General features: G+C 41.9%; 4 protein-coding genes across 4 annotated transcripts in view; 1 reads left to right on the top strand and 3 right to left on the bottom strand.

The window, feature by feature from the left end:
- Positions 1 to 13,232: 13,232 nt before the first annotated feature.
- dhx35 (DEAH-box helicase 35) lies at positions 13,233 to 21,641 on the bottom strand. Its single transcript, XM_022741946.1, has 21 exons — positions 21,590 to 21,641; positions 21,049 to 21,176; positions 20,822 to 20,914; positions 20,346 to 20,423; positions 20,122 to 20,226; positions 19,983 to 20,044; positions 19,679 to 19,748; positions 19,442 to 19,501; positions 18,912 to 19,024; positions 18,726 to 18,822; positions 18,379 to 18,537; positions 17,722 to 17,932; positions 17,400 to 17,524; positions 17,089 to 17,143; positions 16,741 to 16,931; positions 16,563 to 16,640; positions 16,292 to 16,421; positions 16,051 to 16,132; positions 15,857 to 15,928; positions 15,564 to 15,675; positions 13,233 to 14,996 (listed from the first exon to the last, which is right to left on the bottom strand). Exons 1-21 carry the CDS (start codon positions 21,627 to 21,629, stop codon positions 14,958 to 14,960), a joined length of 2,100 nt encoding a protein of 699 aa, XP_022597667.1. The 5' UTR covers positions 21,630 to 21,641; the 3' UTR covers positions 13,233 to 14,957.
- A 1,483-nt stretch (positions 21,642 to 23,124) lies between these two features.
- cunh20orf24 (chromosome unknown C20orf24 homolog) lies at positions 23,125 to 28,008 on the bottom strand. The gene is made up of 4 exons (XM_022741950.1): positions 27,717 to 28,008; positions 26,563 to 26,666; positions 26,344 to 26,473; positions 23,125 to 24,791 (listed from the first exon to the last, which is right to left on the bottom strand). Exons 1-4 carry the CDS (start codon positions 27,822 to 27,824, stop codon positions 24,750 to 24,752), a joined length of 384 nt encoding a protein of 127 aa, XP_022597671.1. The 5' UTR covers positions 27,825 to 28,008; the 3' UTR covers positions 23,125 to 24,749.
- Positions 28,009 to 31,375: 3,367 nt separating this feature from the next.
- On the top strand, positions 31,376 to 46,701 carry LOC111219329 (zinc fingers and homeoboxes protein 3-like). The gene is made up of 7 exons (XM_022741964.1): positions 31,376 to 31,604; positions 38,051 to 38,961; positions 39,067 to 39,174; positions 39,271 to 40,866; positions 41,557 to 42,294; positions 44,531 to 44,813; positions 46,214 to 46,701. The coding sequence occupies exons 2-7, from the start codon at positions 38,218 to 38,220 to the stop codon at positions 46,222 to 46,224; spliced, it is 3,480 nt and encodes a 1,159-aa protein (XP_022597685.1). The 5' UTR covers positions 31,376 to 31,604; positions 38,051 to 38,217; the 3' UTR covers positions 46,225 to 46,701.
- A 6,276-nt stretch (positions 46,702 to 52,977) lies between these two features.
- plcg1 (phospholipase C gamma 1) overlaps positions 52,978 to 70,553 on the bottom strand; it is a 24,617-nt gene continuing 7,041 nt past the window's right edge. Inside the window, exons 3-33 of the mRNA XM_022741959.1 lie at positions 68,048 to 68,200; positions 67,378 to 67,471; positions 67,182 to 67,229; positions 66,573 to 66,657; positions 66,354 to 66,437; positions 65,933 to 65,955; positions 65,767 to 65,836; positions 65,570 to 65,671; positions 63,245 to 63,363; positions 62,621 to 62,706; positions 62,061 to 62,181; positions 61,630 to 61,798; positions 61,350 to 61,472; positions 60,840 to 60,941; positions 60,415 to 60,602; positions 59,554 to 59,754; positions 59,260 to 59,379; positions 58,922 to 59,102; positions 58,650 to 58,727; positions 58,467 to 58,570; positions 58,253 to 58,346; positions 57,972 to 58,041; positions 57,041 to 57,204; positions 56,614 to 56,710; positions 56,077 to 56,301; positions 55,840 to 55,988; positions 55,174 to 55,288; positions 54,182 to 54,343; positions 53,991 to 54,079; positions 53,113 to 53,381; positions 52,978 to 53,020 (exon numbers count right to left, since the gene is read on the bottom strand). Coding sequence (XP_022597680.1) covers positions 52,978 to 53,020; positions 53,113 to 53,381; positions 53,991 to 54,079; positions 54,182 to 54,343; positions 55,174 to 55,288; positions 55,840 to 55,988; positions 56,077 to 56,301; positions 56,614 to 56,710; positions 57,041 to 57,204; positions 57,972 to 58,041; positions 58,253 to 58,346; positions 58,467 to 58,570; positions 58,650 to 58,727; positions 58,922 to 59,102; positions 59,260 to 59,379; positions 59,554 to 59,754; positions 60,415 to 60,602; positions 60,840 to 60,941; positions 61,350 to 61,472; positions 61,630 to 61,798; positions 62,061 to 62,181; positions 62,621 to 62,706; positions 63,245 to 63,363; positions 65,570 to 65,671; positions 65,767 to 65,836; positions 65,933 to 65,955; positions 66,354 to 66,437; positions 66,573 to 66,657; positions 67,182 to 67,229; positions 67,378 to 67,471; positions 68,048 to 68,200 — 3,728 coding nt within the window. The remainder of the gene's footprint in view (positions 53,021 to 53,112; positions 53,382 to 53,990; positions 54,080 to 54,181; positions 54,344 to 55,173; positions 55,289 to 55,839; positions 55,989 to 56,076; positions 56,302 to 56,613; positions 56,711 to 57,040; positions 57,205 to 57,971; positions 58,042 to 58,252; positions 58,347 to 58,466; positions 58,571 to 58,649; positions 58,728 to 58,921; positions 59,103 to 59,259; positions 59,380 to 59,553; positions 59,755 to 60,414; positions 60,603 to 60,839; positions 60,942 to 61,349; positions 61,473 to 61,629; positions 61,799 to 62,060; positions 62,182 to 62,620; positions 62,707 to 63,244; positions 63,364 to 65,569; positions 65,672 to 65,766; positions 65,837 to 65,932; positions 65,956 to 66,353; positions 66,438 to 66,572; positions 66,658 to 67,181; positions 67,230 to 67,377; positions 67,472 to 68,047; positions 68,201 to 70,553) is intronic.

The following is a 70,553-nucleotide window of genomic DNA, read 5'->3' on the forward strand; positions in this document are numbered from 1 at the left end:
CGCCAGCCACGGACACGGACGAGTCCGGCCGCTAAATAAGGCCCCGTTTCCATACCGACCCGTGGGCGGTAAGTAGGGCCAAGGAGAGGACTGGGGTGTGGGAGAGAGAGAAGCGGGGAGAGGTCGGTACTGTCCAATACACCCTGCGATCCTCTTGGCCTGGCCTGGCCTGGCCTAGCAACTAATTTATTATCCTCCAGACCCATGGCTTGAATCCACCTCTCACCCATACACACTCAAACTAAACCGCTATGACACCACTGTATCCCTCAACACCCCATTCGCAGCTGGAACCGGGTTGTATTCATGTCCAGACTGGCCTTAGTTACTCTTCTTCCTTACGCTACGATTAGAAATGAAAAGCCCTTGATGTACTTTATGTGTAGTTGAGTTTGGAAGGAATTAGAATCACAAACACAGATATTAATTTCATGAATATTAAACTTTTTTTGCTCACTTTTGTCAAAGTGCTGAAAGTGTAAAATTCAAGATAGCACAATTTTCTACACAGAATCTGAACACAGCCATTCATCTTTCAAGACAAGGGCGAGACAGAAACGTCATACAACTCTCCATCACATTCCTGTCAATGCAACACCACTACGTCACTTGTTTTCGGTGGTCAAACCAACTCTAAATAAATAAATTAAGTAAGCAAAGCAAAGCTGGAGCAATAACGAGCTATAAAGAGGTTTCAGGGTACATTAGGTGTAACATTAGAAGGATGGAATTAGCAAAAATGAGAACCCAAAGAATCAGATTACACACGAACGAAGAAACCGGCAGTCAACAAAATATAAATTATAGCCATACGAGAGTAGAGCAGACTGAATCCACAGAGGAGTATCAGTAACAATTGCTTTGGCCGGGTCAGAGCTGCAACACACTCCCTGGGCAGAAGGGGGTCGACGAGGAAACTGACCGCCACACACACACGCATACACACGCACACAAACGGTATGCTCCATCAGAGCAAACCTTATTGATCTGCCTCCTAATTTCCTAATTAGTTTTTATTGGATTTCATAATCGTCATCAGGACACATCAAAAGAAACTCAAAACCCCAGCAAGATTTTCTGCCCTCCTCAACATAATTTTTTTAAACTGTGAAAATGAAGCCATGTATTCAATTGCAACTCCCCAGCTGTGAGAGCGACCCTGCCCCCCCCCTACCCTCCCCAACTTCCCCACCAGAACTCCTTGGACAGCAAACACTGCACAAACACACCATTTCTCCCATGTGCAGTAACTGATGTTTAGCATTGCACATTTTCTGCATGATCTGCTGCTATTTGTCACACTTCTGCTCTCTCTCCAGTCGCCTCTCACTTGTAGCACTTGTTAAACATACCGCAGTACGGGGCTTGGAAAAATGTGGAGATAAAAGAAAGCACGCGGCGATACTGATTCTGGGCAGTGGGTGTTTAGTACTTCCTCTTGTTCTCGTAAGTCTTCCATGGCCCATGTAACCTCACTGTCCTGAGCAAAACTCTGAACCAGCCTGATTTTTTTTTTTTTTTTTTTTTTAATCAAGCCCCCTGCTGTACAGTGACACTGCCTCTGAACTGCCCTACCTGATTTTTTTTTTTTTTTTTTTTTTTTCCATCAAGCCTCCTGCTGTACAGTGACACTGCCTCTGAACTGCACTAGTCAGTTGGCATTTGTTCTCAACACAGGAAACTTCCTTCCAAATCCCTGTGAATAACTGCTCACAGAACAACATGCTGAAAGATTGAGCGTCCAGCAACGACCAGAACTTTCCAAGAACTACAGCAGCTGGTCAGTGGTTATTGCATATTTGAATGTTTTTGTAGTGTTATGTATGTGATGTTGAAAGACAGAGTGAGCACAGAGAGCAAACACAGTCCAGAGGAGGTTGAAAGACAAAGAACATCCAATGCCCTCATTCACACTTGGGGACAGTTAACTCGCTGACATCTGTTTATGAAGGAACGAAATGTACACAAAAACAATAGAGCGGATTTTCAAATTACTGGAATGAGTGTCCCCTTGGACCACAGGCCTCGACTTCTTTTAGCACCTCTGCTATCATATCTGCTTCAGAGAATCCTTCTTGCACCATCTGGCGTGCAATAAACGAGGAGCGAACCGGAGACGAACTGGGCAGGAGCCAGCAAAACTGGTCTGTATAGAGATATTCTGTTTATTTACTCCACTGTTCCAGTGCTAAAACAGAAAGAACTAAGTGGAATAATACTAAAACCCCTTCTTCTCTATGCCTCTCTGCACTCATTAAATCCATGCTGCCAGATGTTAAACAGCCACAAGAACGGATTTCAGTGGGTTTTTTTCATCTTTGTTATGGCCCATTTTAAGACAAAACCTCTGGCATGATGACATCAACACAGCAGCTTTTAGCAGAGGGTGGATGAAGATAAAGAAGGGAAGAAAGTGAGAGATGTCGCAGGATTTTCATTTTTATTGACAACAGAGCACCAGCAACAGCCAATGCAGCAAACCTAAACATTTCCAAAATTTCACTCTCCTTCACCTTTTAAAATGTTGATTATTTTTACCAAATGTATCAAGGCAGACTATTTCCTAGACATATTTAAACTAAACAAAGAAAAAAAGAAAGAAATACTTTGTGCGCATGAATTCTTATACTTGACTAAGCAGATTCAAATGCATCTACGGCAAAGTCAAGTTTACAACTTGGCCTGCATATTAATTTCATCACACTTTTGAGGTCCCTCCTGAGTAAAAGGCATATACAAAAACAGCACTTAAATGAGAGCAGGAAGCAAACAATTCTCTTGTCTGATGAACCTTTCCTTGAACTCTTTGTCCTGAATGAAACGCATAACTTATAGCAAAAACTAAGTACTCCTCAGCTGGTTGGAACCAAACCTACCACGAAGCATGATGATGGCTGCATCGTGGCACAGAGAAGATTCTCAGGCTATACTTGTCCTACATCTAAACATTGTTTCCATGTGAAAATCATTTTCATGGGATGGACACAGCTCCAGGAAGGCCACTTTGCCTCAGCAGGTTAAACATTCATTCTGATGTCGCCAACTCTCCATAATAACTTATTTTGGTAATCAAATCATTAGAAACATAAACAAGGACGACTTCATCTCCTTTGGGGTAATCAAAAAACAAAGATCTAATTTTGGCTATATGCGATAATATACAATTGGCTATACTGGCAGTCAAAATAAGCAAAAGTTGGACAAAGTTGTCAAACATAAATACTTTTTACCTGCATATGTGATTATTTTGGAAAAGGTTTGTTTCCGTTGTCTACAATACAACATGAGACCAGTGTTTTTAGATCATCTACTCTAGAGAGCATATTTAAAATTCAAAAAGCACCCTTTTGGGTTTTTTATTTTTTTTTTTTTTTTAAAAACAGCTTGATTTGAAGGCTAAAATAAACTACACAAGATGTGTTTTCAAACTGCGCCACCAAGGTGGGAACATAGTCCCTGCAGCAGGTACAGACTCAGGACTGAAGGAAAGACACACGGACACAGAAAGAACAACTGCTTCGGCGCACACGCAACTTCAAACTGGTGCCACTACTGCTCACATCTCAGCAACAGACAGCAAACCAAACAGCCAATACCACAATGTCCATCCAGCCAGAGTTCAGAAATTAACACCACTGAAAATGAGACTCTCTAAAGAACGCAGTTCAACAGAACTACCCATCCAATCTGACACAGACTGAGAGGAACTACAACGTATAAATCCATGAGTGTAATGGTGCTACAGGCATATCTAATTAAGGTGTTCTCTCTACAGAGTAGTGAATAAAGGATCTGAATAGCAGTATAAATGAGACATTTCGTCACCGTGCCAGACAGATAAAAAATTACAGTATAGATCGGGGAAAAAGTAGTTACAGTTAACGTAACTTAAAGCATGTGTGAGATCGAGAGCAAATTGTCTCTATCTCATCTTTCCCTCAACTTCTCTCATCCAATTCAAGCCGTTACGCCACTCTCTCTTTCACAAATCTTTTCAGAACAGGTGAGTCAAGGCTGAAGGGTGACCCTACCACTTCCATCACACCAACCCTTGCTCACACCGAGGTGTGCAAGGGGGGCACGGGGCAGCAGAACAAGTTTAAATCCCAGTGAAGATGTTTTTGGCCTTGATCACCGTGCCCATCGATCCCTGGCTGATTCCCACTCAGATACGTCTTATTTTATTAGTGGCTTCGGCCTTCTGCCGCCCCATTCCGCTGTGATCAATACCAGCATGGGGATGGCCCATATTTTTCTCACTTTTAGTGCCTTAACGCTGTTTAACCGTGTCACCTGATAAACGACAGGCCCTCCCCAAACACTGATTTCCTATTGATTTCTCCCTCATTCAGCCATCCCTCCCTTCGTCACTCTCCCATTGTTTTTATCTCCAGTTATCTCCTCTCTCCTCCTGCTATACTTTCACCCCTTCCCCCACCCTAAATAGAGGACGGACCCTCAACCACAGACAGCCATTCTGATAAGAGTCAGTTTAGGTCACGCTAAAGAGGACCTGGATCACATCTTTTAAAGAGAGTTAGTAAAATATTATCCAAAAAACACACAGGAGGACTGTGCTGAAAGGTAGGTTTGTGTTTTTTGAATTTCCATCATTACCCACCAAACGGCTCCACACACAAACAGGATACCTATCTGTGTGCACGCAAGCATCGACAGAGCACAATACAGTGACCACCACGCAACAGATGCTATGACAACCTGGAGGGAGACAGCTCCATCCATCATCAGCTGAAGTCCTGATGATCGAAGCAGGGTTCGGTCTACGGTGGAGGATGCACGGGGAGTTCCAGCAGGGCAACATACAATCCACTTAAAGGGCTTCTAATGGGCTATAACTGTATAAACACATTTGATATGTGTACAGCAGATAGCAAAATTAATGTGGATATAAATGAACAGCAGTGATGAGGAAACAAGATTATGACTGAAGCAAAATGGAGAAAAAAATATGCTGTAGACATTCGGGATAAAATGAAATGAACTGCATCTGAATTCTGGAAGAAAAAAAATGATTAAAAAAAAAAAAGAAGGATGGACCTGGTATTTGGCAGCGCTACCTCTATCTCTCTCTCTCTTCTCAGACTGTACATTATTTATGCAAAATTAAACCTGCTCCTATTCCTGCTTAGTCTGGCTCATCCACTCAGTTACCTCTTTATTGATCTCTCATCTAAGGCACTTCTGTAAATCCAGTCTGTTCCTTCCAGCCGTACTGCCATTAATTCCATTAATTATGGGTCCCTTATCACCAGATGCCTCGAAGATGTCTGGCTGGACCTGTCCTGGTCATGATACTGGCTTCATTTTCTAATTCACAGGATAATACAATAATCTTATCACAGTGAAACTCCTGTGTTTATTTGTAGTTTATGTTCTGTAGAAAAATAAGCTATTGAAATGATCTGTGTTACTTAGTCTTGAACTTTACACATTACTCACAACTTTGCTCTTAACATGTTTAACCTGCTGTAAAAGACTGATTAAAAGAAATACATTTTCACAGACAAATGGTCCACTCTTGAAAATCTGTGTGTTTTCAGGTTCCACGCATGAAGTCTGAATAAGTAACCTGGCACCTTGAGCATCTGTTAAGGAACCTGCTAACATGACCTGGCATCTTTTATTAGGTCTTTCACCCTTTAACAATGGGTTAAGTGATAAATTGACATTTACAGCACAGCTTGCCAAGTAACACTGGGTACAGAGCGTACTGAGAAACTGACCGTGAAGTAATAACGAGCGAGTGGGCAAGAGCAGAGATTTTCTATTAACACAAGGGGAGAGGAGTTAAAGGGGTTGTGGGCTATGAGAGGACCGGTTTCTTGAACAAAACTGCCCCGCTTTAACAGCTAACACCCCACCACCACCACCACCACCCCCACCCTTTACAGTAACCCCTCTGCAAAGTTATCAGGCTGCAGCCATGGAGGAGCTTGAGCACCAGCTAGTGGTAGTGGAGTTTCACTGCCAAGACGCCCCACACCAAACACATTAATCATGACCAGGGGAGTGTAAAATTCAATCGGCTCCTTCCATCCATTTCATGTGAAGCAGACTGAAGGCCGGCCTTGTAGTGCCTGAGAAAGGAAGGATGAAAAAAGGGGGGAAAAAAGAAAGAGGAGCTCCCTACACTTCATCAGAACCCCTACTTCATAACAAATGGTGTGTCTCTCTGGCGGAGGAGTGCCATCAGAAACACGCGTTCTCTCTATCCATTTAATTCCGGCAGTGGAGGAAGGGTCAGGGAGGGAGCAGTGGGTGCGTGTTCTGCTCTCCGCTCGCCGCTTCCCCAGTCACACAGTAAACTACCTTTTAGGAATTGTTTCTCAATAAGAAATGATCAGTCCATTTATCTGCACCAGGCGGGCCTGTCTCTTCACCCAGACCTCCAATATTTTTCGTTTGACCTGATCAGGGCTATAAACTAGACCAAGACACTTTCAATTTGTCACCCGAGGAGGCCTCTGCGAGTCCCATGCTACTGATTGCATCCTCCCTCCCAAATGTAAAAATTCCTCCCATGCTTGAAATCTCTTAGACTTTTTTTTTTTTTCATGCATACAGCTACTGGGAAATACAGCTTTTTGTTCATGCTATAGAAAATGCTCTGAAAAATGATCACATCCACACACCATGTCCAGAACTTAAGGTTGTCTTCTGTTAATAAATACAGTAAGAGAAAATTGGTTATTTGTAAAATAAATTAATATTCATGATTTTGGAGTTGAATGCAAAAATAATTCTCACTCCATCCTGTTAAATAAACTTAAGCTGGAACAATTAGTCAACTACAACTAATCAACAAAAACAACAACAAACTATCAATTAGTCGATTGACTAACAATTATTTGATTATCTGACTGCTCGAACGTGAATTTACTGGGTTTCTTAGTTTTCTACGAAAGTAAACAGAATATCTTTGGGGTTTGAACTATAGGTTGAACAAAACAAGCAATGTGAAGATCACGTCGAGTTGGACACTTTGAATTTGTGATGGGGGTTTTTACTGTCCTTGACATTTGATGATTAATCAGTTAAGTGAGAAACTTAATGAGCAAATTAACTGATAATGAAAATAATCATTGGTTGAAGCACTGCAACAAACATAGTCGAGGACACTGAGTAACTACCATTCTATCTTATTTTCTACTTATTATTAGATTCTAAATAAAAAAATAAGTCAATAAATCAGTGTTATTAAATACAATATCATCCATGTATGTTACTTTTTGAAAATATGCTTATCAATGACACTTTGCCAGGTTAAAAACCTGTGCTTCACTGGGTTCAAGCTGTGATCCCTAATGTTATGTCATTAACCTTGAATCTCATACCATGATTAATAGTTAAAATCCTTTATCACTGTATTTCTGTAGTGCTATGGTCAATTTTCTAGAAAATTAATTGAGGAAACATTTATAGATAAAATAACAAGACTGGAATGTGTGTTTTCGGCAAATCCAGAAAATGAAATGCCTGACAAATCAAAAATTTTCATCACACTGATGCAAAAATCATGTAAAAATCCAATGTTGCTGAAAAGCAGGACGCTCATTGGTTTGCACCATGGCACATGATGGCCTAACGATGTAAAGGGATAGCAAATTCATATGGTCTCTGGCTATATATATATGTCACCAACACAAAAAATAGAAATCTAAGCTACGCTGTGAATCTCTCCAACAAGCAAGATCCTTCAAAAACTGGGAGCTTGCACTTATTACTGGTTGTTCTGTCCATTGAGGGGAGAAATATTAACCACACTGTTTTCTTTCAAAACATGTAGAAACTTTGAACAGGGGGTAATTACAATTCACACATGACTTACTTTCCCATCAAACCATTTAGAAACAGTTAAACATTCTTTGAATTGGGTAGAACATGTCAATGATTTTTTGACAGCGCTGAAATATGGCAAGGAACACTCAACCACGTACACACAACCTGTTCAAACGGCTGCCTTGTCAGAGTCACATGCACGCGATTAATCACTAATACCTCCGGCTGTCACCTCGCATGCATGTTGTTACACAACATTAATGGGCAACTGAGTGGAACTGAAAAACACATGTAGAAATTTAGCCTCTCTTCTCTTACTTGTTTGTTGTCCTTGCTCATGGAGAAAAGCCTCCTTCCTGTCAAGTGACACTGAGACAAACGCACCATAGCTCCACTCGCCGCACCTCTGAGGATCCCTAAAATACAGAACAAACAAAACACATGAGACATGAGTCAAGACCCCTTCTTGAAATACTGTGACAAACCATCTAATAGACACATAACATAATTCATGCCTTGTTTAATAATCAATGATTTGGTGTCTGATAAGAAATGCAACAATGCAAGAAACCCAGTTTGGGACATATTTGTTAACAATGATTAATTGCTTTACTAAATAACAGACAAGGTCAAACAAGGGGATGCAAAGCTTTTAGTTCCAAAGTTTATCGCATGCTGCTCAAGTTGCTATATTTGCAATGACAATGATGCAATGCAACTGCACCCATTTCTAAGTGATAAAAAAGCAATATGAACAATGGTTTAGTATATTTTACAGACACAGAGATGGACGACACAAAGAATGTGGCCCGCCTTAAAAAATAATGCAAAATAAAACTAATGATATAATAAGTGTATTGAAAGATGATTAATTTAGTGGCATTCAGATTTTCTTAGCAGCTCTCTCCTGTTTATTCAGCTTTGTGGTTCTAAACAATATGTGGCAGTGGCAAAGTTGTATATTAAACAGGCTTTGCAGCGTGCTTTTCCTTCCATTCCCATTTTGGTGACATTTCTATTCTTCATTCAGTTGAATTCAGCTGCCTAAGAAAGAGAACCAGCCTAGTAGGTAATACAAGAGTACAATTCACTTTGTCATTGTGAATCAAATCAGTTGGACAGAATTTTGATTAGATCACAGAAGAAAATGTACAGAGCATTTTTAAACAGAGGAAAAGTTTCTGCCGACAGGGGGCTACCTGAGCGCATAAATTGTTTGACATTAGCACAAAACCCGTTACCTCAGTTAGCCAGGCAAGTGTCAAGACATATTCAGTCATGACTGACTAATGTGTGGGCTACACTTTGCATTGCTTCGTAATTGATACATTTAATACCTAATTACTGCACTTAATTGCATTGTAACTAATAGCCACTGCTAATTAATTGACACTAGAGAAAAATCATTGTTTCTGATTTTACCACAGGTTACCATACTCTATTAACAGTGTAGGTTAAGAAATGCTATGTTGTCGACATGTTCACATGTTGGAAGATTTGAACTGAAATAGTCACAGACTCATTGGGGAATAGGTTCTGGATCTATATTTCAAGGGACTCAAGATGCTAGATTTAACTGTAGCCTTGATGCATGGTGAACCTTCATGCTGCATGCTGAGGCTAAGTGCCTTTTTAAAACACATCACTTAATTTCTTTTCCTATACCATGTGGTTGCCTCCTCTCTCCCTGTAGAATACTACATCTACCTTCTCCAAGCCACATGCAGCCAGGGAATAATCCAAACTCTTGTTATCAAAAACATATAATTGAGATTTCCATATATAGACTGTGATCATTCATTCACTTTGCAAAGGAACCTAACTGCAGAATACACACTGAGAAGTCCCATACTGATTCATTACTCTGGCCACATTGGTTATTTGTCAGTGTTTGCACGTTAAGTTGCAATGATTAGTCAATTAATCAATTAGTGGGAAAAAAATATATCAACTATTTTGATCATCAATTAACGGTTTCAGTCATTTTCAAGCAAAAATGCAGTGTTTTTTGATGCTAAAATAAATCAATATCTGTGGCTTTAGGACTGTTCATTGGTCAAAACAAGCATTTTGAAGTTGTCACGTTAGGCTCTCATAAATTTCATGGTGTTTGTTTCAATATTTTTTAACATTCTATATACTAAACAATTACTTGATTAATCAGGGGAATAATTGGCAGATTAACTGATAATGAAGATTGGTGGTTGTCCTATTTACAAGAATATCCTTTTACCAATAGCCAGTTACAAAAATTTGCAAAAAGAAAAAATGTTTTTATTCTTTTTCTGAATGCTTCTAGCCTTCTTTTGTGGGAGCAGTTACCATAACTTGATTTTAGAGTCTCTCTACACTAAATGTGTAGGTCAGCTGGGTAACAAGGACCTGTGCCACAGACACCAAAGAAAGCCGGTAAAACATTCCCTGAGGCGAGCAACTGTAAGCTGGGAGAGCAGGGATACACATCTCCCGAAATGCCCACTTATCTCAACTCACCTCTACCCATTGCTACCCCTTGCTGGCTTTTGCAGGGACCAAGGAGAGACAGTCCCTCTACTGCCTCCCACTGGATAGCCACAGAAGAATCTGAAACTCAACGACTGTTAATAATCTATGTGAATTTCTGGATGCACATAAAAAGGTGCGTGTCTGCATAATCCTGCTCCTAAGAATGACAATAGCTGTGGTCAGCCAGGACTGCTAATGCATGTAGATATGGATTTACCCTTGCCCTTCATTTGCTGCATCACTCTACCATGCAAACTCTTAACTCCTTCTCAGGACACTCTCTCTTCCATTTTGGTATCTGACAAGAGAGCGACTGTACTGACTAACCAAGTAGGCACCACAAACAAACAGTCTTAAGTGCAGCAAGTTGAAACAAATGTGGTATCCAGCCTATGTCCTGTAACTGATGGCAAGACTACAACTGCATCAAATTGTAACCATATTTTTAGCAGAACAAAACAAGTGAACACATAGCTGGAAATCACCACTCAGTTTTGACCTCATGTTTTTTTTGCTGAGAGCTGATCCTCAATCTAAAACTTGTCCTGCTTTTTAGTGGCCTTCTCAATATTGGTTCTGGAAAGGAAGAACATGGTGGAGGTTATTTTTCAACTTGCTTTTCAGTTATTACATCTGTAATTGTGGGAAACTTGAAAGATCTTAGTTCCGTTTATGTCTGAAGAATAGTTGTATCATTCCTGCTTTGAGCCATAAAGCAAATTAAGCTTTCTCCGCTTTTATTTCCCATGAAATCTGACCCAGTGCTACACACAGGGCTTCTGCAGGGTTCACCAAGTTAAATTATAGTTTTATTTTTTTTTTTAGACCTTTTTCATATCACATTGAATTAAATTTAATAACTGTTTGACAGTGACACCGACCACAGTATTAAGGTATGATGGGGAACCAGTAGGGACTATATGACCTAAAATTATTAATCATTATAAAATCACTTGTTTAAGTACATCCCTAATGTTATGCATTTAAATAAATGCAATCTGGACTTGCATAAGCAGCAGAAGAACAATAGATGGGTGGATTAACCAAATAAAACAAATTATTTACATCAAACGTTTATTAATAAAAATTTAACACTTTTAATGCCTTTTAACGACTTTTTGTTTGTTTGTTTGAGGAAACTGAATTCCATGCTTTTAAAAACTTTAAGACCTGTAGACACCTTGTACACAGACAAGTGCTGCTAACTGCTAACAGCTAAATGTCTACTACTATCAACTATAGGAAATATCGGAATGGCTAGCTCTGCCTTGCAGCAGATATACTAGTCGTGAAGCTAAAACTAATGTAGTCAATTTCAACAGTCCCGCAATAAATCCTACTCTTGTGCAAAATACCAACCACGAGTTGATTAACCAGCTATGTTTGAAAAACCCAGAGGGTTGTTCAAAAACACTCACTGTTGTTCTGAAGGTATCTTTGACCACTTCAGGAAACATACAGCAGACCCACGTGAGTTGGGGCTTCAGTAGCTTCTGACGTACATCCCATCAACAGGTGAACTTCTCAACGGCTGGGGAGACTTTACCTGCAAGTTCTAGTACAGGTTAAGTTGGCGCATTTTTGGCTAGACGTAAGCAGCAGGGTCAGCCCTGAAAAAACGTGTGTGCCGCTGACTGAGTGATCAGGTTTCACCCTCGGTCGGCCTGCCAGTGTTGGGAGATTCCACCTTGGTTGCTGCTCTTTCAAACTGATTGGGCGTTGACATCGGCTACAGGTGTTGCCAGTTTAAAGCATAGACTGAAGTAGCTGAAGTAGTAAGGGGAGTGGCAGATGTTTCAGGGTTCTCAGGCCTGTATCTTCAAGTAAAGCACCTAGCCTCAAATCTAGCGGCGGTTTGGACAAACCTTACCTACCAGCGTTGCACCGGAAGGCTCGAGGTCGGGCGTTACCTCCGCAGACACACCTTTACAACATTTCTTCGTCTCTGAGTTTACTGGCGGACTGCAAGCAACTTGAAGGTGCATACCGCCACCTACTGTACAAGAGAGTGCATTATCATATTATTTTACTCCAGCTCTTAAATTCTACCCACCAACCTATTGTTTAAGAAAGTAAAGAGTGCCTTTCTGGTCTCACCCCCTCTGCCTGTCCTTCTGTTCCCAGCATGGCCAGCAGTGACCCTTTCAAAGACAGGGCATTCAGATTAGGCAACAAAGCAGGACCCACTCTATCTTGTCTGTTATTGTTATATTTTAGTGTTACATGGAAAACCTGGAGTTTCCTCACTGATTGGTTCACTTTTTGGTTTGTTTGTTTTTGTTCTGCTGTTTCTGTTTGTTTGTTTGTTTGTTTGTTTGGGTTTAGTTGTTCTATTTTGTTAGCATCGAATAAATGCCTGTAATGAGCTGCTTCACGCCCATGTCTCTCCTGGACTATGACCATGACACATGGATATACGTAGTTTTGATGGTCTTTCATCACGGCACGGGTTCAACTGGTAAATGTGCCTTGAAAAATTTTTTAAATGACATTGGCCTTGCACTTGACCGGAGTTCATAATTTCTTATAAAATAATTATTCATAAATACTGACAAATGTGGATTTTCAGTGTGGTCAGTATTCTTAAATGACCAGTATGCTATTCATGATGTGTTTACTTTACTTCCTGCATATTAACAGATCACTGCAGTTAGACTCATCTGTTCATCATACTGTATCTCCAAATGGGTAAATGGCTCACAAAACAAAGGCCTTTCTTCAGCAAGAACAGCCATTTTAAAGTTACACACTTAACCGCAATGGGGAACAAATACATACAGACACATTTACTGATGATTTTCTTAATCATTCTGCTTAGGCCCTGTTTATGGTACAACAGTGACACCGCCTGGCAAAAGCATACACTGCATAAAAAGTACAGCAGTTCAGTGAAAAAAGAAATCAAAAGCCGACACGCTGCATGACAATAAGGCTTTATTTGAGGATGTGAGGAAGAAATGGCAGGTGAGTTTTTATCTCAGAGGTGAGCATTTACACAGGTCTACGGATTAGTGCTTTGGCTGCATACATACGCAGAAGTATCAGCACAAATGAGAATAAACAAGTCATCTCGCAAATGTTTTCATTTGCAACAAGTCTACGAGGTGTTCTTAAGTGTATAGATCTACATCAGAGTACCATTTAACATGCAAAGGTACTTTTGTATATCCATCTAATTTGAGTTGGTTTACCTATCTACTGTATGGTGTGTTGTTCTGTAGTTTGATTACAGGTTCACTGAATCTAGTCGTAACCTCAAGAACAAGTTCTACGAAAGACCATGCAGGCAGAAGTAAAATGGGGTGACAGTGACCTTACTGGTTTGAAAGTACATCCCAGCAGAGTAAAATGACAAACCTTTTAATATACTGCTCACTGACACTTTCAGGGCCAAGTACCTCTGAAGACAAACAGAACCATAAAGTTCAAATTAAGACAAAAGCAGAGCGTTAGGACACATGCAGTCTATATGGAATGGAAATCACAAATACTGTAACCGGCCATTTTACTGAACACCAGCTAGACGTGGATGGTAACATGGAAAGAAAAGTACAATACTGCCTTGATGAAAAGTGAGACAAACCATAAGAGGAAAGGCAATTGTGATGCCAAAGAGATGGCTGGAATCTGATAAATGCTACTGTTTCTTTGAGGCTTTGGATGCATGTCTGAATGCACTTTATGTCATCACAGCAAGAAATGGCACTTCATTTGTAGTTTTGATTTCACAGCTTTTCGTTTACAATGCTTGGGTGTATTTGCACATTCCATCTGAAAATGAAATGTGAAATAGGCTGATAAAGAAAACTGGCACAGAGTGGTGACAAGGCCACTATGTCTGAGCTACACTGTAGTTAAGTGGCAATCCAGAATGGAAAACGAGGATCCAAAAGTAAAGCACTCTTTTCACAGTATCATTGTTAGATGTAAAAACTGAAAGTTGACTGAAAAAAAAATATATAAAGAAATGCATTTCCCTCTCCATGTCTGAAAATATATACCACTACAAACAGAAAGTTTAAGAGATCAAAACTAAAGTTAAAGTGAACCAATTAAAAACATAAAGGCACCCAGGGTATGGGGTGAGCAAATTAACCAAAAACACTAAACAATAAGTCTCTCAAAGGGAAACATCCTCACATTCCATCATCTTCCATTATTTATCATGCAACTGGAAAAAATACAGCAATTAAAAAAATAATGAAGCCAGGTAGAACCAGGTATGGACAGGCCTCTGGCACAGGAGTTGTTCCCTGGACCTCAGGATGCTCTGACTATGTACAAGTATGAATGAACTATATGACCATGCGTGAATGAACACATCAGGCACAGCCTGGACTCATCTCACATTCATCATCATTTACTCTCACGGATCAAATATAAACTACATCGCTGCCAAAAAGGAAGACAGACACATTCAAACGAAGCAAGTCACATGTGTTAACATCAGCACTAAAAATATATCCACTTAATCCCATTCGAGCATGGCCACATAGGGTGGAAGGGCTGTGCAGGTGGACATGGACAATAAATATATATTACATCTTTATATACAATGAAATGGAGAGGGGCACAGTGGCAACTTGAGAGGGCTTTTCTCCATTTAGTTCAATGAGTCTTCCTGTCTTATTGTGGTGAAATGATGGCAAGACTTAGAGGACCCGGGATCTCTTGCTGGCCAGTGAACCATGCTGAAAGAGAAAAGCAGCAGGAAAGAGTTAAATCAAAGTAGCAGCAAAGTTAGCAGACTATTAAAGCATCCAAATGGTGGCGTCAGAACCTCAGAGAATATCATGAAAAAACAAACAGACATTATTTAACATAGCACTATAACTATTGTGAATTGACCTTTAAAAGTTTTTTTTTTTTTTTTATTACACTTTTCTGTTGTTTTATTTTAAGTTCTGATATCAATAAGAAGATACATTTGTGGTTTTAAGAACCAAAAACCATCTCAATGTAGTTTTACATCTCCTGTCTCAAGCTTCTCTCTGGAGCTCTAAGAACAAAAGGTCGATGAGCCAGTCAGAGGAGAGGCTGTGAGCCTCTCTTCTGTCCTGACAGCTCGTTTTAAGTCACAGTTTCTGAATACAGGCTGTGTGCATTTTTCTATGGACTGAGCGCTTTGATACTTTCACAGTATTAATATAAGGAACAAGGAAATCTCACAATATACAATATGGGACCTTTAGGATCATACACAACAGTCGCAGCCATGTACGCATGTGTGTGTGTGTGTGTTCCTTTCTTTGGCCTACCTTGGCCTGCTTGTAAAAGTGAGGGGCCAACTCAACCAACCAGGACGACTCAGCAGCAGTCACATCACGCATGTAGTATTTTGATGTCTGCACCACTTCATTGAAGACAACCCTGGAGAGGTGACAATGTGGAATACTTTTAAGTGTCACTCTTGGAAACATTTTGAAATTGAAGTACTTAAATATCTGCATCCCATAAATGTACGAGAATGACGGAACTAATGAAAATCATTGTGCAAAACACCATATTTGTGACACAGCAGTAGCACAATGCGCGAGGAATGTGTTCTGACCATTTTGGAGGTTTTTCTCCGAAAAGCACAGAGTTGGGGTGGATGTGAAGCTCACGGTCATCTCGTAAAGTCCTAGTAAAGCAAAAACAGAGAGTGTTATGCGATTTGAACAAGTGCAAACAGAGAAACAATAATACAAAGGAAAAGTTAAACATCCAGTTGAGGAGAGATAACTGACCAACTGGCTCTCTCACCTGTAGGAACCAGAATGGTGGATGCGGGCTGCATTAGCGAAAAACCCAGATACAATGCACTTCAGGATCACATCAGGATCACCTGCGCGAAACATACTTTTATAAGACTAAAAACAAACAGCTGAAAACAAAAAAAAATTTCACCAGCTTCTGTCATTACTTTGTCAGAACATGTCATTCAGTCTATTCAGTTGATATGAAACCTCACATGCTACATAAGATAAACATGACGCACGCATACCTTCACTGGAAGTCCGTGGCACCTTAAACTTGTTCATGAGACGCCGCAGCTGCTCTCGTACAGTCACGGCCCGCAGCAGACCCTTGTAGTTGAGAAAATGTTCCTGACACCACTGGGAGCTCTTCTGGTGCTGCAGGAAAGAAAGGACAAAGTCGCACAGTCTTGATTTGAGTCGACTTTATCCCAGACTTTTGCTCGGCTCACAACAGCGTTTCAAAGTGTTTCTCTGCCTCTCACTGAGCTATATGTATATGCACACAACACACTATACCTTAATGAACGCTTCATACACATTCAGCATGGTGAGGTGGTCTCCTTCAGCGACTGCGAATTTCCTGTGCTCTCGGGCCTGCAGGGTGTGATAGCAAAAGTGGGATAATTGTTATGCTGACAAAGCATTCCTGCCAAATATACAACATGCTCCTTTTGAAAGCCTGTTCTTCACTTACGGCAGCTTTCTTCTGATTGGGTGGCACAACAAATATATTCTGAATCTGCATCATCGCTGCTATAGTAACAATCTCTTTGGAGCAGCCAAAGTTCCCTGACTCTAGGAGCATCTTGGCAAACATGGGGCTGAGAGGAAACTCTGCCATCCGCACACCCGTGGGATCAGTCAAACGGCCGTAATGGTCCAAACCTGCCAACAGACATGCAAATGGTTGAGATTCTGCATCTTGTGCAAGGACGCTTTAGCTTGTAGATGCTTGACAACACATATTTTTGAACATTAGTCTTGCCTTTGAAGGATAAAATGCCTTTTTACTTTACATCCCCGCTGACCCTGTGTTTCTTACCTCCCAGAGCGTAGAGCAGTTCCAGAGCCTGGACCATGGTCTGAGCTGGAGGAGGCTGTTAAATTATAACAAATGAAAAAATCATGTTAAGTCCAACAATTAACATATTTTTATTATATATTTACATAATGAAGTGAGATTCTTTAAAAGCACAAACAGACAACGGCTGCATTCATTTTATGGTTTGTGTGCATTTTCTTTCTTCCGTGAGGCAAGGGGCCATTCTCGCTAATTCTAATGTAAAGTACAATTCCTTTCACAGTGGATGAACACAACACAGCCACCCTGTGGATGCGAAGAGAGCTACTCACAGAAAGGAAGCTGAACCGCAGCACGTTGTCGATGCCTAATGCTTTGAGCTGCAGGATGACAGGGGCCAAATTGGTGCGCTGCATCTCTGGCACAGTAGAGGCAGGCAGTTTCTCAAAGTCCTCCTCTGAGGAAAGGAACAGAGGCAATAACAAACACGGGGAGTGAAAAGACAAAGAGCGACAGAAAACAAGCAGAGACAGTCGAGGGAGGAGGATAAAAGACGACGACAATTTGCCAGAAATGTTAACAATGCACATTTCCCCTAACAGATGATATTCTATACTTATCATCTTTCTTCTTTTCCTGCAAACTCGCACATACCTGTGTAAAGTCTAAAGCATTTTCCAGGTCGGTTTCTTCCGGCTCTCCCAGCCCTCTGACTGGCTGAAGCTTTGGAGATGGGGGTGACCACCAGTGATTCAATGGCAGTGCTGGGATTATAGGCTCGCAGCTTCACGAACGCACAGTCGATGACGAATACGATTCCATTTATAGTGATGGAGGTCTCAGCTATGTTAGTAGCCACCACGACCTAGAGGAAACAGCACAGGAATAAGTCCGATGTTTTGTAAATGTTAACGTTTTAGTGGCTACCGTTGCCTCCCGTGTCAACACCTGTCTGCAGTGTTTATACTCCGGAGGAAGGCCCTTTCAAATCACATCATATCATATTAGTGTGTTTTTTAAATTTACTATGCTGTAGGAACCATGTGTTCATTTCCTCAATTCTAACATAATATGGCTGAATTACCTGCAATGGAGGTCATATATGTAACTCATGATTTTATGCAATTGTTCTTATTAATTAGCATCTCATGCCAAAAAACTCCCATTTAAGTGCGGTAATACATGCTGGTGTATTTATATTTTGATCTTTTAGAGTTATGGGCCATATGCAAAATGACAGAACTGCAAACTTTACATCAAATGCCTCTTCTCTGTACATGCACAAAATGCACAAAAACAGGCAGGATTCACCTTGCGAACAGAGGAAGGCGCCCTCTCAAAGACCTTCATTTGCTCAGCATATGGTAGACCAGAGTACATGGGCAAAATTCTCAGGTGTTTTTTCATGCCATATCGTGACAGAGACCTAGCTTGGTCCTGCAGCAGCGACACCACCTTCTCCACCTCTTCCTAAAGGGAAAAATACAAGGGAAAAAGGATGAGAAGACAATTAAGACAAAGACGGGGAAAAAAAGATTGACCACAATACATTATAGTTATAAAATAACAAATGGGATGCTGGTGTACAATCCACAACCTCCTGTCAAAAAGAAGTTATTAAATAAAGGTTGAGTAGTATTAAAGATATGGCCACTAACCTGTCCAGTTAGAAAAGCCAGGACATCTCCATCATCTTCTGTCTCATGGATCTTCATCACTGTCTCCACTGTGGCCTTCACGTAGTCTGGGACAGGACTGAGAGTGAACAAAAGACAGTGCGAAATTGAAAAGACGTATACAAATTACACATTTTTTCCTCAGACTGGAGTATGTGTGTTGAGTACCTGACAGTGTAGAAGACGTCCACTGGAAAGGTGCGTCCTTCCACTGTCAGAATACCACATGTGTCCTTGTTCGGATCCGCAGTCTCATTCAGGTTGAAGAAGTCATGGAATTTCTTCAGATGAAAGGGATATTACAGTTGGTAAAAAGAGCATTAAGGAGGGATTTCTTCTTTTCTTTTTTCATCAAATGGCATTTTCCAAATGTTTTGCAGCAGCAAAGGAATGACATACTCTTGCTGCCCTCAATTGGACGTTCTTAGTACTGCGGTACAACAAAATAATTTGCATGTGTAGGTAAAAGCTTTTTTTTTTTAAAAAAAACAGGCAGTACAGTAGATGTCTGATGTGGCATTTCAGCTGACTTGTTTAATGCTGAGTGCAGTTGTGGCCTGATTGTGTCTCCCTTTTATCAGTGTATCGCAGATGTCAGTACAATGTGATCCGACCTGACATCAACTTTCCCCGTGTCTGTCTTTGTTTCTCTTTTCTCGCTAATCAAGCATATCTGTTCATCTTAATGATGCAGTCACCTTGGCATCCAGAGTGGCGGAGGCCACAATCAGCCGCAGGTCTCGCCGCTTCTTCTGAATCTATTGAAGAGAGTCAGAAAACGTAACGACGCGAACAGAATGGAGAGTCAGAAATAAAGAAAAAAAAAAAAAAAACTTGTAAGAATATTTTCATGGCTGGTAAAGTAATTAAAGTTTAGGTGAAAGTTATGCAGTACAGTTCAGTTTGAATCTGCTGACAGCATCAGCTGACATTACCTTCTTAAGTAGACCAATGGCTATGTCTGTATACAGGGTTCTCTCATGTGCTTCATCCAGCATTAACACACTGGGGATAACAGCACAACAAAGAACATTAGCATCACCAAGAGTGGCTCCAACCCAATCTTGACAACGAAAACAAGACATTTTGACATTTCATAGGAGGAAAAGCACAATTTCACTTAGCTGCTTCACTTTCATGGTGGTGGCATCGTGCACGCCGGCTCACTGCCACACTATGACAAGTCAAAATATCTGCTGCGTAATCTGCCTATGTAATGGCTTAATTGCAATCATGTACCTGTATTTTTTCAAAAGAGGATCAGCCATCATCTCCCGCACCAGCATGCCATCTGTAAGGAACTGATGGACACAGGGACAGTCAAATACTGTAAGGAACCAATCAAAGGAAAAAACGCACACATTTGCCGGGGGAATACCTTGATCCTTGTGGCATGGGGATCAGAACAGTCATCGAATCGGATGGTGTACCCCACCTCATGTCCCAGCAGGGCTCCCCGCTCCTCTGCAACACGGTTTGCAACCTACCAGCAGGAAAGAGGGGAGAAATGTAATATCTGAAGCAAGCATGTGTCCTTGCAGTGAAAGCACATTAAAACAACGAAGGAGCTGAGCAGTGACAGGACATCAGCAGAGCTCTTACAGAGATAGCAGCCACACGCCGAGGCTGTGTCACTCCAATCACCTTCCCCTCTGCTGCCCAGCCAGCCTCCAGCAGGTACTGAAAAGAGTCAGATGAAAAGAGAAGGTAGATCCAAAAAAAGAAGAGGAGTACAAAGCATGAGATGGAGATGTCGATGTTGCAGAAAAGCACATTCTGCATAAATTAAGCTCAAGCTGATGTGCTCCAAACCCTGCTAAAAAAAAAAAAAAAAAAAGAGGCTACTAAGCATCAAGACAAGGGCATGTAAAAACACTATGGGAGTTCAGCCACATGAAGGTTATCAGTCCACTGCAGTAATGTTGTGCCTTGTGCGTATTATATTTGAGGCATATGTGACTTTGAAGTGAGGGTATGTCGCCCTTTTCAGAGTAGACATGACAATTGCTGTTCACCAGTTCTCACTCATTTTAAGCTGTTTATTTAATGGTGCCAAAATGTTGTTTAATTATAATAACCTGAGGTATCTGTGTTGTCTTCCCACATCCCGTCTCACCAACTATGATGACCGTCTGGTAACTCTCCACCAAGTACAAGATGTTGTTTCTGTGCTGGATAAGAAACAATTCACAAAACAGCTCATTAAAAGAAGTCACTGAAAATCACCCGCAGAGGCGCAAGCACACTCAGTCCATCTGTCACATTATAGTTACATTCAGGCATGTTTTAGAGGGCGGTGAGAAACCTTGAAAACAGGGAGTTTCTGTCGTTGTTTCTCTATAGAGAGGGCGGTGTGCGGGTTGAATATGATGGGGGAGCCGGTGGTCTCTGTGTTGAGCTCCCGCTCCTCTGAGATCCCCGGTGCCTCAGACCCTGAGGCAGAGCAGATGGTGAAGGTGAAGATAAGTTGTTTTATTCAAATGTAAGCAGGCTTAGGATGTATGAGGATGACAGCCAGGGTTTAGTGCAATGCCCCCATGCCATGAAAGGAATTACATATGAACGATGAAAGCGCCTTCGCTGGTGCCATTTTGATCCTATGTATTCATGTAGTTGTGGTAGTTTCTGCCTCATAGTCTTTGCGTTTAATTTTGTCAGGTTGTACTTTGACTCTGCAGAGCTAACGTTGCCTGAACTGAGCTGGTTGCAGATATAACGTAGCTGCTGTAAAGGAGGCAGCAGTCAAACCGAGACTACCCGATTCACGTTAGCAATTGTACATTACAAAACAGAAATCCGAAAAAGTTGCATCAAATGCCTAATTTATTCATTTTTTTCGTACTTACCCGGCTTCCAAAATTTCATCGTGGCGAGGGGAGCCGCCATCTTGCCCTCTACGTCACATGTTTTTTTTTTTCTTTCTTTTTTTCTTTGCGGATTGCGTCACTATCTGTGGTTTCCAGAGATTTTAGGAGTGACGTCAGTGCGATTCAAAACAGCTGCAAGCTACAATTTGACACGAGTTAGGAGTTTTTGGTTTATCTGAAATGGTTAAAAGTGAGCTGTAGTCATAGCAACGAGTCTTATAGCAAAAACGGCAAAAGTGCAGGCTCACTGACAATTAGCCGGATCATGACCAATTAGTTTTGGGTGAACCCCTTTCATTAACTACTTTTCAGACACAAATGGATATGTCATGATGAGAACATGTACGTTAATGAGAAATCATTATGATTTGTTGATGTAATTATGACAATTTAATTACAAACTAGTGACAAATTATGGGAAAAACCTGAATAAACTTAATAAATGAAGATGTACAATTAGGCTAAGCAATGTTGGGGACCAGTGAACTACATGTAATTTAACTAGTAGTAGCTTGCTGCTAGTTCAACTACATTCATAAATGTATTGTGATTCAAGTAGTGAAATTTCTTTTTTTGTCATTTTTGTGTATTTAACTACTGAAACTACAAATTAGTTTTGGAAAATGAAAGGAAAGGAATGTTTTTATTGTTAATTATTATCATTGTTATACCATTGCTTCTCTTCTGTAATTGAACCCCTTTGACCAGCCCGACCGCTGTTAAGACATGCCCAGATGATGCATATGTATATATGCATATATATAAACAGTCACCACCACACACTTGAACTGTGTGTAGTAAAAGCCAAGGATGGTGTTGCTCATTGCTCACACAGCAACAAAGTCATCATGGGTAAGTCTTCCAAATCTCAGCCTGAATAGTGGAGTATTTTATGTTTGGTTTATGTTATGCTATGACCTGTAAAAAAGTAGGCACTTTTTGCAATAAACTCAACTGACTGGCATCTTTCGCTGGAAGTGGCTATTTTGTATTATATTTTATTAGAATTTTTACAAAGTAGTTTGAGCTACTGTTTTTCTAAGTGGCTTTAGTTATTTAACCTAGATTTCTCCATTGGGTACTTTTGCTTTTACTTTTAGTTCAACTTATTTCAGTGTGTAGTAAGTAATTGGTAGCTTGTAAAGCAATGCCTTCAAAGTAGCTTCCCCAACACTGCAATTAAGCAATGAACATCCATTCATGCTCTGTGGCATGTATAAACATGTTGAACCCACTTGATTTTTTATCAAGATTGCAAGAAGAAAAGATCTAAGTGTCTTTAAGAGTGTTCATTGTTGGGGCACAGATGGCTGGAGCTTCAGTCACAAAGACAGCTCAACTGGCCAGTGTTTCAATAGGAAGAGTAACTAAAGTGACAACTGCATTTATTCTTCATAACACCAGCTTAGTCCAGTGTGAAAGCGGATGCAAATCTTTTAGCAACGCCCAAATGAATCAACTGACAAAAACTGACATGGTTGAATTCCTTCTACATTTCAATAAACAAGATACAATCTCTTTGAAAATGGAGGCCAAATAAAGCCCATGTTTAATGATTCCCAAAAGATTTGATCAGAAAATACAATCCTTTCAAACCAGCTGCATATCTAATATAACAGTATCAGTACAATAACTTTGAAAGAACTGTTTTTAAAAGTTCTTCACTATAAAATACTGAGAAATATGTTACATCGAACAAGATATAACATAAGTACAAATAAATCTGTGTAATACAATGTGGATTTGACAAAAGGGACATTGTACAGAATTTACAGACAAGTTAAATTAATTCCAAAACAACAGGTAAGACTTTGATCTGGAAGCTACATGTGAGAAAACAATAAATTTAAATTATTTCTACCCTCCTAACTAATGCCATTAATAAATGACATCTAGATATACGAACAGCAAATCATGGCAGTGCACAGGCCAGGTTAAATCTTTGAACATTTGCTTCTGAACACAACATGCATGTTTCCTCCCTCTTTGCATTTGCAGGAATTAATTTGGATGAACAGATTACTTAGACGGCGATTAGTTCCTGACTGAAGTTACAGCGCATGGATACTGCTAGCAGATACTGGCATTGGGATTGGATATCAGCTGATATACGTATCTTACAACCAGCATTTGTTTTGATGTTAAAATGAGCTCAAGTGAGATTTCAGCTGTGGTGAGCTGCGATTTTTCACATTTAGTTGGACACCAGACCCTTTAGAAGAAATTACAATTGACAGATTTCATTCAAAAATGTCTTGTTTATATCTAGTGAGTAAAAAAACAAAAAAACAATCATGAAGTTCTGAATCACCTATATTATTATTTCATGAAAAAGGACGACTCCACCCTTGAAGCCAAACACATACTGTAGCTGGTAACCTTAACAGTAACCTATAAGGCGCTTTACTGTCATGCCACTTTCTATATTATTCTCAGGCCCAGATTAATTTCTCAAAAAGGCAAGCATGTAATTTTGGAGTGAAATTTTGCTGTGAAGCCACAGAATTCATCCCTTACTGTTAGTGTAGCACATCTGATATGGTGCGTTTTGCCCCTAAATTAAAAAGGTAACACTTAACACTCATAGACGGATTGAATCATAATGACTAAATGACAAGACTTTTTTTATTGCCCAGTTCCTGTAATTTGAGTGAGCAGTAAAACTTTGATGAATACACATACGAGTTGTCTTTACAGTCAAAAACCTGTGTTCATGTCACTCTTCTAAAGCAGAAGAAAGGCCCTGTAGTAAGCCAACCAAGAGAAAGCATCCTCCTGTGTTATATCAAGGTACTGTTCCAGCATAAATTGAAATGCCACCAATCTGAGCCGAACTGCTTTCTGTATCTGTACTGTTTTGTCAGAGATGATGATGATATTGGGAAGGAAATATAACAAATTGAAGTGTACTGGAGAGTACTTTAAAAAGAACTCTCAAATTAAGAAGAAGTATTTGAACATGTTCATCACGGTGGTCTTGCAGTATCTTGTTATTCAAACTAGGATTCCCATGATGCACTGCACACTGAGAAGTCATACTGTATGTAGGAGTGTTGACACTCCTCAAGTCATGGAGTTCCTGTGTCTTGACAATTTACTTCAACAGAAAGATTTGTATTTAGTGTCCTATGGGTTCCTCTCAGTCAAAATGTAGAGCTGTGTAAAAGATTATCCACACCACCTGGTAAAGACAAAAACAAAGACACATCAGAGATTAATGAGCAAATCACATACTTCACAAAGAGCTGAATCTATCATGTTATGGCATGATGGGGAAGGTTCATGAATTTGCAGTAAGCATCATAAATGTATTAAACACTGGCTTATATGGTGAAATAAAATTTGTTGATTAGCCCCAGCATTATGACTTGATTATTATACACTACAATTGATTCTTAAATGAAATTAAAATATTCTCATACTCTACAGCCAGCCTCAGACTACATGAGTTTTGAAATCCTAACCTAACCAAAATTGAGTAGTAGAAAGTGAGTAGAGAAAATGGATGGGTGGGGAGATGTGGTAAACACAGTGTGTCTATTCTTCAGTGTTAACTGGAGGTGAGATTTTAACTGTCAGTTCAACAGTAGTGAACTAGCTAACGTTAGCCTCAAGAGCGAAAATGTTTACTGCTGTTTGGGAACACTGTAAACTGCTCCGAGACTGACATAATCAAAATCATCCTGATTTTAACTCCCAAAAGTTTAGTTTTGATCTGTGAACCCCTCACATTACTAGATAACCTGGGCTGAACATCAGCACCGACCAAGTCCAGGACCAGATTTCTTCTCCAATTGTTGGAAAGGGGTGAAATTGGGTTAAATCAGCCTTAAACTCTAGTCTGAGCCTGGCTTAATAGAAAGGTTCACAATTTTTCAAGTCTATTTTAAAACAATATTTGCATGCCTCCACATACTCTGAACCAGTTTCTGGTCACTTTGATCATTTCTCCTGTCCATACTGGCCAAGAAGAAATCCCTTCCTAATACAAATCGAATGAAAGTGACAAAATCCATAGTCTTTGTTCTTTGATACTTCAGCTGTCTAAGTTAGACAAATGAAGTAAGTATCTTCCAAAGTTACAGTCTTTTTTGTATTTTTGTTGTTGTTTATGTTTGTTTTAAGACAGACTTGAAAGGCTACAGGTTAAAGGTGTGAATTGAAACGAATCATTGTACTTGTACTCATTAAAACTTTCAACTTGGATCTTGGGCTATTTTTAAACCATGAAAAGTGGTAAATTGAAAAGCTTAACAATTCAAAAAAGAACCAATCTGAAATTGGTGTACACTGCCCTTTCTGCTATAACATTCAAAGTCTACACAGTATAGAACAATTATCATTAATTATTTTAAAGATAATGTCCCTTGTTTCAAAAATACAACACTAAGGTGCAACAAGTTAACGTATTAGACGTGAAGAGTCAGCTTTTAGTGAAGTGTAAGCTTTTAGCAGGCGGTTACATCTGTCACAACAGATCAGACTGAAACCATTGTAATCGTGCTCAGCAAAAAAAATGTACTGACTAGGTCTTGTTTAAGCTAGCATTTAGGTCGACATAAGATCACTGTAGTATGTGAATCATCAAGTACAACTGCAACAGTGGTACTTAAAACCGTTATCATATAGTATACTCTATACAATAAACAGCGGAGAAAAAGAAGTGAGAGGAAATGTAGGCTATACTAAAAAGCAAAAAGTCTATGTGTTTCCATAAATATTAGCATGCCCACCAGAAACAGAGCAAAAGATGTCATGAAGCCTTCTTTGGTGAGTTCCCACGTGCCACCATACTCTTCCTCATCGATCTGCTGAAAGCTGCTGAAGTATACATAAAGGACGCCAGCGTTGATGATGCAGAATCTGCCAGGACAGACACATGAAGCCGTTAGATTTTCTGTGTTTTCTTCAGATATGGACAGGCTCAGTGACAGATGGTATAGAATACTTACATGGCTATTCCCAGAAATCCTTTCAACGGCGCAACACCCCATATCACACCAAGGATTACTGCAATAATTTGTCGGAGCCAGTAAATCACATCTAAAAACTCGTCCTGTAAAAAGAAACACAGAAACTTTACTCAGAGAAAACAACCTTAGTCGTGTGTGCGTGAGTGTGTGTGTGAGATCGAGCCCTGATGCTGGTACTCAGGGCTGGTCTAGCCCTTGTTTCTTCAACAGAAAAAACTGTTCACCATAGGAACGCATAATCTACTGTTTTGACTAGACAGTGAGAATGTGTCACTGGTCTTGTGTCAAAAGTGTTTCCTGCAGCAATGACCTCTGTGGTTTGGTTTGGGGCTTAATTCAAGTTAACTTAAATTAAGTATTTGGGTTAAGGCTTGGGAAACATAAACTGACAGAGAAATAGACTTTAACACAACATCAGAAAGCATGCAAGAGAGACATGTCACTGGATTCAGCCAATCAACAAAAAAATTAATTGTCAGCTAACCTTAAAGTGAAGAGTTTTTTACTCCATAAATTGAGTAAAAAACTTTCTCTAGTTCAAACTTTCTCGCTGCTTTTCTCTGTTTTACATTAGTTTAAATATAATATCTTTGAGTTTTGGGCTATTGATTGACCAACAAAAGTAATTGTAAATGTCAGCGTGGTCTCTGGGAAACTGATGGCAATTTTGCAATTTTACATTTGACATTTTACAGCGTTAACACTTAATAATAAATTTAATACCAGAGTAATAGATCGTTAAATTAATCGTTAGTTGCAGCCTAGGCCTAGACTACTTAAAAGCAAAGCACTCTGGTGTGAGAAGACATTACGGAACATTTAAAAAGCTTTTCAAAGACATGATACCTTGAATTCAATGAGTAGGGAGTCATGAGCACCAACAACTATTTAAAAGTCGTCGACTTCCTTGATCTGTCTTGGACAAAGACCAAACCGCAGAGATAATTAATGGTATATCTTTCGATTTGACAGGTAACCCAGCCAAACCACATTAATCCTTAGCATGGCAGCTAGCTCCTTATAGCCGTCTTTATGAACACCTGACAATAAATTAGCTACGTTGATAACTTTGAGGCACTTGAAAGCAAATGCAACGATATAATGGTTGGGCTAAAAAAGGGCAAGTGACTGACCTTCTCTTCCCAAATAGCATTACTGCTGAAGGCTTTGGTCCATGTGGACTGTTTTACACCCCCATTCAGCAGATGACTTTCTTCTTTCCGCTTTGAACTGCTCGTCATTCTTTGCTGTTTCCTTCGGCTACAGACGTCGAAAAGTTAGAATCCAAAACTGACGACACCTCAGGTTGAATTTAAGTCTCTGGCACTGACTAGGAGAAAAAAGTAGAGTGAAATATTTGCAGGTATTACAGGAATGTACGCTCCGCTGATCTGACAGATTTCTGTCGCTAACCGTGTAAGGCCAACTGCGCATGCGCAATATTGTTTGACCCCAGCCACCAACAGCCAATGAAAGAGTGCGACGTTTCTGCGCCGCTATTGACAGATACTGTAAAATCCACAGCGACCCCCAGTGGTGGAGAGCTGGGATTAACCCAGGATTAACTGGATTAACCTTCCTAAAAAGCCACCTACTAACTCACACAATACATGTCAGTTTAATTATTTCCCTGAGCAACCAGTATTCTACAGCTGAAATGACTAAGCTGATTAATTGATTAGTCAGTTGACAGAAAATCATAACTGAGTATGATGCTAAAAGTCATCTGGTATCAGCTTTTCAAATGTGAATTTCCTGGTTTCATTCAAAATTGGCTGTTGGTTTGACGAAAAAAGACATTTGGATATGTTCATTTGGGTTTAAGGGAATAATAATGGTATATTTGTTTTCATATTCATTCAATATTTTCTGACATTTTACACACTAAACAATCGATTATTAAAGAAAATAATTGTCTGATAAGGAAATTAATTGTTGAAGCTTTACAGTACTTCTATGATGGATTAATTCTACCTTGCCCAAGGTTTTCTGTGTGTTAATTACTTGGAAACAGAAAATTCTGACTCAACTAATATGAAGCAAATCTGTCTTGGTTTTTTTTCCCCCCACTACCAGTCCAAAACTGAGAGATGTTCAGTTTGCATTTATAGAAGACTAATAAAACCAGAAAGTACTTAGGCTACATTTGTGAGACCAGAGAATCTGGCCATTTTCCTTAGAATAATTCCAACAATTTTGATCATACTCCACATTGTTACCAATTATTACCAATTAATTTCTGTTGATGAATTAATCAATTAATTGTTGCAGCTCCACTACAAATATTAGATGGATGGCAAGAAGTAACAAGTGAGCAGTATTAAAGTCCATAAGGCTACAAAGCAACTAGTTAATATTCAAAGGATATTGACACAATCAACTACAGGTGACAGTATATTTTTAAAGAACTTAAAAGGTAGAAGAAAACAAGGATAAGGAGGAATAAATGCATGTACATTACTTAGTTTACAGACTTAATGCAATGACAATGGTAATTGTTTAATGCGTGGTTAATTTCAAATAGATATTTTGAAGCTCACTTAGATTATGTTTCCTCTCATTATGTATCCTCTTGGAGTGTTTTGGCAGTTGAGAAGATCTTTGTGTCGTTCTTTCAGCTGTCCAGCAGAGGGCTTCATTTATGATGATGAGCTTCACTGCACTCAAAGTCGTACCCAGCTCCAGCCTCTCTTGATCACTTGAAAACCACAAACGCTTGATTTTAACTGAATTGATATATCACTTAATTAAGTAGTGTTAATGGAGTGATTCGGTTAATTATTCTAATTGATTACTCTCACATAGTCCCAGTCCTAAAACCAAATGGACAAATAAATGTTTTTTTTTTTTTACTTTTGAGTAAATATATTCAATAAAAGAAAAGACTGCCTATGAATTTATTGCTAAAACTTACAAAATTAAGTTGAGAGTGGATACAAAATATGATGACATACAAAATGAAACTGAAATTAAAATCAATCTAGGATAGTATGTATGTGATTGCATTGGGAAAATCTAAATCTAAAAATACTAATTTTAAGACTATAAGTTATATTTCAATTTATTTTCAAACTCAGGGGCATTAGTATGTGTGTGTATTTTGATATATGTGGTCTCATATACTGTGGAATCAGTGTAGTAATAAATATCTTTTCCTCAAATACCCTAAATACAAGATACATAAAGTGCATCTATAGTTCAATCTTAGTTTCTCTTTTGAGTCCACTGAGCTCATGACTCATGGAGGAAGATGTGGGGGATGTCATTGTGTATAATTTGAGTCTGATTGCATGCATGCAAAATAATCACAGTATAATGGAAAATCAATAATAAGTCTGAGAATAATCTTATATGATGTGTTTGCAGTTTACAGTCACAGTTACCCTGATGCATTATGTGAAAAGTTGTTGCTCCAATGATATTAATACTCCAGTGCAAAGTATCCATGTGTCCTTGCTGCTGCAACTGAGAAGCTTTTCCAGGTATATATCCTTTTTATAGGAGGACCATGGTTTTTCTACAATGTTACTTTGATTTAAGTATTAATGTAAAATGTTGTAGTCTTCTTTTAGAAATGCAAGAACCACAATGACACCATGGTACATTCTCACAGCTGCCATGGGTGGATTTATATTAACAGGAAGCAGGGTCTGGATTTTTTCCAAGGTGCACGGAGAAGGAAAGTGGTCTGAAGAAGTCAAAACTCCAGTAACATTTGCAGTTATTAACAACTTTTATGTGAGACCTGCATTTACTGTTCACTCAGGTGCTAGTTTGTGAGGTAAGGCACACTACCTTGCAATAATAAATCCTAATGTTCATTTTTTCTTGAGACTGGGTTTTCATGAACATTTTGGAGGCTGTAGTGTGTGGTGCTGTTGAATTGTAATGTATTATACTAATAAATGGGCAGCTAAGTGTTGGATATGGATATGGTCAGGATGACTTTCTGGCCCTTTCATAATAAACATACATAAAACATATTTGTCTATAAAAAATTATATTCAGCAATTCAGCATTTACTTGAACACTATTAAGTCGAGTTTATGTAATAAATATTTTTCTCTTCCTGTCTATGAGGATTTTAAACATGTCCCAGACCCCAAAACAGCCCCAGGTTCAGTGTGTGTCAGCTGGGTTTTTCGAAAGTCTGATTTTTTCCCCTGGGTCAGGACAGCTGCTTCGATGGAAACAAAGAAGCTGATGAAGGCACAACATGAGTTCTCTAAACTTAACAATTTTAACTTAGTGACATTTTAGGATACATTTCTATCGCTGTAAGATTTCATCTGATGTTTGCAGGCTTGTGATACTGTGAGATGGATGGTGTGAAGGTTCATGACCAGCAGCCGGTTGATTAACCCACATGTCTGTGATACTGAATGAACTGACATCTATGCATATTTTGTATATTAGCTTTAAGTGTTTTCTCTAGTGGTCGTTTGTTGATTTGGGGGGGGGTAAATGCAGGGTAACTTTTGACATAATGTGTGTACTATCTCTTTAAGAGAGGTCACCTGGGAAGGGGACAGGTGTGAGTAGCTGTAACATCACTTTCAACCGGGACTTTGAACGGTTTTATCCCTTATGAAAACTTGACCGCGACCCCTCTATCCCCCCCCTGTTGTGTTGGGTCAAAGTCAGGACGGGATGTCTGATTCACTTCTGCTCTCTGCGCGGCGGAGCTCGAGCTCTCACGCCAACTCCACCGTCAGTGACGTCTGCGTCACGTGTCCGTCTCTTCCCTCGGTAGGTCCGTCGTATTTTCCTCCCCTCCACCGCCTGCTTTAACACTGAGAGCCACTCGAAATAAACAAGCGCAAAAACAGGGGGTCGTTGTAGGGACCGGTCTGGCTCCAGTGTCACGTTTATCACCAGCCGATGGACAGAGGGGGCTTACACCTATAAGTTGCCATCAGTGAAGCCCAAACCTCACGTCAGTTTCTGGCTCCACTGAGCCCATATCATTGTAAACTTTTTAAATCCTGCGCTGCATACACTGAGCTCCGACAAAAGGCGAGGTGAGTGTGGTTTTATGATACACATTAATACAAGTGTTTCGCCTTTCCCAAACTTGTGTGAGCTATTGTGAAGCCTTACCTTTGCGGGCTGCGCTTTGGCTCAGCAGTGCTGGCCAGCTGCACGTCGCCTGCTTAAAATGGCGACAGCCAACGGGGGGAGAGAGAGTAGTTTTTTTGGGCTGGGGGCTTGCCTTTTCCTCCGCTCTGAATTGGTTACTGTTTCTAACATATAATGTAGACAAGCCCATTAAGTTGGGACTCACTCCGCCTAACTTGAGCGGAAGATGAACACGCATCATTTTCGGAAATATTTGACGCCGCCGCGCTGAGGGACTGACGTTACAGTGCAACCACTTTGTGTCAGTGCTGTTTCACAAAATACCGCTATTTATTCACGTTTTTAGAAACACTGTTTTCATGGTAGTTGTAAATAGATATCGGTGTATTTGAAAGTCAGACCCGTACGATTTTCGCCTTAGCAACTGGCAGCATTCCCCATTTCTTCAATTTACGCTATGAATGAAGTTAGAAATCACTTTGACCCCATATCAGTTAAAACTAATATTGTTTTACATAGTTGCCCCATGAACATTGTAAAGTAATTTACTGTGGTTTACCCACAAGCGTGTGTTAATAGGGCTACATATATTTATAGCCTATATATATATTTTTTTTTTTTTAATTTTTGTCAGGATCTAATAAAATGTTACGTTTGTGTTACCAGACTTTGGTTTAAAATCAAGACTTCCACACTTTTCATAAACTATAATCAGATTTCATGCTTTATTCCTTGTTGCCTGTTTTCAAACTGTTGCCTTGGTTATTTATCATGTCAGTGTTGTCATGAGTGTGTGTGACTCCAGGGATTAGAGCAAAGCTTTCCCAGACAGCTAATTTGTGTTTGATGCCCACGTGAGTCCCAGGCATAGACATGTAGCTTAATCCAGCTATTTATTTATCATCCACAGTACCGCCTTTTACTCTCAGAAGAAAACAGTTTGCATAGTGTTGTTAATGATCACAAGTTTGGCTATATCAGACTTTTTCTTGGATACAAGAAATAGTCGATCTCAGCTGTTTGAAACAGCTGAACAAAAGTTTTGATATTATATGTATTATTATTATATTGTAATTATTATTATTTTGTTGTTGTGCCTCATCTTGCTGTATTTCCATTGTGTTCTGTGGTGATGGCTTGAAGCTCAATGCATGCACATCTCATTGAATAGTCTCACTCACCCACCCCCCACCCCCCTCCTCCATCACCACCTCCCACCCTCTCTTTCTCCTTCTCTCCCTCTCTCGTCTTCCCCTCACTTTCAGGTTTGCAGCTGATACAGGTTGAGCTGCTTTGTATGAAAGGATTCATCAGCACAGCACTTACTGAAATCGTATTTTGGCCTTGTACTTTTGTTCATTTCACATATTGAGAATCTTCTTTGCTTTGCTTTACTAGTTTTCTCATTAAGCATCACATGATTAGCAGATGTTGTAATGAAAGTGAGGGATCCTTTCTGTGCGTCAGTCCTTCTGTAATGACTTTTCATCAGTCAGTTTCGTCTCTTTTCTGTTGACCCGTGTAATGACGATTTACTTGCAGATCTCTACCAAGTATGACCACAAAAACAGAGTCGGCTGCTACTCAAGAGCCTTTTCACAGTCTTGGGGGAGAGCAGTGTGATCCTCTCACACGTCCAGAGCGAGTAGGTTTGGGTCGCCAGCAGCAGAAGCAGCAGTAGTAGCCTCTTGCTCTGCTTGGCTGGTTAACAGCTTGTGATGTCAGCCATTTTAGGTTGGACAGCACAGAGCATGGTGTTCCGCCATTTCTCTCTCCCTCCCCTCTCAGCAACCCAGTTTTAACGCGTGCACTGGCAGTGGCCACAGCAATGCAGCCGTTTGCATCCCACGCAGCCATCCACTCCCTGACCTGAGAGCAGCCCAGATGGGACTCAGGAGCAGATGGAATGACACTGTAGGAATGCTGTCTTAGAGGTTTTCTTAATGTTGCCAATGTTGTGTAAAGAATTAAAACGGGAATGGAGAGGAGTTCAGACTCAACAAAACATGTAAGCATTTAGAGTGGTGAGCCGTGGTTGTCAGCAGAGGTATGAGTGAATGAGTTGATTGACAGGAGGTGCTTGGCTGGAGCCATGTCTGTTTAAGGTGGGAGTAAATTAAGTAACTGGCACAGTGTTTGTGTTTTGGGTTAAAAGAAAACAAGGCAAAGAATTTGTGTACAGAGGACAAAAAAGCACAGAGTTTGTGTTTTTGAACTGACTCGTAGATGGCAAAGGGTTTGTCTCCTGGTGCAGACTTGATAATTATCTTGAATACACTGGGGGACAGAGGTGGTTCTTCAATTCTCTCTCTGAAAGAGATAGCATCTGCCAGGATTTCGGGCGTGTTTATGTATCCATGCCTGCGTTGCCTACAGTGAATACAAGAAGCCTGCATGCCTCAGGCCACTACAGGCCAAACACAAGAGCCACAGAGAGCAGTGGCCCAAGCAGATGTCTGGACAGGGGACTCGGGCACTGAGTTAACAGGAAGAGACGCCATCAGCTCTGACCAATAGTGTGCCTTGACGACGGTGACCGCACCTAGCTGGGAGACATCAACACCGCGTGAGGGAGGCACTGAAATAGGAGCAGGGCAGGGACTCTCCAAATACCACTCACAGGGGTGTATGGAACAAACAAGCTCCGCTAGAGCCAAGGACTGGATGGTATAAGAGTAGTGTGTGTGTGCATCTGAGTAACCATGTTTGTGCGTGTTTACCCACACGCATGTGCTTTAGAGAAATGAGCTGGTGAGAGAGGGAGAGAGAGAGAGAAAGAGGGTAGGAGGTGGTTGCCATGGGGACAGTAACACACCAGTGGCGCTGCCGACCTGTCTCCCTGGGCCAAACTTGCTTGGAGAGGGAGGAGAAGAAGGAACGGTGGGAGGGAGGGAGGGGAAGACAGAGGGTGAAGAGACTATTGGAAGAGGGAGGGGGAGTGAGGGTGAAGAGACAGGCGAAGAGGGAGGAAAAAAGACGAGAGCAGTAACAAGAAATGGAGCAAACAAGGAAAGGGCTGCCTATGTTGTACACCTACTCTATGTCCGAGTGAAGAGAACAGTTCGTACACAGATATCAGCATTACACCTGTATTCTTGGCTAGGTGATGAGATGAGAAGTTAAGTTGGCATGCAGCTACACTTTGTGACCAAGCGGTAGGATTTCTAGTGTGTGTGAGTGCTATAATTGGCCTGTACTCAGAGGATATAGCCCAGGCCTAGACAGGAGTCAGGCTAGGGGATGAAAGGAGGTCATGCTGTGCTGAGCCATTGACGAGGCATAGATAATATAGGTTATGAACCAGGAGGACAAAAACATTGTCTTTGTGTGTCACTGGGAGATATCTGATTCTCACAGACAGGAAAAATGGCAGCCTCACTACCTCAGTAAACAAGCCTTGCACACAGGCATGCAGGCAGCCACCCCCACACACACACACACACACACACACACACACACACACACACCACATACACACACACACCACATACACACAGAAACACAGAAACACAAGCACACATGCGCCCCCACCCACCCCCCCACCTCCCTTTTCTACACTCTGTATCTCACAGGAAACCCACACATGCAAATGCTGACACATATAACAGACACAAACCCATCATCACCACATGGTCAGTCAACGTATGTGCTACATTCAAATTAAAGTTACTGGCCAACGCACTCATACCAGTGAGTCAACAGAACTCATCTCAGCCTGGCATTGCTGAGACATGAGCTTGCCCATTTGGACTCACCAATAATAGCTCAGCTTGCATTGTGCATTGTTTCAGTCCTCACCTGTATGAGGCCTGTGGGTCTCTGCTGGTTACTCCCCTTGCTGAGGCTAAACTCTGCAACTGTGTTTCACACACAGTTGTGGTTTTGATTTCTCTCGTGCTATCAGGGTGTAAACTGCAAACTTTGTTGGTATTGTAGCACAGTGTATCAGTCTTAATGTCTGTTTGTCTGAATGAGGGGATTTTATACTTTGACACCTTATGTGTTTTTATTTTTGTTTTGTTTTTTTTAGTTTGAGTAATTATTTTGCATGAGGCACTAAAATGCATGTGCGTGCACATAGAGACACTGAAGCTGAACTCCAGGTTATGTCCACTGGCTGAAGAGCTCGGGTTGGAACATTCCAGGCTTTGCAGTACAGCGAGGAGGGAGGGAGGGAGGGAGAGGGAGAGAGGGAAGGAGTGTGTGATTGTAGTTTGGAGCAAGAAGGGGGCGTTGAGGAGCGGGGGTTGGCAGGGTGGGGTGGGACGGTGTTGGCTGGTTGGAGGGGGGTATCAGGGAAGAAAATTCCTCACTGAAACACCTCAGTGCTTCCTCCACGACAGTTAACACCCCTCCTTCACTCGCCTCCTCACCCCAAACCGGCTGCCCATCCCCCACCATCCTCTCCCGTTCGCTCTCCCTCTCCTCTCGCTTGCCCACCCACACCCAACAGAACCACGTGATGGATGGCTGAGACTGCCCACCCATAAGCCTTTGTGTTGGTCATGTGACCAGCCTGCCTTGGCAGAGCAGTGCCCCCTGATGCAGAACTGAATGGCAGGGGAGTAGGAGGGGTGCACAACAGCCCCAGCCAAGGGCAGTTACTCTCTCTGGGGGGTGCACGGGGGTACAAGGGGCATCACGTTCCCTCCACAGTAGCAAACTTCATTTTCCTGTTAACCCCTCGCACTCTGACCCAAAGAGAGGGATCTGTCAGTGATGAAAATCAGACAAAGATGCGCAGAATACGATTAGGTTTTCATCACAGGCTTAATAAAGAATTCCATTGTTTGATTATTTATGGTGTTGATGTGAAAAAAATCAACACTAAAAGTTAGTGAGATATGTAGACTGACGATGAACTGAAGATGAAGTTACTCTTCTTGACTCAAACTGGAACTGAGGTTGTATGCTTCTGAAAAGTGAACTCTGTATACCTTTGCTCGGTTAGTGTGTGAAAGGGCATCTGTCACACCCCAGTCCTGTGAGGGTTAACTGGGCTCTGAGCTAATGTACCATAACCTTTCTGTAGCAAAGCAAGGCTGTCTGTGTGTGCGCTTGTGGGCATAAGCGAGAGAAATAATTTGCTGTTGAACAATTGGAGAAGGCCAGATTTATTGTATGGTGACACTGACTTGAAGTATTCTGGTCACCCGAGAGAGATGGTGGTGGTGCTGCAGCAGCATATTGCACAAAGAGGTTGCACTGAATCTGAAACTAGTCTCAGGCACATTTATATTTGCATTGAACTGCTCCATTTGTGCATAGGAAAGGCAAGATTATTTTAGATTGGGGCGCTCTACTAGAAAAGCTGCGTTTGGTTTTGTCAATAAAATGTCTTTGCATAGGGAGGTGCTGGACGTTCAGAGGTTTGAAGGGTTTTCCTGTTGAACTTCTGCAAGCCTTTGAACTTTTTGTGAGCTTTTGCTGCTCTGTGCGTGAGGTGTCATGTCGGTGCAGAGTGATTGGGAGAGCAATTGCCCTAGAGCTGTCCTCCAATGCTGCATCACAACCTCTCTGTCAGAGAGAGGGAGCGAAGGAAGGAGGGAGGGGAAAACTCCTCCACAGGAAGCTTCGCCATTTTGTATGGAGACAGGGGATCAGAGGGTGAATTGAAAATTTCAAGATTCATATTCATGTGCAGATTTGTGTGTTTCTGTCTGTGCTGACTGTACCATTGTTGGGTGAGAACACCATCTTTCCAAGTAATATCTGTTGAACCACCCACTTGCACAATTGTCAAGTAGACCCTATCAAAAGAAACACATTTACAAGGGACTATTTCTGTGGCAATTTTTTATGAAGGTGTTCAGTGAAGCTACAGACACTGGATTAAAAAAAAAAATACAGAATGTGCTCTCTCTGTGGGGGTGTGTCTGAACGAGGGGAAGTGAGACAGAGTTGTGTGGGGGAGGGGAAAGAAGGGGGTAAGACAGGAGTTCTCCCAAAAAGCCTTTAGTGAAGAAGCAGACTGCGCTTGTTTGAATGCCCTCTCAAAAGGAGATAGCCATGAGAGTTGAGGAGAAGACTTGATTTTTTTTTTTTTTTTTTTTTTAATTAAAGATTTACAAGCAACTCTGGATTTTAAGGACTTCAGCTGAATCTTTTCACAAGGCCTTATTTTTACTTATGCTGTTGATATTTGACTTGAAAACATCCAGCCGTGCATGATTTTCATCCAGCTGAGAGGAAACCAGCTTGTACTGAAGAGTGTAAGATATCCCATCTTATTTCTTCTCCTCACAGTCTGTTCTCACTCTCCCATCTCTGCCCTCATTTGCACTTAAAATTAAACATTTCATGCAAATCTACTCAACAAATTACAGGTGTATCGTATTGTATGGTGATTGATGACTTGAACTAAAACATGTTCTCCTCTCTTTTCCAGGTCTTTTACCTCAAAATTGCAGTGAGAACTGCAAGTGGACCTATGGACAAGTACCACCGTCCTCCTTCCCCCACGCCTGGTCTATAGTCATCGAGAAACAACTTATATTCCCACTCACACCCCATTCACAGCCATTTGACCAACCCTCCCCACCTCGTGATCACACCATGGCCAGCAAGAGGAAGTCTACTACTCCTTGTATGATACCTAGCAAGATCATACGCCCGCCAGAGGAAATTGAACAGGACTCTCCTGTTCTTCTCCGTCAGTCCAGGATTTCTGGAGGGGGCAGACATAGCCCCTTAGATCCTGGAGAGTCTTCCAAACTAGAGGCAGGGGATGCTGTCAAAGACGGTGCTGGCACTTACACCTGTAAGCCTTGTAACTTTGAAACCCATGACCTTAACTTGTTCTTGGATCACGTGTACACCGGGCACCCAGACTTCCGTGCCGACCCCAGCTTCTTTTGTGTGTGCTGTGGGGTTTCAGCGCCCAAGTTTGAAGGGCTGGCCCTGCACAATGCCAGGGTTCACCCCAGCACTTTGAACACCACTTTACAGCTGAGGAGGAGGGACAGGAGGGTTGTGGTGGAGCAGAATCTTATAACTGGGACAGAGTCAGGGAAGGACAGTGAGATTTCCATCACCAAAACGCCAATTATGAGGATGCTGAAGGGCAAATCAGAGCCTAAACGGATAGTAGTGTCTCACCCAGTGTCTGATGAGTCTTCCTCAGACCCTCACTCCATCTCTTCCTCCAGAGAGGTCGAGAGAAAAGAGACTGCTGCAGTGACGGTCACCCATGTTCCCACAATAGTTCACAATGGAACCACCAAGGTCACGCTGCCCTCAGCAATCCAGATAGTCAATGGCTCTGGAGCATTACCGATGCTCAAGACCCCCATCACACAGGTAGATGGTATTTCTTTTGTTTTTTTTTAGTTTGACTGTTTTGGAAAGGTTTGTTTTGATTTTTAGATTATATTATTTAGATTGTTTTAAATCTGTTTTCTACAGGTGGTCTCAGTGGTTCAAAGCAGAGGCCTTCATCAATCTGCACCAATCACAGCCTCCTCAAATATTTCCTCCACTTCTTCGTCATCTTCCTCCAAAAACCTCCCCAAGGTAATTGTTTTTATTTGTATTTTGTGTACCACTGTTAACTTTATATTAAATAACATAATAATCTCCTGCTCTCGTTTTCATATTTTTCTCTACCAGGTGATGATTCCTTTGAGCAGCATCCCTACTTACAGTGCCTCCATGGACTCCTCTTCCTTCTTGAAGACCTCCTTCAGTAAGTTCCCATACCCCACAAAGGCTGAGCTCTGCTATCTGACTGTGGTCACAAAGTTCCCTGAAGAGCAGATTAAGATCTGGTTCACAGCCCAGAGACTTAAACAAGGCATCAGCTGGTCTCCTGAGGAGATCGAGGAGGCCAGGAGGAAGATGTTCAACACCATCATTCAGACAGCGCCCTCCAGCTCGCAGAGCCACACACAGAGTCACCACAGCCCAGCCCAGCACACAATCACAGTCCTGCCTGCGTCACTGGGAGCCACTGGGATTCCTCATATCCTGCAGGGATCTCTTGTCAGCCAAGGAGGGGTAATCGTCACACAGCCTGTAATGGCCAACGGTATCCAGGTTAGCAGTGCTCCTGTGGCCCTGGCTGTCACACCCAAGCCGCAGGCAGCAGCTCGCCCCATGATGCAGGCCCGACCTGCTGCAGCCCTGGTGGCAGACAAAGGCGTCAGCATGGTGGTGGGGACGGTGGGCAGCAGCAGCACTGGGAGCAACATCATTAGCAGCAGCAATAGTAGTAGGAGTGGGGGAGGGGGCACTAGCAGCATTATTAGTAGCAGTCAAGCTAGTGTCATCAACCTTAGTCTTGGAAGCAGTAATCATGGTAATGGTAGGGTGAGCACTGTCAATGGTAAACACAGAAGTGCTAATGCAGACTGCAATGACAAGACCAATAGTAATGTTACCAGCCATGTAAATGCTAAGAACACTGATATCAGCAAAGCCAGCAACACCAGCCTCGTGCAGAGTGACAACAAAGTAACCACAGAAAGCAAAAACACCATAGACAGCAAATCTGTTAACAGTAACAGCAAGGCAGGCAGTGAAGGACAGCGGAGCAAAGATACTAATGGTAGCAGCAACAAAAATAACAAAAATAACACAAATAACGCAAGCACAGACGATGTTGACCCCACCACCAGTGACTCTCCAACCATCAAAATGGAGGATGCGTCTTCCCCTGCATCCAAATCCTCCTCCCCCTCTCCTGCAGCGCCTTCAAGCAGCACACCCGGCTCCAGGACACCTGTTAACGCATTCCTCGACCCCAACTTTTACAAGGGCAAGAAGTCTCAAGAGCAGCTCAACGCTCTGAAGGACAGTTTTCAGGTAAGCCAGTTTCCCGACCAGGAGGAGGTGGACCGCCTCATTGCTCTTACCGGGCTCACAGTACGAGAAGTCCGCAAGTGGTTCAGTGACCGGCGGTACCACTTTCGCAACCTCAAAGGTTCACGCACCAGCACAGGTGCGCAGACTAAATCCAGCACTGCAGCTGGACCAGGGAGTGGTTCGAGTACACCAGGGAGTGGCACCGCTGGCAGTGTCAACCCTGTCGACCTCTCAGAAAACAGCAGCAACTCTGGTGCAAAAACACCCCAGCACAGCTCTGCACCTCTGAGTCCAACTGCAACACAGACTCCCACCTCACCCACCACACCTTCCCGCCGACTCCCCAGACCACCTTCTCCTGACTTCACAGCTATCCGCTACAAGGAGAGAGAACCCCACCAGGTGAGAATCTGCCCTTTGTGTGCAACAAGTCATGGGCATAAAATGTTGAACAGGTTGTTCAGGTTTGCACAAAGTCTGAATTCATCAGAAAAAAAAAAAAAAAAATCAGACAACTTCACACCAGTGTTATTTAGCTGAAGACAAGTTTGAAAATGAAAAACATCTGGGGGGTTTGAAGTTGGAAAGAAGTGAGATAGCAGTTTGAAGCTACATTAGCCGCTAAGTACAACACAGCTGAATACTGACCAAACTGTTTGCAGTTGAGTGTAGTGTAAAAAAAGATGGTATCTCTGGTTTTGCTGAATTGTCAGTCCATTGTGAGCTTGACTGAGTTATAGGAGAGCAATGCTAAATCAGTGGCTATTAACCAGTACATCATGTAATTTATATGAGGCCTGAAAATAGTGAAAAATGCCCATCAGAAATGTATTGATGCCAAGGTAACATCTTAACATTTTGTGTTTTGTCCGACCAAAAGTCCGAAACCCAAAATAATTTAGTTTACAGTGAGATATAACAGAGAAAAGCAACAAATCCTCACAGTGGAGATGCTGGAACCAGAAAATGTTTTGGTCTTTTTGTTTGACAAGTGTTGCAAATTAATTTTCTATTTGATCAGCTAATCCCTCTGTTTAGTTCTACTCAGTTCCTCCAAGCCACTGACCTTGTCAATACCTGTGTCATGTTTAGGTAAAGGCATTAGAGGCCAGTTTTGCCCAGGACACTGACCCAACGGGTGAAGAAGTTGACAGACTGCGATCTGAGACCAAGATGACCAGGAGGGAGATCCATGGCTGGTTTGCTGAGAGGAGGAAGAGATTGGCAGCTGAGAAGAAGAAAGAGGAGGCAGAGCGCGCAGTCAGAGAAGAGGAGGGGGAGATGGAGGTAGAAGGGGAGGAACGACAAAGAGAGGACGCTTCAGGAGAACTGAAAGTCAACCCTATTAAAATTAATCTGAAGATGCTGAAGGTGACGGAGGCCAATGGCAAAGCGGAGGGGGAAGGGTTGGATAGCCCTGCTCTACCACTTCAAACCAGCGGCACACCTGCGTCCTCCCCAGGCCCCGCCCCATCTTCCACCCCCAAACCACCCCAATCCTCCACCCCGACACACAAACCATCCCACTCTCCCAAACCCACAGCCATCCGAGGTAAGAAGACAGCAGATCAGCTTCACCTGCTCAAACAAGTCTACGCCCGAACCCAGTGGCCCAGCGCTACTCAGTATGATGAACTCATCTCAGGTACTGGACTGCCCAGACCTGAAGTAGTGCGCTGGTTTGGGGACTGCCGCTATGTGCAGAAGAACGGCCAACTGAAGTGGCTGGAGTCATATCAGACCACGGCTCTGGAGGAGGATCTCCAGAAAGGGAACGCAGAGATTCTCCAGGCCCACCTCGACGTCCACGGCAGCCTCGAGGAGTCACAGGTATTGACGACAACAAGTAGTTTACTTGTTTTCTTAGAGAAGTTCAGTGGCTCTGAACAACTGAAGCCTGAGAGGCAGATGAATAATCTGTGCTGCTATAATAAAAGACCAGGATGGATTTTAGTCTTAATACTCTGTTTTATGTTATGCTTTTACTCTAGGTAACAAGTTGCTCCATAAAGTTTCTTGTTATTACTTTTTTTACTCCTTGGAACATTCATGCACTTTTCTTAAAGCCACAGTTGTTTTCCTGTGTTAAGCAGAAGTTATTTTGAGGGTTTACATGCAAATGACTTTGTGGCCACACAAGTGATAACATACACCCCCCCCCCCCCGAATTTCACTTCCTAGATGCATGTGTGTATCATTATCATTTATTAATATGATTGATTTATTTATTTATTTATTTATTTTTTTTAATCAGTTTGAAACAAATTCACCAATTTTTTTCGCTGTGTTTCACTGATTTCTGACTTTAACTTCTATCAATTATTTCAATGTGACCGGCTCTTTGACTGCGTAGAGAAAAGTCACCTGAGTATCACATGAAAATGTATCTTTAAACTGCATCATTTTCGAAAGACACAGTTTAACATACATATTCCACTTTGTGCTAGACTTCAGCGCCGTACGCCATTCATACATTGAGGAGGGCGTGCCGGTTCAGAAATGTCAGAGACATCTGCAAGCTACTTGGTTGTGTCAGAATTTTAGTCAAAATGCACAACTGTCAGCTATACAATACTGAAGTTTTTTTTTTTTTATACTCAGGACTCAGTGCATGGGATTTCCCTGCAATTTGCAGATGTCAAAACAGCTTGTTTATGAAGCAGTTTGTTCTTTTGAGTGAAAATATCAATGTGCTGTTGGAGGCGTAGCACTCAGAGCATGCGTGTTTTATTAAGCTATGTTCATTTTATGCTGTGTGGCACTTCGGTTGATTTGTGTGCATCAGAAGCATACACGTTTTTAGTTATTTAATTATTTATTCATTTTGGCATAGCCACTGTATGTCAGATAACAACTTATTTGATCCCACGCTGTGAAATTCTAAAGTGTCATAACAGCGAAGAAGTGTAAAACAGACGTGTGGTACAGACAAGTAAAACAACACTAGAATTCAAACATAGGAGTTTGAGCAACTACAATACGAAGTATGAAGTTAGAAAGAAGTTGATAGATTTTCTCTGATTATTCTGCGCTGGTAAATTTTTTGTTTGTGTGATTAGGGGTTTTCTCTGAGAAAACTGTTTTAATTTATATTTTAGAGCCAGGTGATAATAGAGAAACAGATGATAGTCTAGGACACAGCGATATAATATTGTGATCGACATTGTTTATCTTCTTAGTATTAACATATTAACATCCGTTATTGATTTTGTCTAATGCATCCAAGTGTCTCTCTGACTACATTCAGGTTTTGATGATTAGAGCACATGTACATTGTGTTTTTTTTTTAGTGCTGAGTAAATTTGCACATACATAAAGTTCATAGCTCATATTAAATAGAAACAAACCTAAAAATTAGGTAAAATGAAAGAGAAAGGCGTGTCTTGATCATGGTAGGATAAACAAGATCAAGGAGGATGGAATGTAAAATATTTTTCCAGTATTTACATTATATTTTCTGTGCATCAGTGGTACAACATTAATATATTGGTCTGGAGATAAATTGCTCTGGAAAATACACTCAGCGACCGCTTCGTTAGGTAACATCTAATGCCAGCCAATACAACAGCTGGGTCATAAATCCTACCTTCACAAGGATGATAACATTCAGAGAGGTCACCACTTGGAAACACATGGCAGGAAGAATATTCAGTGTAATGCAGTCCTGCACCACCATTGATTACCACCTCAGTAATAAACATTAATAAATATATGGCTGAATTAATACCTTGGAAGAATAACTGGCCATTATAAGTTTTGTAAAGGAAGAATATGTGGCGGAGATCTTGTGCTGGATTGCATTACATTGTATAGAATTAATAATAAATAATAAGATGGCTAATTAACTTTAGATAGATACTGCTGTGTAGCTGACATCATGAGGCAGTATGCTAATTTTATTACTCTTCGCTTATAAATTACACTATGTTTTCACCATTTACCCATATCCTGTGATTTAATGAGGTCTTTTAAAATTTGTGATCAAAATGGAACGGGCCAAACCTCGTCATTGCCCGTCCGTTTGATGTGGAGCTTTGAACTAACATGGACGATTCTTTCCACACAGCTGCAGGAACTGGCTCAGGCTAGTGGTTTAACAACGGACTTGGTTCGACACTGGTTCTCTACCAAGGCAGCTTCGCCCCACATGGAACAAACTGCTGATTCTGATGCGACAGAACCAAAACCAGTAGCACCAGGTGTGGCAGCCGAGCCACAAACAACAGGATCCTCCCCTCTGGAGTCACAGCCAGGAGGAGGAACGGAGGAGAAAATGGAGCAGTCGGTGTGTGGCGTCGCAACAGAAGCAGAGGAGGCCAAAACTGAAGAGACTGTGAATCCTACTAAAGGTAGTCTTCACGAGTTTTAGTCTTTAGTGTGATACATACAGTAGTACAGTAGTAAAATCCCATAAGATTGACTCGGTAGAGTAAAACACACTGCAACCATACTAGGGCTGTTATTTTAATCATTGATTATTTTCTTGATTAATGTATTAAATATAAAAAGAACAAATGGCATTCACAATTTCTCAGAGCCCAAGGTGATGTCTTCAGTATGCTCCTTTTGTCCGACAGAGTTCAAAACCTCAAGATATTCATTCATCAAATCTAATCAGTTACCCGTTACTCATTGACAAAGTAATCACATCACTTTACTAATTACTCAGCAGCAAAAGTCATATGTTCCATTTCTTGTTACTTTACTGTCGTTAACTCCTTTTGAAAGTACTTCACTTCCTTTACACCCACGTCGCATATTTTGTATTTAACACATGCAACAGAAGATGAGAAAGTTTAACGAGCAGGCAGCTCCTCAGTTTGAAGGTTTTTACTGACCATCCAGCAGCTCACTTTGCCTTAGTGACTGCACATAGCTCGCAATTATACACCCTCCAACCTGTGGTTAATATTTTCCACATCAGACAGGCAGGAACACACAAAATTTAAAGATGACAACTTTGAGACTACCTGGAGACACATGTCCTCCTTTTGTAGAAGCTACTGCCCTCCCCTCACAACAAACATGTCATGGACCAGTATCCCGACAGACCGCACACAAACCACATTCATATCAGCCCTCAGTTAAACTCGGTAACAAACAAGTCAACCCCCAAATTATGGGATTACCAACTGTTCTGCATCTACTGAATTTCAAATAGTAATCACTTAGACTACTTATGACTTTAAAGTAATCACGTTACTGTAACATGTCACTTAGTAATGTGTTACTGCCCAAGATTACACATATGACAAAGAAAAGCAGCAAATTGTCACATTTCAGAAGCTGGAACTGGATCATTTTTGGCATTTTTTAAATGTATCTATTAATTTGGACAATCACATTCAACTAATCAATTAAGTGACAGTTGTTGCAGCCCTAAATCAGACCCGTTATAAAATAAAGTAAGGAAGTATTTAGGCTTAAAAAGGAAATGCTTAGTTTTTATCTTGTATCTATCTTTTTTTTTGGCTGGTGCTGGTTGTTAAATGGTGTTAAATAGGGATGAGTCACCACAGTAATGTGTGTAATTGTCTCTCGGGTGACACAGAAGTGTAAAGTGGAACATACAAAAACAAAATGATCATAATTATGAGTAATGAGGCGCGCTGTGACAGGTATTTATTTCAAACAAATACATGTCCGACACCAGCGCACTGTATAATCTTGAAGAAAATTTATACATGTTTTCTGGAGTGTGTTGTCTGGCTAATGGATTTTAAATTTTTTTTTTGTTTAATTGCTACAGGAACAGACTGAAGAGGGCTTTTGTTTGAGGATGGAGTTCACGACGCAGGTGGTCTTTGTGTCGGGAGTCTGAGTAAAAGATGGCAGATGCGGTTGTAACAGGATCACTGGATGGAATTGGACCTTGAAACCATCCCCACCCATCCCTCTTTCCTTCTCGCTCACACCCCTAGAGGTTGACATGACCTCCCCCGCTACGTGAGATGGACGCTAAAGCCACTAACACCCACCTCCCTCCCCCCCATCCATCCATCTATCCACCCACCCACTCTCCCTGCCCTCCCCCTGTTTTGTCTACCCCCCTGCTACACACACCCTCTCCAATATCCTCCTGTCCGCCATTTTCCCTTCAGAAGGAAGTTCCAGTAGAAACTGAAGTGCAGGAGTGGAGGTGGTGGAGGGAGGGGCGAGGTGTTTTTCTGCCGTGTTTGTTCTGCCTGCCTGCTGGAATGGGAGAAAGGAAGAAAGAAAAAAAAAAAAAAAAGGCGAGGGGGGATGTGGAGGAAGAACATGAAGAGGGAAAAAAAAAAAGGGAGAAGTGTGGTTGAGATTGAGACCTCAGCAGATGTTGATCAGGGGTGGGGGTTGGGTTTGGACAGTTATCGACCAAGTCAACCCTCAGACGAGGATCGGCAGTGGGATACTGTTCATCGTTTGTTTTGGGGTACGAGAAACTGCACAGCTCTACAGGGTGCTTGCCTAGGCCTTAAACTAAATCAAATGAACCTTCTTTTTTCCATTGTGTCATTTTCATACTGCTTTGACCTTCACCATGCACTCTCACACTTTGACTTTGTGCTTGCAGCTTACTCTGAACATGCTAGCGACGCTGTTCATAGCATCTTATGTGAAACTCTGCACTGATGTTAATTTGATCATGTCTTGAAGTTATTTTTGGACATCTCTTTGTACTCTCTTTTCATTTCTTATTTGTACATACTCTTTGGTTAAATAGAACATAAAATTGTTCAGTATGGGAAAACGTCTGGAATTGTTTCATCCAAAGAGGGCAAGCACCCTGTTGTGTCTCAAACAAAAAAGGCGACACAATATATTAGAATATGGAATCTGGTTTGTGTTGTAGCATCAAGTGCTTCTTCTTAACGTCACTGACGTATACGTACATTTGTTTTTATGGAACTTTCTTATAAAATAAATTTGACTGTAAAAGAACTGTGAACTTTTACCAGAGTTCCATACTTAGGCTTGATGTATAATTTTTACAGATGGTATTTGCAGAATAAACAGAATGTAATAAACCTGTGGCTCTGGGTGTTATTGGCTTCCAAGTCCTCCACATAGTGTTTAAAGGATAACACTGGTTGTAATCTATATTTTACTTGTCAACAAATCCCATAAAAACACCACAACCAACAATAAATTGATCCCACTAACAAGTATCGCCAGTGTAGCCAAGTCACATTGTGGGAGATGTTCCTTTATTACAATAAACTTACACACTGTAGTTTATTTTGACTCAATCCCAAATACACTGTCCTGTTGCTCTAAATACAGGCTTGTCAAATGTGTATTTATCCACAGCTTACTCCTGTTTGATTAACTACTGAAAAACTACAGTGCCCAGCTGTTATATATATTTATTATAACTATAAACTATAAATTTGTGACCCATTTTTGAAGGTTCACGTCCTCAATAGGAGCCAATAGGCCAGGAACTGAGGACAGAGGGTGCCCTATTCTGAACAGATTGGAAAACCCCTTGTGACAAATGTGTGCTATGGGGCTGTATGAATAAAATTAGACAGTAGGGAGATTTGCGAGACGGTACCAACAAAGTTGGTCTTTTCAGGGGATTTGTTGACAAGCAGAAAAATATGGAAAGATTCAAGCCTTATCTTTGAATAGTAATGAAAACTCCTACATAATTTTTCATAAATCTACAGTTGATGTCAGCATAAGGTTCAGGTGATTCCCAATGACCACAACCCTGTTACCTACCGTTAACAGATAAACTATCAGTTACATATTTTGTGTTGTTTTGCAACACTTACCGAGCACTTCATTCAAAACCACCAGTGCTGGATGGTTCCTCCCTTTGCTCTTCAGGCAGCCTCAGTTCTTCGTGGCTTGGACTCCACAAGATGTTGGAAACATTTCTTTGAGATTCTGCTCCATGGTGACACGACTGCATCACATCATTTCTGCAGATTTGTCAGCTGCACAGTCATGCTGCCAATCTTGTCATTGCACATGGTCAGTAACAAAACCCAGATAGGCTGTTGCATTCAGACAATGATTGATTGGTGCCTCAGTAGAAATCCAGAGAAGTCTTCAAATGTCCAGTTTTTGTGAGCCTGTGTCCCACTGCAGACACAGATTCCTGTTCTCATCCAACAGGAGCAGAACTTGACGTGGTCTTCTGCTGTTGTAGCTCATCCACCTCACGGTTAAACACGTTGTTCATTCTGAGATGCTTTTCTGCTCACCACAGTTGTAAAGGTTATCCGAGTTATTGCAGTCTTTCTCTCAGCTCCAACCAGTCTGGTCAGTCTCACACCAGCAATCATTTATTCTCCATTCTGATGCTTGATGTGAACATGAACTGAAGCTCCCTAGCTGTATCTGCACTGCACTGCACTGCTGCCACATGATTGACTGATTGGATAATTGCCTGAATAAGCAGGTGTACAGGTGTTCCTAATCAATTGCTACTTGGTGAGTGTATATTCACATCTGAGTCTCACTAATAGGAAAACTTATATCTGTCCTTAGGTACAATCTTAAAAAACATTTTACAAATCAATTAAATCCATTATAGAAATAAACAAAATCAATGTTTTTCCACTACCTTGACCCCAAAATGAAGTGCTGAAAAAAACTGACAACTGGTTGAACCTAACTGCTGACCCCTGGTGTATGGTGTAGGATATTATCATGTCTGCCCGATGTTGACTATAATCTAAAATAATCTTAACATTTTAATATGTTTATTGTTTATTTATATGCTTTATATTTTCTTGATTTATCCTTAAGTCTGGGTGTTAGAGGCCTGCATTTGTTGTTGCAAGTTACTGTGCATTTGTCATGATCTCTCTCTCTCTCTCTCTCACTTACAGCCAAAAATAGCCATCACACGTTCTTAAATCCTTAAGTGACGTTTTAAAATTTCTTGTTCTGTCCAACCAACAGCCCCAAAGATATTCAGGTTATTATCACATAAGACAGATTAACTCCACAAACCCTCAAAAAACCCTTTCAGCTAATCAAGACTGCAATAGATAAATCCACCTACTCCCAGGCTGCTATTAACATATCTGAGACTGAAACTTAAGCACTGTCTTCCTGCGGTGCAGTATCTGGAGCTAATGAAACCGATTCTCTCTGGTGCATTCAACAACGTTTGACTGATAATAAATGCGCCTGACTGAATTACATTCAATCACATTTTCCAGGCAAAGAAAAGAAGACAAAGTAGTATAAAGTAGTAAGTATTTTATTTACTTTTCAGGCTTGAATATGTTTCATATGAAAGGCAAAATTAAAATGAATACTTTTCCTCTCCATAGTTTAGGCACATTACAGAAAGGCGACTGTAAATGAGGCTGTCAGTAACAAAACAGACAAAGATTGGAGAAAAAAAAACAAAAACAAAAACAAAAACCACAGAACAAATGACACTTAAGGGCTTTGTACACCCACACAGGAGTTCTCAGTCTTTCTGTTTGATTTGACCTCTTTACAGTTCGTTGTCCCGCCACAGTGAGTACAACAAACCAAACAGGAGAGTCAGGGACATGCCAGTCAAACATGGTCCATACACGCTCACACAGTGCTGAGAGGAGGTCCCACCATCCACAAACAAGTGACAACACCTGTGTGGGTGTACCGATGGCTGTGCGGGTGCTGTAAGCCCAGCGGGGTAGCTGAATGATGTGGCTTCATTTAATGTGATGTGTACACAGACGGAGGCACGTAGACGTTAGCGGACAGGTCAGCAATAAGAGAAATGCAGCATTGGAGGGAAAGCTCTCCACAAGAATCATTCATTGACCACTGGAGGAAAAATAAATGTAATATGGAGGAGCTTTGGGATTAATATCGGCGTGCAAAAAAAAAAAAAAAAAAAAAAAAAAAAAAAAAAGATGCCAAAAATTTTCAGTGAGACCTCAAGTATTCGCTCCTGTCCCTGCTTTTACCTTAAATCATACCATATGGCTTAGGTGTGTCTCAGTGGTCAAACACTGAGTGAGAATACTGAGTTTACATCATACAGTCATCACATACAAACAGAGAAAACACTGTTTCTGATACAAACCTGGAAAGATAACACCATCGGTTATATGGGCTCAATGAAGGCCGAGACCTCCACCCACCCCCTCCCCCCACCCCCCTCCAGGCACCTTTTGTCATCCATCAGTCACAGAAACGCAGCTACAACAAAGTCTGAAGCTTAGACTCGGTCTGTTCCTCCCAAACACACTTCTCACGCAAGGAGATGAGAACTCCCTGCACATTTAAGGGCACTGACATTTACCTCAAGAGAAGTCTTATTTACCAAGTTAGACTAACATTTATGAGCAGAAGCCAGAATGAGGATCTAAAGTTGGGAATGATGAGTTATGAAGTGTAGCGTTTGGCATTCACTCGGTTTCCATTCTTGCACATTTCGCCGACAATAAATTCACGGGCAGTGGCGGTTTAACTATCTCATGGCAGTGGAACTTAAAATCCTCACAGGTTTCTGGAAAGCGGCTTAGTGCTGTGACAAAACTCCCCAGGAACATCATACACAAAATGTCCCTCATGTCTGTGTGGCGCTGCAAAACATAGCAAGTCAAACAACATGGCATAATTTCTTTACCCCTTACTCTGGCAATACAAACCGTCTCACTTGCTCACAGCACTGAATTTCTTTTCTAATTCAAACATTGGGGAAACTCCAATTGTACAAATGTTAACAACTGAAAACCAAAACAAGCTGGTCGCAGGAAAACCCCTTTGCTCAGGAGCTCAAAACCACTTTAAGAGATGTCTGTTCGTGTTGAAACATACGTCTCAAAAAGAGTGACAGCTCATAGTAATGTCAGTTATAGTAATGGCTATTAGGAACAAATTAAAACAATGATCATTTTGTTTAAAGACTTGAAATGTTGGTAAAAAAAATATCCACAATTCTAAAACATTCAATTATGAATCCTGAGAACACAGGGCTGCACACTTAAACATGTAATCCTACTACAATCTCCAGTTTCCATAATTACAGCATTTATGGTATACAGACAAACTTGAAACATTTACCATGTTCTCCATGAATGAAAATGTTTTAAAAATGTGAGTACATGTACATAATTGTGTTCCTCGAAGCACTTTGTTCTTAAAAAAAAAAAGACCCATCACATTATCCAGCAAAGTTATCAGTATTGTCATTTTAGCTCACAGCCCTAAAGAACATTCCCTTGATTGACAAGACGACTGTGTTGCCATTAAAACGCCTATAAACATAGGGGAAGATGATACGAGCAAAAATCAGAAAGAGAGGAAAAAAAAAACAACAAAAAAAACGGACAATTATCATTCAACACTCAGAACACAACCCCTTTTTTTAGGGTTGACATGTATCCCTGGTCCTGCTTTATCACACAGTGAGGCGATAAGATTTCCTACAGACATGATCCTTGAGCAGTAAGACTCAGTGAGGGAGACAGATGCTTGAATGTGTCAGACTGGCTTGTAAAGGCGCCTGCGACGCAGGAAAATGGAATGATGTGCAATTTTTTGGAATGTAAGTTAGAAGAAAAAAAAAAAGCCTGGCTGTGTGTGTGTGTGTGTGTGTGTGTGTGTGTGTGTGTGTGTGTATGCAGACATAACATATGATGCTGCTTTCTCTCCCACTGCTTCTAACACAAACAGGTTCTGACTTCTTCCTGATGCCTTCAAAAAAAAAAAAAAAAATTAAATATCCCTCCAGGATTAGGGTGTTACACTGGAGATGCATTCCTCCACAAAGCAGAGAAGAGGGAGACATTAAAAATAGCCGTAGAGAGCCCTCGTGTTTTACACATATACATTAAAAAAAGAAGAAAAAAAAAGAAAAAAAGAAGTCACATTATGAATGTTAAAAGGTTTAAATAATTATAATAATTAAAAACATGGAGACAGGAGCTCTTTGAGAGCAGGTCAGCTGCTGCTGTTCTCTGGCCAACAGCATAGCAGGAATAAATATATATATTCATATACGCCAAATAGAGAAGAGCAAAGAAACTTAACCACGAAACAGTTTCAAACTGATACCTTTTAGAGCTCTCTCTCTCCCTCCTCTTAGCCTCCAAACTAAGCAGCTGTTGTGCACACATAGAAACACAAGGAGGACAAGCTGCTCTGCAAACAACCAGTCCAGAGCTGGGACTTGTTCAGCCTTGTTTTTGTTCTCCTGTGAACGTCCGTTTCTTCTTCCTGTCTGCAGCGGTCAGCTTCCTCTCAGCCCCCCCCCCTTCCTCTAATGTCCGAGTCCCTTCTTCTCATTAGGCGAGTGGTGGGGAGGCTGGGCGGCAGGGAGGGGAGAGAGGGAGAGAGGGGGAGAGAGAGAGAGAGAGAGAGAGAGAGAGAGAGAGAGAGAGAGAGGGGTGGGTGGGTGTTGGAGAATGGAGGGAGGGAGAGCTGCCTGAAATGTAGGCCAAAGCGGTGGTGGGCGTTTCCATGGAACAGTGTTCACATCATCAGTGACATCATCAGTACGGGAGAGGCGACTGGTGAGGAGGAGGGGTGGGGGGGGTGCAACAGAAATGCGTCCTGATTGGCTTGGACTCAGACACGGTTCTCTCCGCCCACTCTGGTCCTCCGCAACATCCTGAGGTAAAGACAAAGACAGGAGGATGTCTGGAATCTTCTACCGCCTCCAAACTCACTGCACACACCAAAACCAACACACCAAACATTTACCTCCTGTTCTGTGGGTCCATGTGGTCCAGCAATGTCTCCTGGGACACCCTGAAGTCATCTAGAGGGGACTGGTAGCGGGATTCAAAGGAGCCCTCCCTCCCCCTGTAGGCCATGGCCTGGGCCGGTGACTGGGGCAGAGCAGACATGCTGGAGGAAGTCGAAGACACCGAGCTCAAGTCCCCCAAACGTTCCCTCCCTGCTTGGGCAGATGCTGACAGTGATGTGGCCCCGACCGCAAGAAACGGGCTCAGAACCTCTCCGTTTTCATCCTGAGAGAACAAGGAGGAGAGAGATGATTCACGCACTCCAGGGGAGTTAGTCAAATGTGAGCTTTAGATCACTTCCTATAGAATTAACATACAGGCTCATTTTAAAAGAGTAGTTTTACATATTTGCTCTCTTGCCGAGAGTTAGAAGAGAAGATTAATACTCTGATATCTGTATGGTAAATCTAAGGTTTACTAACTAACTAACTAACTAACTAACTAACTAACTAACTAACTAACTAACTAACTAACTAACTAACTAACTAAAAGGCTAGCCTGTTTTGTCAAAGGTAACAAAATCCTCCTATTAGCACCTCTAGAACTGATTAATTAACATGTTATATTCTGTTTAATCTGTACAAAAATAGTATAAAGTACAAAGTATAAACCGACACGTTGTGGCTTTACAAGCAGTTACATGCCAGACAATTTCTTGGTAAATTACTGGTGTCTAGAAAGTCCCCAGGCCTGTGACATAACCCACTTGTAAAGCCAAGCGGTCTTTTGGCTTGAGCTGCTTTCTGTTTGTATATCGGTGCTCGCAGTGTTTATTGAAAGTGAAGACATCATGGAGCAGATTTAGGAACGGCTCACTAACAAACAGCAGCTCACCCTGCCTCTGACGATGTCCATGTGGACTAACAGAGAAGCCAACTCCAGATCCTCGTTGTAGCTGTTCTTGAGAGGTACTGACCGGTAACCTGGCGCCATACGGGGAGACCGAGACAAGAGGCTTTCATTACATCACAGATTCACAACAGGACCTTTGGTCATCTCAGAGAGCGTATTATTGTTGTGTGTACCTGTCTTGAGACCATGAATGGGGAATGTGGCCTGAGCCAAGAAATTTTGGTCATTGAACATGTCGATCTCATAAACCACAAAGCGGAGGAAGGCGAATGCGGAGTTGCACACTGTGAACTGGAATGGCTTCCGGGGCCACGTGGGGTTCAGACCGTTATCAGCTGGAGAAGACAAAAAAAACAAAAAACAAAAACAGATGAAACGAGAGAGATGAGAAACGCACAATATGTATTTACTGATGGTTTTGTTACTTTTACCAGTGATACAGTAGTGGAACAAACTTCTCAATAATCATATTGTGTATATTGTGTTTCTGTGTTACACATTTTTAAAGCTGTGTCAATATCCAGCAAGAAAAAAATTGGCCTGTTACTCCTTCTTCTTTCAAAACACAGGGAGGAACATAAATAACAAGTAGAAAATAGCAGAGGAGGCTGGACATCCTTGTTATTTTGGATCTATGCTGTGTAAATATAAAAATACAATAACAAAATTCAAGTTCGGAATCTACTGTCCATAACCGCCAACTCCTCAAGAAGTCTGTCAGTGAGAGCACGACTCAACAGCTTGTATGAAATGGTATGACAATAAAAGCAGCATGGTTACTTTCCTTCCTTTAACTTCCCTAATAGCACTGTCTGCCACATAAAAGTGCAAATACAATGGCAAAGTATGTGGGAAACACCTTATACGATAAAGCCACGAAACAATTAACCATCAATTGCAACATGTTTCTTCTTTGACTGAAACCAGAGCATAAAACCTGACGAGAGCTGTGCCAGAACAATGTCCACACTATGCAGCGTGTTTTCTCTTTTTATTCCCACACATGGCTTAGTTGTTTGTACAACTTCCTGTTTTTCTAGGACCAGACAGGAAATTACACGAGGGTAATGTATCCAGTAAACAGTATCTACTCATTCCTTCAGTTCTGGCAGAGTATCACTTTACTGGCAGAGGAACCCAGGGTTAAAATTAGAGCAGCTCTCACCTTCTGAGTCAGTTTTTTGCTTGGCGCTGTCATACTCTGCCCCGCACACCTCGATCTCGATCAGAGGACAAACGATGCCACGTCCGTGCTTGGGAAGGTGCCGTGCGCCCAAAACCTACAGAGGAGAAGAAGAGGAATACAAGATATAATACTTAAGATCTTTTCACGTCACAGAAATATAAATGCAGACACTACGGCTGGGTTTCTATAGTCTTACTCTGTGGTAGTTCTGGTAAGGAAAGTCTTTTTTCAATGATTTCCGAGCGTATTTGTGGACGTTAATTGCGGTGGGCATCTGAGATAACGATATCTTTTGAAAGTGTAAGTCACACCGGATCTAAAAATATATGTATCAAGTCTGTGTGTTCATATTTGCCTGACGCCAAGAAGGAGTGCAAACTACCTCAGTGAGTTGTGTGTCACAGCCTCTGCTCCAACTGATGACCATGTAGATAAGACAGTCAAACCAGCAGCCAAAGTAGAATCACTTATCTCTTGTTGTGGTTGTCATACTTATTCTTTTGTTTAGTTGGTTGTCAGAACACCAGCAAGCCCCCCCCCCCCCTCCCCGCCCGGCCTGGGGGGAAGTGTGCCTCACAGTCTGAAAACATTTGTATAACGGCATCACACGTGCAAACACACAGTGCAGTCATCACACCACTGTACCTCTATCTCTAGAGTGACTTGTTCAAGGCCTCGTAGTGTATGTCTGTCAAACGGATCAAAGTTATCGTCCCTCATGATGGGCGGCTGAAGGACGTAGCCACTCCTTCCATTCAACATGAACAGGGCCTGGTTCATCTGCATTGGCTTGTCTGCGCACAGGAGATGGAATGTTAGAAAAATAGATAGAAGCTTTCATATGCGTGTTTATCTGCTCTGACAAGAAGGTAGATACAGCACCTGCTGTCTGGAAGTTGAGCGCTACCAGCTGGGACCCGCACAGCCACATCGGCAGCGGGTCATAGTTAGAGGAGTCTAGTCTCTGGCCTCTGGGGTAGATCCTGGACAGCTGTAGTCGATTGTACTGCAGGAACTTCTTTCCCTTGATCTTGTTGACGTACTTCTCTGCCTTGGTCTCGGGGAAGGATGACATGTCCCGGAAACAGGCTCGCTCTGTGCCGATCTCTACAGGAGGCAGGGAGAGAGGACAGTGCTCACCTACCTGTACTCGTATTGGACATGTGACTACTGAATTATGCCGTCGGTATGAAATCAGTCACATCTATGCTCCAGTGTGCGTTTTCAGTCCAGTGAGTGTGTGTGTGTGTGTGTGTGTGTGTGTGTGGGTGTGTGTGTGTGTGTGGGTGTGTGTGTGTGTGTGGGTGTGTGTGTGTGTGTGGGTGTGTGTGTGTGTGTGGGTGTGTGTGTGTGTGTGGGTGTGTGTGTGTGTGTGGGTGTGTGTGTGTGTGTGTGTGTGTGTGTGTGTGTAATCCTTACTATCTTCATCAAACGGCACAGGCCTACAGTAGATGACCAGCTCGGATAATTCCAGTGCAATCTTCTTCCTTCTCTCCATCATCTTCCCCTCTTCCAGCTGTGTACAGAGACAATAACAAAATTCACAAAATTTAATCTGATGCAGACAGAAGCCTAAAGCTTTGTTCTTCCCTCTGCAACTACTGCTCAGGTGGTTGCACCAAGCAAGACGGAACAGCTTCCAGGTGAGTGTGTGTGTGTAACTGTGTGAGTCTGCTAACAAACAACACATGTGCTCACTGCGTAGTCTAAGTTCCCTGAATACAGGTTGTGGGTTTTATAGGGCAAACACAAGTCACGACTGGCCCTGTGAACACACAATGTGGCATGAGCACGTTATAAATCTTAGTCTGCATTTCCTGTCAGCCACGTGACACAGTATACATACCTTGGCCTCTGAGGTCACGGTGACCTCACGGATCTTGAACACCCATTCCTTGAGCTCCTCTTGGCTGTTGGCAGCAACGTCGAGCACAGGGCCCGTCCGCATGGAGGTATTCGGTACGAGGGAGAAGACGTGGGGCCTGCTGCCCTTCCCGTCAGGACGCACAACTGAGGAGAAGACAAAGAAACGGGTCAGAAAAAGGTGCAGAAAAACAGGAATGAAGGAGACATTTTTTCCAATTTTAAGTGGAAAAGTTTTCCTCCAGCCACCAAAATGTGAAAGGATTTTAATTTACTTGCATCTATAAAAAGTTACTGGACTTAACAAAACAAATATGAAGAGGGGCCGATATGGAGAGACAATACTGCTGTCTGCAAATGAAGAGTGGTCTCGGCTTCATTTACTTTTGGACACACAGTCAGTGTAATTTAGAAACTGTTAAACCGCATCATCACTTTCTCTGCCAGTGGTGAGGTGAAGGAAGCCTTACGACAAAGTGTTCAAGGAAGATATAATTACATCCTTCCCATACTACCACTAGATGGAGCCAAAGAGCCACCCAAACAAACACGCACGCACGCACGCACGCACGCACGCACACACGCACACACACACACAGAGGGTCAGGTAGTAAGTGATCAGCAGAGGCCACATCAATGCATGAGAGCATGTGCCAACACTAATGGGTGTGTACTGACTGGACTGAAGGATGTCAATAAAATATCAGATACAGATCTGGGAGAAAAGCAAGAGTAATTATAAAACTGAGTGGAGAAGAATTACTAATAGAAGAGGCTGATAGAAAAAAACATTAGTTAGGAGATCATGTGCAAGCATATGATGGCCAGAAAAGGAGGTTGCCCTCTGGCAAGGTGACTGTCTGCTCTGCAGCCCTGCAGCACAGAGTCGAACAGGAAGTGGAGGGGCCACGCACCAATCTGACAGGAAGACACGTCCACACTTCCTCTCAGTAGATCTCCCAGAGGGCTGTTCTCTGTCATCTCCTGCTTGACAGAAAAGAGCAGGATTAGGATAGAAGTTGTCGCCTCTTTTGAAGTTATAATCCAAATTACACATGTGACAGTGGATAACGGACAGATGAGTGACAAGGCCTGACCTCCTTGTTGGGAGATTGGGGGCAGGCGCCCTCATTACACTTTACATATACAGATGTGTATCTGTAGCCCTCTCTCAGTTTGTGGGTTTGATACTCACAGCTCTGTCAGGCTCTGCCGCTGATGGACTGATCTCCTCCACGTAGTTGGCAGGAAACCACAGCTGCTTCTTCCCTCCACAGTCACCCTTCCACCTAAAAGAAAAGGAGATGTGATAAGATATATTGAGCAGATGGGAGGGAGGGAGGGAGGGGGGTGTCCTAAATAGATAATGTAGAGCTACATCCTGCACGAATGCTATGCCAGGCCCTCACCATCCTCCTTCCTGTTTGTCCACATTAGAGATGATGGCGTTCTTGGTGAAGGAGAGCTCATCGTCTCTCTGGGCTTTATACTCGTACATGGCTCTCACCGTGCACTGGAAAGACAGGGCAGAAGGTTTTGACGCACACGTTCACTGTGCAGAATTCAACACATGAACTCCACTGTATACTCACCTTGAACGTTGGCATTTGGTTCGCCTCCACGTAAAAGCCTGGATTCCTGCCCTCATACAGAGACCCGTAGTCTGGCTCCTATTGGACAACAGATTGTGTGATAACAGTTCTTTTGATTCGGCGGCAGGGGATTTTAACACAGAATACCAACTACACAAATTCATATTTCTTTGAACAAAACAGTCACATTCTGATTGAACTCTTAAGATAGACAATATTTGTTGTTTATTAATCTCTAGTAAGTGCGCCATAGACTGTATAGTGGTACTTACAGCAGTGCCTATCTTCTCCAGTGTGTCCTCATTGATGGGGTAGCGCAGCTTCATTTTGCGGTACAGAGGGTGCTTCTCATAGTAGCTGATGAGATCTACTAGGCTGTCAAACTCTGAGGTGCCCAGCACCACGGTCTGACCCTCCTGCTGCACACGACAGTGCTTTATCTTACCCTCGGCCCTGTTAAGAAACCACAGATATCCAGTCGATTACTTTGCATTCATTTGAATATTAGTTATTATGATAATCGTGACTCTTCCAGGTACATTAAAAAGGAATTTAGAAGCCAATAAGATATAAACAAATATCACTGAATGGGGCAACAGGACTGAGTTACCTGAAGGAAATGGCAAACGAGTTGGGTTCTGCCCTCTTCCTGACAAGGAAAGCCCCGTCACGTGGAACCCTCATCAACATGTTCTCAGCATGGCTCCTGGAGAGGTTGGCATGGTACCACCTTGGACAAACAACAAAACATAGATAAAGGCAGGGGCACAACTTTTCACTTCGCACCTCTTGTCAGCGACCAGTCTACAATGTCTGTAGTTATAAAATGATATTCAGAGTTGAAGTAAAAAAATGGGGCAAAGCAGTAGATAAAACATTAATTCTAATCTGTGTTAAGACTCACTCTTTGCTTTCGTGAGCATTGGTCTGAGGCACCGGCTCAGTCAGCTTCATCTCAAACTCATTGCAGCGCAGCGCCACCTGCTGGTAGTGGCTGATCAGGGCAAAGAGCGTGTCGAACACCAAGTTGTCTGTCAGGTAGAACTTGGGGCTACCTGCCTCCTGACGCGAGTGGATGCGACAGTGCTGCACCCGCCCTGAACGCCTGGTGCAGAGATGAGTGACATGGAGATAAAGGGAAGGTCATCATTAGATCTTCCAAGTGAAAGCTCGCTGAAAACCGTTAACCTTGAACATGCTGCCCTCTGAGAGTAACTACACGTTGTTTCCATACATTTCGTGTGAATCACATACATACAGATTGATTAGCTTTACATCCACTCAGAGGCATAAGTAGACAGAAGGTGAAGGGTTTCAGATCGTGACATCAACCACATTCAATCAATAATGGAGAGATTGACAGTGAGATTGATCTGCCAGTGCGTCACTCAGCTATTTGCATGAGTTAAGGCGACAGAACACACACAATGAGTGAGGGAGAGTTTCCCATAGCACAGTATGTTATATAACAAGACATGAGACGGGCTGTTATTCAGATTCAACTGATGTTAATAACAAACAGTAAACGCTGACTAAATGCTAACTGTAAATTGCTAAATAATATTCCCAACCAAAGTGAGAGGTTTTGTGTTTATATTACCACAGTTAAATGCAGTGAACTTAAATGTGCTCTTTCCTATTATTAACAGTAGTTTTGTCTATATAGTCCTGTGCTATCTACAGCCCATAGCTGCCAAAACAAATGCAGTTAAGAGTCTTTGTAAAGTGTGCAGCAATTACGAATGCGAAAGTGCGTGCACTATACCAGAATGACAGAGTGTAGTCTCCAACAAACGTCTCGCTCTCTCGGACCAGGAAGGAGCCATCAGGAGCTCCGGTTTCCAGGCAGTACTCAGACAGCAGCCTCTCGGCTATCTGCCGCCCGTCCCGCCCTGCGCCCAGCTTCCCGTGGAACCATTTCTCTGTCACGTGCTGGTCCATGCCATTGGACACCTGTGAGGTTAGAAAACAGAGGGAGATGCTATTCAGCTCAGAGCTCATGTGCAGAGAAAAACCAAGTGAAAAGACCATCATGATATACAGTGCAAGCAGAAAATGCTCAGGCCCCATCGATTTTTGTAAAAATTTCATCTCTTGATGAATTTTAGCAGAAGCCTAAAGCCATGTGAGCACTCAAAACTAAAATGACCTCCAATCCTTATACAGTGTTGCTAGAGTACTTCTACTAACCTCTCTGTGCTCCTCCTCGTCATCGTTACCCTGGTTATTAGAGGTCTCTTCTGAGTAGTAGATCTTACTACTGGTCAGGACAAAGAAATGAGGGTACCACTCCTGGATGAAGAGAGCAAAGATGAAGGAAGAAAAACAGTTCAAAAGAGTCAAAGTGGCCAAAGTAAGCAAGACATGCCTTTTCTTTTCTTTTTTTTTTTTTTTTTTTTTTTTTTTTTACAAAGAATTCAACACACCAAGAAAAACAAAATCGAGGCCTGGCTCCAAGAATGAGCACAACCCAGTTATGAAATAGATGTTAATCAGAAAAGAGTGGTCAGCTGCAAGATGATGATGATGATGATGATGATGAGGCTTTGATTTATTACAGCTAAAAGCAATAATACTTCGGAACATAAAACAACACACGACTCAAAACAGAAGCTACTTCTTTGCAAAGGAGGATTTCAAGCTTATCATTGTTCGTCAAGCAGCGTCAGGACTCCTCTTATACCCAGTCAACATGCTTACATGGTTAATGGGGTCTTCCAGGTACAAGATGCCGTTTTTGATGGAGTTGCTGATATCGTTCTCCGAGTAGGGAGTGGATGTGGACACCTCCTCATAGGCACTGCCCTCTGCAAGCTTCTTATGCTGCAGGGGATGAAGGCAGAGGAGGAAGAAGGGAACATACAATCAGAAATACTGGATACAAAACATCAAGTCATGCTTTTTTCCTGTAGATGAATATAATTTATATATATATATATATATATATCATCATTTCTCATGACTCCAGGTAGCTCCTGACCTTGATGAGGATTTTCCTCTTGAGCTGGTTGGGTGAGGGCAGTCCATCTGCCACAATATCCACCGCCTTGGTCAGCAGCATGTCTCCGAACACCTTCTTAAAGTGAGTGGCCATATTCCTCTGCTGCACAATACTACAGTGGTCCTCAATGGACAGGATGATGGGGTAGCTGAGGGGAGGACCACAGATACAGATACAGAGTTGTGACTTCATAGAAATCCCCTCCTTATCTGCGCTTATCTTATTTTCTCACACTCTACAATGACGAGTGATGTCACTGCAGCCTGACCACATTGTTTCCTCTGATATTTCTGCGTGTGCGTGCGTGTGTGTGTCCTATCCCCTTTATCCTCGTCATCTCTTATCCTTTCACCATCTCATCACCACTGCCTGCTGTAAAAATACACAGAGTGGGTGGCATGTAGACTCACTCGGATGTGACAAAGGCGTGCTCTTTGATGGTGGTCAGCACATCAGAAAACTTGATTTTTGTTGTGAGGGTGTGTCCGTGGTAGATGACTGGCATTCCATCAGGACCATCCCAGCAGTCCACTGAAAATAAACACACATACACGATGCACGCGATGTAACTTCCTCTAGTATATGTACATGAAGGCACATGTATTACAGAGTTACACAGACGTTTATGTCATTTTTGTTTGCTTTTCTATGAAGCGAAGTGACCCTTCAAGTCACTACAAGCTGGTCCTATTAAAAATAACAAAAAAAAAAAACCTGCTTGACAAGGGTTTGTTGGGAAGGTAATCTACAGCACTGTTACGTAACAGTCTGTGTGTGAGCGTGGGTGAGGGTGTGGCAGCTGTATTAAAGGGTGAACTGTAAGGAGGAGGGGTAAGACAGTTAATTATTAGGTTGGAAGTCAAGTGACAAGTGATTTACTGTACGTGTAGTAAAACTCTAGTGTGTGTGTGTGTGTGTGTGTGTGTGTGTGTGTGTGTGTGTGTGTGTGTTTGTGTGTGTGTTTACCCACATTCAATACAGCGGCAGCCCATCCTCAGACAGCGAGCGTACGCCTCCAGGGACGACTCACTGGAAAACTGGTCTCCCGTCAGGTAGCTAAAAATAAGCGAGTAACGTCAAAGTACGCAAACAAAAACAAACATCTAACCAGTCTGTCAAAGGAGTCACACGTCAGGGACTGTACCACAAACACACACTTTGTATGGTAGTAGCCTAAACACATTGATACTGCTAAATCAAAAGGGCTCCTTCCCTTTTGTTGACTGGAGTCAACACTTCTTACTCATTCAGTTGGTCAATTCAAACATAATCAAAGCTACATGGTAGTTTTCATTCCACTGCTCCAGTGTGTATTGTTTCCCAGCTAGTACAGAAGGTTATCATTTGAACTGCCTTTCACACGCTTTTCAATGGCAGGAAAAATACATTTTCCTGCAAAATACACGCCTGGATCTCATTCTGGGACATAATTGTTAAATAATACACTTTTATCTGATGTATGAAGTCAGTTCAAAAGCCCTCTTTGGTTCGAAGTTTCAGAGAGAGGATGCCAGACTTCAGTGTTCCCAGGCTGTAATTACAATTGGCTGAACTAAATGTGAGCATAAATGTCCTCCATCTCGCCGTTCCTTACGTGTTGTGCGAAGAGGAGATCCAGTAGTGGGACAGGGGGTTGTTCATATTCTCAGGACAAACTTGGTCCAGGGAAGAATCCCAGATGGTGTTCTCTTTGGAGAACAGGTATGTCAGGAACTACACAGGAGAGAGGAGAGCAGTGAGAATGAGGCTGAATTCACACGTAGGCATTGCCCCTGCTCACAGACTTCACTGATGTGTACCTGAGGAAGTCTCAGAGTGACAGGGGCTGTCCAAATCCACAATTTATCAAGTCTGCAGAAGCCTCAAGGCAACTTTCTTTGGACTTCCACAGAGTCCACTTGGAGTGCACTGACTTCATTCTAAAGACTACCCCTAATTCATTGCAATATATGATCGATGTGACGACGTAAGAGGTAATAATAACAATACAACTAGAGTTGCAAACAAGTTTAACAGGGACCAAGCACCCCAAAGCATTTCAGACCTGGTGGCTCACTGATCCAAAGCAACCAGGAAGCAGAGAGCATCACCGAGTACAACTTTAACACGTAGTTTGTACACTTGGGCAGGATCAGAAGCGCTCCTGCAGGGCACACTGCCAGGATCTGATCCAGCCTTGGACCACAAGGATGTTGAGTCTGTGTCTGCACCAAAATTATTCGAAATAAATCATTTTGTGCCATATTTACGAGTGATGAAGCGTCTCTTATAAGTACTGTTCTCTCAAAACTTAAAGAGGCAAAAGCTCAGTGAATGTGCAATCAAATCCCAGACTTAACTTACATCCTACATTTCAAACTGTAAACATTTGCTAAATAGTACATAACATTTGTAAATGCTTGGGTAGTGCACACATATATTAACAAGCGGACACAGTGCAAGTTGACACTGTGCAGTGCAATGACCTCAGTCACTCACACTTTAGTAAAGAATCAGATCTGATTTTTCACACACACACAAGCACACACAGAATGTGCAGAGGCTTAACACTTTGGATTTATTTTTTATAATCTGCAGAGTTAGACAGGAGTTAATGCTCAAGTAAAACTGGTACGTTACTGTGCATATCAACTACTATATGATTGAACACTTCAGATAAGTCATAGTATACATGGCCCTGTTCACAGCTGGTATTCATATGCGTCCTCAGTGATCCCATCACAAGAAATCAGAGTTCGTCAGTTCACACGTGACGTTAAAATGCGTCTCCGCATGCGTCTCGATTGACAACTTGTGACTCCATCTCACTTCTCCGTTTTATATTCAAATAAACAGGTATGCATTGTTTTTTTTTTTTACATGTGTGTATGTGTGTGTGTGGGTGAGTGAATGAGAAATGGTGAGAGAGAGAGAGAGAGAGAGAGAGAGAGAGAAAGCGAGCAGGGCGCGGAGGGGTTGAGTGAATTAATGCGCTGTGCAAAGCTCTTACAGTAAAATAAAAGTTTTATCCGTTTGAAATAGTAAAATATTTTCGGTTCATTATGAAACTGCCGTGGGAGTAATAAGACTGAGACAGAAGATGTCAGTGGAGTAGGCGGTCCTTCAATGTGGCCCAGGACGGATTTGCGTTCACACTGCTAAAAGAATGTGGACAAATGTGGCCCAGACAAACCTCTGAATGTGGTCTGAGGGATCAGGATTTCAAATGCGTCCTCAATGCGTCTTGGATTGCGTTCACACCTGAACTTAGAGATGTCCGCTTGTGATTGGATCACCTGAGACAGATGTTACTACCAGGTCTGAACAGGGCCCCGGACAGAAGTCTGCAGGGTGGCAGTCTGCGAGTCCAGAGGGTGAACATTTGGATTCAGTCCGTACCAAAACAGTTGTGGTGGTATTTGCTGTCCTATCAGCACCCTCGCCTTTAACAGACTTCCCAGTACGGGTCAACAAAAATAATCTTTCTTATTACCAATTTTTCTTCTTCAGGTGTTATTCTCAGCACTCTACACCCGCTATTTAACATAGTATAACCGCAGGCGCAGAAAGACAGTACCAACCCCTGCAGGCTGGCTCGCACCAGCTTCCTCTTTTCAGTAGTCATTCATAGCTTTATGGTGACCACAAAAAGCATCCCTCGCTTTCTGCAAAACTCTCACACCGCGCCACATGTCAATAACCTTTTCTATCTGTGTGGGAGGAGGGTGCTTTAGGCTGAGATCATGGCTATCCATGTCAATTTCTGAGCATCTTCTTCTTCCACCCACACCAACAACACGGGGGGTGCGTAAGAAAAGATATCTGGCGAAAAACATGTTTAAATTTTCCATTAGTAAGCAAAGAGCCAAAAAAGAGCAAGAAAAGAAGTGAGAAAAAGATGTGGAAAAGAAAGAGTGATAGGCGGTGAGAGTGTGCGTACCTCGTCTGCATGGAAATAAGGCTGCTCCACTTCTCTCAGGGGGTCCTTCAGGTAGCCGAACATAAACTCCTGAACCTTGTTGTCGTCTGTAGCCCACATTTCCTGGATTCACATATAAACACGGACGTATTGGAGCATGCAAATCAGCAATAAAATAAATGTTAAGAGAGAGATTACAGAGATTACAGAGAGATTACCATTTGAGACTCCAGGAGGAAGCTCTTGAAGTCCTCTAGGGAGATCCTCGGTTCTGGTCTGTCAATGAACCTGGCAGAGAAAGTAATGGTTCGCTTCAGTAAACACACACCCGTGACGCTGCACAAAAGATTCACTGTGTGTGTATGGGGTTTAGTTTTGACCTACCTTTGTAGAAACGGGATCTCCATCTGAAAAATTGGTCCAAAAGGAAAATTTCAGTTAATTAATCAAAGTGCAGTTCTTTCACTGTGTCGTAATGTAGATGGACATAGACATCCTGTAGGGGGCTGGGTGCTTAGTGGTGGGGGGGCAATGAGGTCATCCATTTAATCTGACCTCAGCCTCCCTGCCTGCATCTCATCTGTGTGTTTGTGTGTGTGTGTGTGCGTGTGTGTGTTTGTGTCCTAATGGCCTCCACCAGAGGGGTTTGGTGGGTTTTTAACTGGTCCATATTGATCTCACAGCCATTTGAGAGCAGACAGATGGGGGAGGAAGGGTACCTTGGCAGGGCATCAGATGGGGAGCTTGGGGATGAAAGTGCTGGGCCAGAACTATCTTTGGATGCCGAACAAAAGACTGCACTTACGTTTTTCTGAGCGTCAAACATGAGGCTGCGATAGAGCTGGGCAAACTGACTGAAGGACACATCTCCATTCCTCAGCTCTGACTCCTATAAAACAAGCAGCACAATGGCTGTTAACGGCAGATAATAAATCTTTAGCTTCGAACAACATCACACTGAAAGGGGAAGTGGGCAGAAAGATGGGAGTGGAAGGGGGTTTGCGATAAAGTAGGAGGTGGTTACCGGAAGTTTCTCTCGGAGGAACCTCATGTTGGGCACCCTGTAGTTGACCTGGCTCAGCATGCTCTTCAGATCCTTACAGGATATCCTAAACACATACACACGTTTTGTTGCAAAATCAAAGACAAACATGGACATGCACGTACAACGAGCACAAAGACTTCTACCAACATTCACACGTAGACACACTTAAAAACTTGCAAAACGCACGCCCCTCGTGCTCGTGTTTTTCTGGCTTCACTTTTACTACACAGCCTGGAATTTTGGCCCCGAGGAGACAATACCCTAACAGCGTGACAAAGGCTCGCGCTTTCGTCAGGGATGTAACAGACAAACATCTCTGTACATCTCCTCCATCCTCTGCAGTCTGTTTCCTGCAGCAGGAAGAGGTGCTGGTGTGTGGCTGAGAGCTTAGTTCCTTCACTACACCTCAACAAGAGCTCTTTCGCAGACACCTACCAGCCTGATTTTCTACTTGCCCTAGATGCTACACTGGGGAAAGGGCACACAACTGGTGCACCAAACAATTGAGTTACACCTAATGACACCAATTTCCCGTGCGGGTGATCTGATTACCTCTGCAGTTTTCATCTTTTAACCGAGCTGACTTACCTGTCTTCTCTGTTACGATCAACCGCGTAGAACTGCTTGCGTAACCACCTAAACAAAAAAAAGAGAAGAGAGAAAGGGGCATTTAAGCGATTTAATGCGAACATAAATTCTGTTAAGTAACAATGCCGTCTGTTTTCATCAGCTGTCAAAAACCTGAGCTTTGGATGGGGTGTGTATTTACATTGGCGTTGTTTACCTCTCTATCTGAAGCGGCGTCGGTGACTTCAGCGTGTCGGCCACAAGCCAGTTTAACCCCTTCACCCACATGGTCATCTCCTCATCAGACGTAGCTGAGGAAAAAGCATCACATGATTCACTTTTGATGATTTTCCAAACGGTTCCCCCAAGGATTTTTGGGGGGGTACGTTACTTGCACAAAACAAGGGTCTAAGTACAGAGGTTGTCGTATACTGTGCAGATTGTAAAGCTATTCTAGGCAAACTTGTCATCTGTGATCTTATAAAACAAAAGAAATCTGACTTGAGTACAGGATATATTTATTCACATACACAAAAAGCAATACAAAAAAATAAATGTGAACATCTGTCGTACTAATGGTTGACTGGAGGAGGTTCATAGTTAATGAACTTACTGGAAGAAGTATTCTTGTTCACATATAAATATGCATGCATCTAATGCGGTGAAGTGAGATCTGATCACAAGTGAGTCAATCAAGACGCATGTGGAGACGCATTTCAAAGACAGGTGTGAACTGAAGTACTTATAGCTGAGCACTTGTGATCAGATCACTGAAGACTGAAGCATGTTAATACCAGGTCCGAACAGGGCCTATGATGGTAAGGTAAAATGCTAATGCGCTACTTGTATCTGAATGTATGTAAGCCTCTCTCCGTGTCTGTACGTACCTGCAAGGCTGAGTGATTTAAGGCGAAACTCTGTGCCATACAGGATGACAAAGCAGTGAGCCTGGTCCAGCCGCGCTGCCGAGTCCTCCACATAGCGCTCAAAGTCCCGGGACTTCTGTCCAGGACGGATCTCCTTGATCTCTCGAATGTCGACTGGGAAAAGACAGACAAAACATTACAACAGTTAGCAAAGCAGAGAACCATATGGACGAAATCAAAATCATCATAATGATAAAAATGATGTTCATCATTGTGATTACTTTTGAGCGGCATCAGCACTGATCTCCGGATTCAATTCAATTTCGGTTTAACAAAGCCAGAATCCATTCATTTTGATTTCATTCAAATCTGGATGATTCGATCACATCAGCTAAAAGCAAATGTTGCGTACAGCCCTTCTCAGAATTTATCCTGGGAAATAACATTTTTATCTACATTTAACAGATGTTTCCTTGAATATAAAATCGGGTGCACAATATAAGTTAAAATGTAAACATATTTCCTGGGTACATAAAACTGTGGACCACAAATTTATTTTCTTTGGCAAATGCCAAACCACTAAAACATGACTTATCTATGTTTTTTTAGGTCCACATGTGCAAAAGGTTGAGCAAGAATACTTAATAATCTGCACCTTTTACAAGGGCACATTAATCATTATCACGTTGATATTGAACAATTACGCTTTATACCAGATAAAACTTTATGATGATGTGATTTATAGACAAGCAGTTCCTTCTATCCTCAAACCCCTGGATTCAGTGTACCATCCTGCCCTGCGTTTTTATTACTGGTGATGTTTATGGTCCCCATCAATGCACCCTATACAAGAAGGTTGGTTGGTCCTCTCTATCAGAAAGACATGACATTCCTATTCATTTACAAAGCCCTTAGTGGGGGGGGGGGGGTTAATCATTGTATATTACATCTCTCTTGGGCAGATCAGTTGATGCGCCCCAAACTCGGTCACACGATCGGCTAACACTCCATATGCCTGAGGTAAACTTTGCGAAGGCTGCATATGGAGTCAATGCCCTAGATACATGGAATAAGCTACGGAGCACTTTAAAAATTGAGATATCTATAAGTTATACACTTTTTAGAAACAAGAAGTTTTTTTTTTTATGTACATCCAGGTCTCTCTTGAAAATGAGATTTCTATCTCAATGGGATTAACCTGAATAAATAAAGCTTTAATAAAAAACTGATCAACATCATCAATAACTTGTGAGATAACACCAATGTGATCACGTCTTCATGTAACATCTCAAACTCCATAAATAATGATCTTGGATGAGCTTCAAACCCAAGTCCTAAGTGTTTCACACTTTCATTCATTCATATATCAGTTTCTAACAATAACCTTCCATCACAGAGACCAGCATGCAGCATGAATGAATTTCAGGCCCCTGACCACATAAAACAGCAAAACAGAAGACATGAGCTGAACCACATATAGGTACACTTCAAATAAAAGACTCACAGTAGACAGATAGTTAGTTATTGATTCTATAGGAAGAAGATGATGAAGTTATTGACCCCAAATTAACCTTGGTTTCCCCCCCACCACTGAAATCAACCAAAACCACCATTTACTAACCTGAGACATGTTGAGCAAGTCGCACAAACCAGTTTGTGAACCAGGCATGTGTGTGACTTTTAGGGGTGCTTGTGGTTTTAATAATTTACAGTGCAAAGTTCATAATAACACTGATATGCCATTTAACAACACTGGCTCATATCTAGAAACTATTGTATATCTAATTTTCCCTACACTGGACTTTTAAAAAAAAAAGCACCACAAAGATTGCTTCATCATGTATCTTTAAGGAGGATACTGGAAAAAAGAGCTGATACAGTTTTGTCTTGACTCCATTAATGAGCAATTAGAAAATGTTAGAAGGGGTCAGAAACTTCATGAGAGTGTAGGCTGTAAAGTAGCTCAGCAGGTTCCTATCAGCACTACATTAGCAGTATTTAAAAGACCTACAGCCATGACTCTCCTGCTGAACACACACACACACACACACACACACACACACACACACACACACACAAACACACACACACACACACACACACACACACACACACACACACACACACACACACTTCTTTCAGCTCCTGCTCCTCTTCCTGCACCCGAATCACACATCCTGTGCTTTTGTCGCCTACACACCACATCTGTGCTTGCGCATAGGTGAGAATGTGCATGTTCAAAAAGTCAAAAAAAAAAGAAAAAGAAAAAAGTATGTCTTCTTGTGCAGAAATCCACCAAGCTGAGCTCTCTAATCATACATCATATCTCAGTTTACTCTCCCGCTATACGGGCCAGCAGACTTCCGTTGAGAGCAAGGCAGCTATGACAGGCTGATCTGTTACAAAACACTTTTAGTCATTTGAATCAAAATATTTAGAGCCCGCCTCAGACAGATGCAGGAAATAAAGAGATAGCCAGAGGTGTAACCTTACCAACGGAGATGAGAGGAGGTATCCTGCAGCACAC

Source organism: Seriola dumerili, unplaced genomic scaffold (assembly GCF_002260705.1).
Source record: "Seriola dumerili isolate Sdu_G_001 unplaced genomic scaffold, Sdu_1.0 BDQW01000057.1, whole genome shotgun sequence".
Taxonomy (NCBI): Eukaryota; Metazoa; Chordata; class Actinopteri; order Carangiformes; family Carangidae; genus Seriola; species Seriola dumerili.

Bases quoted from the DNA above. Each gene is read 5' to 3' on its own strand.
- dhx35 (XM_022741946.1), bottom strand. From the start codon at position 21,629: ATGGCGGCTCCCCTCGCCACGATGAAATTTTGGAAGCCGG. The intron at 18,538-18,725 runs GTTAGTGGCCAT...TTTTCCCTTTAG, and splicing joins TGGCTTTTCTAACTGGACAG to GAAGAGGTGGAGAAGGTGGT. The intron at 15,929-16,050 runs GTGAGAGAGCCA...TTGCTTTACTAG, and splicing joins CACCATTCTGGTTCCTACAG to GACTTTACGAGATGACCGTG.
- cunh20orf24 (XM_022741950.1), bottom strand. From the start codon at position 27,824: ATGACGAGCAGTTCAAAGCGGAAAGAAGAAAGTCATCTGCTGAATGGG. The intron at 26,474-26,562 runs GTAAGTATTCTA...CTGTCCTGGCAG, and splicing joins GGATTTCTGGGAATAGCCAT to ATTCTGCATCATCAACGCTG. The intron at 24,792-26,343 runs GTGGGCATGCTA...TGTCTTTACCAG, and splicing joins CATCTTTTGCTCTGTTTCTG to GTGGTGTGGATAATCTTTTA.
- LOC111219329 (XM_022741964.1), top strand. From the start codon at position 38,218: ATGGCCAGCAAGAGGAAGTCTACTACTCCTTGTATGATACCTAGCAAG. The intron at 38,962-39,066 runs GTAGATGGTATT...TGTTTTCTACAG, and splicing joins TCAAGACCCCCATCACACAG to GTGGTCTCAGTGGTTCAAAG. The intron at 42,295-44,530 runs GTATTGACGACA...CTTTCCACACAG, and splicing joins GCAGCCTCGAGGAGTCACAG to CTGCAGGAACTGGCTCAGGC.